General features: G+C 41.9%; 2 protein-coding genes across 2 annotated transcripts; both read left to right on the forward strand.

The window, feature by feature from the left end:
- Positions 1-2,915: 2,915 nt before the first annotated feature.
- LOC124050934 (vicilin-like seed storage protein At2g18540) lies at positions 2,916-5,274 on the forward strand. Its single transcript, XM_046373920.1, has 2 exons — positions 2,916-2,976; positions 4,733-5,274. Exons 1-2 carry the CDS (start codon positions 2,916-2,918, stop codon positions 5,272-5,274), a joined length of 603 nt encoding a protein of 200 aa, XP_046229876.1.
- Positions 5,275-16,186: 10,912 nt separating this feature from the next.
- On the forward strand, positions 16,187-28,191 carry thbs1b (thrombospondin 1b). The gene is made up of 23 exons (XM_046373437.1): positions 16,187-16,440; positions 16,613-16,701; positions 16,896-17,455; positions 17,687-17,762; positions 18,107-18,190; positions 18,289-18,398; positions 18,764-18,889; positions 19,796-19,892; positions 20,703-20,876; positions 21,088-21,264; positions 21,359-21,532; positions 21,723-21,850; positions 21,960-22,112; positions 22,372-22,590; positions 22,745-22,852; positions 23,266-23,425; positions 23,521-23,639; positions 24,720-24,954; positions 25,069-25,296; positions 25,430-25,701; positions 25,807-25,904; positions 25,997-26,136; positions 26,235-28,191. The coding sequence occupies exons 2-23, from the start codon at positions 16,638-16,640 to the stop codon at positions 26,240-26,242; spliced, it is 3,510 nt and encodes a 1,169-aa protein (XP_046229393.1). The 5' UTR covers positions 16,187-16,440; positions 16,613-16,637; the 3' UTR covers positions 26,243-28,191.
- Positions 28,192-72,089: the final 43,898 nt, after the last annotated feature.

Consider the following 72,089-nt stretch of genomic DNA (forward strand, 5'->3'; position numbering starts at 1 on the left):
GGAAGAAGTGGGGAAAAATTGAACCCATATTGTCTTTTTGCCTCGTGGTCCCGACCAGCTCTTGCAGAGTGAATGCTGTCTCATCACACGAGAGCACACGGATGAGAACAACCAAGAGGAAAATGAATTCATTTAAAAATCCATTCAATTTCCAAGATAACCTTAACAGTAACGATGAAAACTACAAAACATATGGTTTTAAACAGTGACAATTTTAAGGATTATACCTTTAAAAGTGTAACAGCACAACAAAACCGAATGTGTTGAATGTGTTGGGCAGATGGTAGCTAACTAAATACAAACACATGGAACCTCATGCTTCCTGTGAATAACAAACATAGGCTTTTCAGTGATTACATGAGCTAATTAAACTTTGCTTTTGGACTTGTGTAGATGGCCACCCAGGTTTAATAGAGTGGTGTTTAGCAGTGTGAAAGTCACACTTGTCCAAGGAGGAGATTTGTTCACAGAAATTAACACACAAACGGAAAGGTGGGAAATTTTGTTTCCCACTTGGGGTGGACTTTTAATATATAAAGAAAGTGTGTGGACAGTGTCAGGGCATGTTTTGTAAGGGACTACCAGTACCAGTACCAAAGCAAAACAGATGCAAAATGGGAAATTTAAAGCTGAAGTCAGATGTCTATCTACAGGTGCGATTTCAATCCTTTATACCTGACTGTAAGCCTAATCTGTCCAAAGATGCTGGTGAAAAACAAGACACTTTTAAGCATGAAGTTTTAAGATTTGCTATCTTTTCCATCAGGGCCTGTGTAACATGATATAATACGCAGGACTGTGTTAATAATCATATCTCAGCATGTTTTCCTATCCTCTGAGTCAATAAGCATTCCTTAGCCGTGACCATGACAGACTTTCACAGAGATCAGGATGGGACCCACTGCCAAACACAAACCCCCACCCCACACACAGTTTCATCCCCAAACAAACACTGATGTTAACTGATGCAGGAAAGGAGATAGGAAGCTGGAGCTGCGATAAGGGCTTTATCCCAGGTGTATCAAAACAGCAGAAACACCTGCAGAAATTATGATTTTAGGATTCAGTTCCACCGGCTTTTCGCAGCGGGATGGGAGGGGAAGCATGAAGACAGACATGAAGGTACACTGACTTAAGGTGTAAGACTCACATTGAGTATCTCTGCTTCACACCATTAGTAAACCTGCAGGTTTATGTTAGCCGGTTGGTCATAAGGCTAAATAATAATGATAATTTTGCACACTTTTTGCTTTTGCACTCTTTTTCTGTTCTTGTGAGCTGCCACGACAAGTGAATTGGCCACTGACAAGGGATTTGTGCAGCTAAGTGGCATACATCTAGACCAGGACAACCACCGTGTGTGCAGACCTTCTCTGTTCATATAACAGAGTATGAAAGTGAGAATTCAGAAGACATCTCGGCTCATGTCATATCACATTGCCCTGCTGGTACATCCCGGAACATGTTATCAAAGTTACATGACGACGATATGATTCTGATGTGAGGAGTCATCCCTATCAAAGATCAGGGTTACCTCATCTACCGAGGTGAAACTGAAGAAGAAACATCCCCATAAAACCTCTCATGCTTTACTAGTGGGTAAAAGAAGGAACTCAGTAGTCATAAAGTCACATGATAAATATTTTAGTAATACAAGAAAAGTGAAGTTTGCTTGTGCTTCTAGAATTTTAGTCACTTGCTAATTTAAGGTGAATTTCGTGGTTGTAATTTACAGAGTTGCCAAAACTTTTTTAGCAACTCACGTCATCGCGTGAGAAATGTGTGATTGACTTACTATTGTCAGCACCGCCAAAAGTCCATCAGCCGCCTCTGCTTCAACTCAGTCCGCCTCAGTATCACTGCAAGGTCAAGCTATTCCGACTCTATTGTTTTTCCTCAGGGCGAGATTAAAAGTTTGTTTATTTTGACATTTCCATGGAGAAACAGAAAAATGACACAACACAGATTAGAAGATCTCACATGGTACTCGAAGTGGCGAACAATTCAGCCTTCAATGTTTCCAAACATGTCATAGTGACTTAATGTCAGGGACAAAGATATTCACTTTGAAAGTCTTACTTTACTAAAGGGTCTTAATAAATCTTATTTAATTGACAGAACCCAAATCAAAAGCATAAAATGATGGAAAGAAACTGGAAACCTTTAGGTGGGAATGCTGTGGAAATAATTTACCACACAAACAAATAAATCTGTGATTTGTTTCTCATGTGAGTAGGGAATTTTTTTAATTATTATTTGTTGAGTTTCATATCAGTGTTCAGAATCCACAAATATGCTTATTGCAAGTCAGGTCACGTCAAGAGCCTTCAAAAGCCTGATATTATCGTGGAACATTTAATCAGATGACTCGACAGCAACGCAGCCACACATTGTTTTTGCTTGCCAGTGGAAAATGTCTTCCTTACGTTGCGTAACTCTTTAACATATATTGGTTTAGCAGCCTCTTTATTTCACAGACGGTTAAAATCCCTGCTGCTTCAAGTCCAGTGCACATTTCAAACTCATTTGTTTCCAGTAGGAAACTGCTTTAAGGATTATGGTGCTCATGAGTGTGATACATTTGCTGCATTTGACAGACCCCTCCCATAATGAAAAATAATAAACACCAAATTACCTTTTCAATTGGAGCCCTACTAAAAATAACTTCCTGCCCTGTTAAGGAGGCTTGACGAAAAGCAACGGGGAGTCTGGCAGAAACAAATTCAACATGCGCCCTGTGTCACACCCTCCGGATCAAAGAGGAAGCCTTGACTGCTATTGTGCCGTAAATCCTGTTGATACCCACACAAACATGACCCCTCTGACTCCAGCAGCAGAGACGCACGGCCATCAGCTCTCTCTGCAGACATTTCCATTCAGGATTCTGCTGCTGCTGGGGCCCGGGCCAGAACACCATGAAGAGTGATTGTTTTGCAGCTACTTCTCAGGGGACCCCTGCGGAGAAGGTGAGGGCTGGTCGGACGCCGCAGAGGCCGCAGAGGATGGTGCACAGGTTGATTTGTCAAGCTCTTAGGTCACTCAGCGAAAAAAAAAGGTCAAATAAACAGTGGAGTTGTACAAAATGGAGATGATGCCAAACGTTTTTGTCATCTGGTATGTGAAAAACATAATGAGTTACTCCAAAGAATGAAATGTTTCCTTTACAAATCATTCATGCTGTTGCCCAACAGTTATGAATACAAATATGCTGCACTGTGCTGATCTACCCTGTGACAGCAAGACCTGTGCTGCGTTCGTTATGTCAGAGTTACCTTAATTATGATATGACATTCGAATCACCACTTTGATAAAGATGTGATATTATGTTGGCTCTCTGGGCAGTTATGTGATATTTGGTGATACTGCAAAGTCTGTCCCAGTGCTGTTTGATTCAATTCAGGGGGCTTTGATCGACATCGCATTAGGATTGCATGTCATGGTGCACCCTCAGGTTTGTCAAGTAAAACAGAGTCAAGGTATGATGGAAAACTAAAATTCCTCAAAGTATGCAGATGTACTTTAGCAGTGTGTGTGTGTGTGTGTGTGTGTGTGTGTGTGTGTGTGTGTGAGACAGAGAGATAGAGAGAGAGGCACTGTGATATAGACTGGTTTAAGCACAGGGTCTGAATCAACAGAACACTAATTTAAATTTACTAAATGTATCAGGTTTTAAACATCAAGCTGTGTTCAAAACCGACATCAGCGAACAGAAACTCCAATCCAGACACCTGAAACATGTCACAGGACACTGAGGTCACTGCTGGTTTCTTCTACCACAGCAGCCATCAGTCCAAGTAGCAACAGTAGCACTCTCTCTTCAGAAGTTATTACTGTGTGTAAAAAAAACATTAATTAACAAAGGACTGCAGTGTCGGGCCACAGACATTCTGCTGGGTGGTTTCCAAGAGCGAGTCGGAACATGCAAAATGCTTTCAAGGAAGAAGGATGAGCAAAAGAGTAAATACAGTTAAAGCAAATAGATTTTGGTGAAGCGTTGTCTTTTCAAAATTAATTAGAGATCAGCAGAAGAAAAGGAACTCACGATACCAAAGGCTGTAAAATTTGTTGCACAAAAACCGCATCCATACCAGCAGGGATTAATGAGTTTCTGATGGGTTTTGTGTGTTGTGTATTAGAGCGACTCCACCCAGACATATTTGCTATTTGCATTTCTCAGGAATGCCATACAACAATTCATACGAAGCAGTTGTAGCTTAATGCGTGTTTCCCTTGACTGACAACACTTTGTCTTATAAACCACAATCTTACTGAGGTCAGATGTAACTTATGGTGTTTTATATGGCATCTGATTATCTCATTTTTATTACATTCGGGCCTCGCGATGGTAAATAATTAGTTATTATGAAAAGTAATTGATGAATATGAATATCGTACAGGAAGCTTGTGTGTCTGTTGTTTATAAGAACAAACTGCTCATGATAACTAAGTGGCAAACAAACAAAAATGTAAGATGCATCGCTTCCCGCTCAGCGAGGGATTTGTTTCTTCCCCAGGAAACACTAACCAAACAGTTTATAACAGTGAATGTAGATTTTGATATAACAGAAGTGAATAAACAAGTAAAATTTAAAAAAAAAGTTTAACAAACCAAAAATAGCAGCTGCTTCCAAAACACAAGGAGCTACAGATACTGATGAGCAGATGAAATGAGATTCAGAGAGTCCAGTGTGAGTAACAGATCCATGACCTTCAGGCTTATCGGGGTGTACAGCAAGAGACAGCAGCAAGGGACAGCAGCAAGAGACAGCAGCAAGGGACAGCAGCAGGAGACAGCAGCAAGAGACAGCAGCAAGGGACAGCAGCAAGGGACAGCAGCAAGAGACAGCAGCAAGGGACAGCAGCAAGAGACAGCAGCAAGAGACAGCAGCAAGGGACAGCAGCAAGAGACAGCAGCAAGGGACAGCAGCAAGGGACAGCAGCAAGGGACAGAAGCAAGGGACAGCAGCAAGAGACAGAAGCAAGAGACAGCAGCAAGGGACAGCAGCAAGGGACAGCAGCAAGAGACAGAAGCAAGGGACAGCAGCAAGGGACAGCAGCAAGAGACAGAAGCAAGAGACAGCAGCTAGAGACAGCAGCAAGGGACAGCAGCAAGGGACAGCAGCAAGAGACAGCAGCAAGAGACAGCAGCAAGAGACAGCAGCAAGAGACAGCAGCAAGGGACAGCAGCAAGGGACAGCAGCAAGGGACAGCAGCAAGAGACAGCAGCCAGAGACGCAGCTGTGTTCTCGTCGTGGTGCAGGAAAACAAGTCTGACATGAAATAACCTTTGCTGGTTCTACTGGTTGTGAGTCTGACACACTGAACTCATGACCTCGAGGAGGTTGACTCCTGCCTGCAGAAATGTTAAGAAGGCCTGAAAGACGGGGAACACAACCCAGACAGGTGGTGTTGTTTGTGCTTCAAGGCTGACTGACCATAGAGACTGGACAAGAACCAAAAAAAAAGAGTGTTTTAATGCCTTAAAAAAGAAAAGAACAGAATTTTGAAGACTCATCATGACCTGAAAACATGTACTGCTGTCACATATGAGGGCCTCACGGTCAGGTGAGCACATGTAAAAACAAAATGTCAAGAGAAACATTCATTTGGGTGTCACAACATATCCTCAGGAGGGGTTGCAGAAGGTGAAAGTGAAATGTCAACTTGCCTGACATGTTCTCAGTGACCCCGATATGTTAAGGAGCTTAAAATCGGACGATTCTGCAAGGTTCCCTCACGTGCTCGACAGGGAATATTAATGTCAAGAGTCATGGTCATTTAAAGGTTAGGATTTCTTCTTGACATCCAGAGAGGGAAAATGTTAAAGATCTCTTAGTTATCTCATAATCAGAATAACAACATCTATGACATGTTAAAAATGCTTAGAAGAGTTGAAATGTCAGACTTCTTATTTTGGCTGACCATCAAGCTAAATAAAAATGTATTTGATTTGCTGTGATAAGAAATATAAGAAATATTTAGCTTAGCTTGCTTAAGGACACGAGGGATTAGAAAAATCATGTCAACTGCAAATTGATTAACAAACAAATCCCGTGGCAAAGTTCAGCTTTACAGTCGGTGCCTTTTTTGGTCGTTACAAAGCAGCGTTATTAAAAGCAGCTTTACGCACTCAAACATACCAGACTAGCATAGCATTCAGGTCAGCAAATCTGAATTATTTTCTAAACACACAATGTCATCAATTAGGCCTTCAAATAAAGTTCATCTGTGGAATTTCAAACTCAACCTCTGTTTTCTAATCTTTGAGAGAAGACAAGGGTGGACTGTGTACATGTCAACATCTCAACCCATCCCTTTTCTCCGGGGTCATAACTCTGAAACAGCTCCCGGTGTTACGCTGAAGTTCGTCCTCGTCTGCTAGGCAACCTCATCAACACGGCGGCCGATACAAGCCTGGTTTGTATCATGTCTGACTCAAGATGAGAGACTTAGTTATAACATTTCCTGAAAATATTTAGGCTATTATGACAGGAAAATCCTACACTTTGCCAAAATAAGAAGTTGTTCCTCGGAATACGTAATTTTAAGAGACGTTACTGTTGTGACATTCCGCCACTGTTGTTGAAGTATTTGAGTGGTTAAGTTCACAACTAGTTTAATGTTTCCTGTAGGGTTTTTTTTTTTTTTTTGAATACAAACATTGATCCATGATAAACATAAACATGAAGATGTTACTGCAAACTTATCTAATCCAGGAGTAAGTGAATGTCTGATGTGGTTGAAGGGTTCAGAAAGAGCAAGTTTGTGAGGATTATTTTGTAAAAATAACACATTAGTTGCAGTTTATATTTAACATTCACAATATAGACAAAAGTATCCGGACCTCTTTATGGGTCTGCTTTTCAGCTGTATGACAACCTGACATGAACAAAGCCTGTCATGTCAGACTAAGACACCCCCTCTTCAAATAAAGTCTCTTTGTTCATGTTTTCCCCAGTGGCTTAAAATGGACTTAAAACAGTAGTTTTAGTTTTAGTTGAGATTATTTTTATTTTTACATCTGGCATTGCCACAAATTGAGTCCCCTCCACCACCATCAATAGACAGTTTGGTCATTTCATTCAGTTTATGAGCTATTAAATAATCCAGTCCAGTTTTCTCTAAATGTTGTGGGAGACCACAGATTAATCTTTTTATCTTAAGCCTGGGTGCTAGCCAACCTAACAGTTTTTGTTTAATTTTCAATAGCAGTTACAGTTGTGGAAAAAAAAACAAGCTGCTTCCAATGACTGTCAAAATCTTTAAAACTGGCTTTACAGAGCCCTGCTTTTCCTTTCTGTGGCTGAATAAGTCTCGTCAGGACAAAAACAACAACTTAGGAAAAGGTCGCCTATATCGAGCGCAGTTTTAATGCTAAGAAAGCCGGAGAGTTTAAATACTAAGCATGAAACTACAATTGGGGAAGCTCTAAGTAAACACGTCGGTGAATGTGAACATCTGTTTTGTGGGACGGATTTAGTAAACAAAGGATTTCTCTCTCTGAGACCAAACACGCTGAGAGGTTCTCAGCATCAGAAACCCGCCTCACACGAATCTTTAGGAAAGGCAATAGACTGCAGAACATGTACACATAACCTCTAACGTCCTGCTGATAACATGAAGTAACATGACAGTCAGGATGTTGCCTACAGCCATCAACATCTTGATATTGAATGGAGGGTGACAGCTTGCACGTATGTTGTAAAAAGTAGAAACACACTATCAAAATAAAAGCTGAGGCATAAATTATTTGTCTGGTATTGGGACTTAAAGGCTATTTTGACATCAGCATTTCATTATATTGTGATCATATAATGCTTGTTTGGGATCAAATTAAATAAATTTAGATTTGATCTCTACTTGCACACTGATGTTCATCACTCAACACTCACTCCAACCTCAATAATTTACTATATGGTTTTATAGGAAATGGAAAAATAAACAACAATACATTAACTGCTTATAAAAATTATTTTGATGTAATATATCTAATTATAAATTATAAGCACTTAATTGTATTAAACTATGTAGGTAGCAGGCAGGCTTGGATGGTCAGTTGAATTCCCAGAAACTGAACCATATTACAGTTTATGTTGTATTGGTTTTATGATATAATTAACATCAGATTTGATCAATGACAGTGTCTCAAATGTCATGTCTTTTCACATTTGACCTGATCTCAAGAAGGTCATTCATGTTTTTATAACATCTTGGTTAGATTATTGTAATTCATTGTATTCTGGGTTAAGCCAAAAACTGTCTAATGCTTCCAGATAGAACAAAACACAGCTGCTTGGCTACAAATACTAAAAGACAAGATCATATTCGTATCACTTCTGTTTCAGCCTCTCTTCACTTCCTCAAGACCAAACATGACCAAGCTTTTCTTTTCTTTTTTTTTTAAACTGTTTTGAAAAGCGCTATATAATTAAGTTTATTGTTACTATAATGTCAGAATGACATTGAATGGCTGTCCTCACAAGCATTAATAGCAGCATAAGTTAACTTGTTTAAATGCTTTGAATGACCTGTGTTTACTAACACAGACATTAAGGTCTGGATTATTACCCTTGTCAGTAAGGAGTAAACCAACTACACAACACATACACAATCAGTGTGTGCTTCACATCCCCTTTCCCACCAAGATGCCACCAAATAATCCAGACTATAATCTTCCCCTCACCTTAAAGAAGAATTTCTTTCAGAATCAGAATCAGAATCAGAATTCCTTTATTAATCCCTGGAGGGAAATTCTTGATTCCCTCCAGGGATTAATATTTGTGCCTAAAACCAAACAAACTATCAGAAAAACAGTCATATGAATGAACGAACAGTTTTGGGCAGCAAACAAATTATACATTTTATCATTTTTGCATACCAGGATTTGTAGGATTTGACTGCCGGAACCTTAATGTCTTAAAATAGGAGGCTCTCGGGTGAGCAGGTGGGAAGAGGGCTCACTGAACCGTCAGTTGTTCACTCATGCACTAAATAGTTGCTGAAAGATGTCTCACTTGGAGGTTCTTAACCTGGTAGTTGTGACCCTCAGGGAGGTCACAGACGGGTCAAATGAAAGGTTGTAAAGAAACCGCGTTAGTTATGGAAATCTGGTGTGGTACAAATCAATTAATCAGAAATCACCTCTTCAGAGCAACATTAACACAAAGACGATGATTGAGAGTTCTTGAGATCTATGATACAGAATCTTATGAGTCATCTAGCCAGTCCAAGATGAGTTTGTTAAAGACGACTTTCACTGATTTTCAGCCTCAAAAAAGATCATTAAAAAGCGCTCAGAGAAATGGGATTGAACAATCAGAGAGTGACAGCAAAGTTGCCAAACATACTGAAGACAGAACAAGAACTGGACAAGCTGCTTGCTGAGAAATGATGTGCACTTTAGTCTGAAGACCCCATAATAATCTTAGTTTACAAAGAAGAGCCAACCACTTCAGGTTCAGTACACACTGTAGGACAGGAGCATACGACAGATTTTACTATAAAACCACTGAGGTGTTATGCAAATTGTAAATAGCGCCAGGTGTGGAGTGCCCGTACCTGCAAGCGATGAGCAAACAAGCCCTCACTAACAGGATATTTTTTTTGTCTTTGCATGTTGCTGCCAGGTCCTGATCCACACCCGTTGCCCGTAACTGCTGGCAACTGAGACACTCTTCTAATTTGTGTGTTGCTTGATTTTCTGTGTGCAGGTCTGGACCCGATCCGCTCTTTTGTCCATGCCCCAAGTGTCTATGTTTCAACACTGCGTTTCTTTTTCTTTTCTTTCCCTTTTTTTATTTTTAATTCTCTATGCTTCAGGGATGTAGCAACATTTATGTCGCTCCAAACTGTGCAGGAACAAACACGGTTCAAAGCTGTTCCGATGCCGTGTGACCGCGCTGCTTCAGAACGCGACAGTCCATCAGAGTCAGCTTTGTGAAAACATCCCTGATGAGCTCAGATTTGCTTTCACTGATGACGCAGGACAAGGAGGTCTATTGTAGTGCCTCTCGTTGTGTTGAGTGAGCTGAGAGGCAATCAGAGTGATTTCTGCCCAGCTCTTGGACAGATTAACAGGCAGCGCACATGGAAGAAGGCTCCCAGGATATTTATGTATGCTAAAGAGGTATGTCAGGAATGTGGACATGGCAGGTGACCTCTCTATATCTCCAAATAAGGCCGGTTGACAATTGTTTATTGCTGCTTTTGCTCAGGGTCACCACGGTTTGTGTTTGTTTGCTGGAGGAATGTGTGTGGAGCCGTAAAGGATAACCACTGTTTGAAATTCCCCCAAAATTATGTCTATAGTAACAAAAATGCTGTTTTTACTTTTTGCAATCCTGAACATGACACGTGCGTGTGTGTGTGTGTGTCTGGAAGTGAGATGTGGGGCATGCATTATATACACAAGCACTAAGCCTAAGGATGTAATTTTCCCCAGACAACAAGTACAGGGAAAATCAAAACAATAAACTAATTTACCATAGATGTTTATTTATCGATTATCTAATGGCATCGTTCTGATCATTGAATGTGTTAGATTCAGTCCAGAAAAGGCCTACTTTCAACAGACGATGCATTTTAGTTGATTGCCATCAGAGGGTGAAGTGAACAAGTGCGGCTAACGTGAATAAAACTTTAAAACACTATGTAGTCTGCGAATGCTTTTGCCTGAGTTCTGAAGGTAAATTTGGTGGTTGCTTTACAATGAAGACAACCGCTCCCATAATCCCAAGCTGTTCCACTATGTGATCAAACTACGTACTGTATTTTGTTTGTACTGCTTGACAGAAAATTACATACTGTGCATTTAATATTCATTCACCATTCCCACCTCACCTATATGTTGTGTCTCGTACTAATTAGCCAATGTTAGCATGCCAACAGGCTAAACTAAGGTAAACATTATGCCTGTTAAACATCAGTTGTAACGTTAGCTTTGTTGTGGCGAGTCTGCCAGCATTTAGCTCAAAGCATGACTGTGGCTGAGCTCGGCCTCACAAAGACACGAGTGTAGACTCTTAGCTTGGTCAAAACAAAGGAAGGGTCCGGCTTCAGATTTATCCTGCCTACTCCATCGGCAGGCTATGGTGTGTATCTAAAGCAAACTCTGACAAAAAAGTTTTAAGAAACTTTCTGTTAAAGTTTCAAAATCAGACTTGTAAAATGTCTGCTCCTGTTTAACAGCATCTCCTCCTGAGAGATGGATTTAATACGGGAAATAATTCAGTTACAAGTGAAGTAAATAAGGATCGTGGGTTCACAACATAACTGCACTTGATTAAAAGAGCATGCAATCCTAATATTTAATGAATTCAGTGTATGATGAATCAACATGACAAGCAGCCCATTCAGGCCACTGTTATGAGCATCTTTTTTTTCTTCTTTTTTTAGCAGTAAACAGCTGGTTAACAGCTGCAACAACTTGCTGATAGTCAAGACAGGCCTCTGTATTAATTCGCCAAATTTGGGGAAAACATTTCACTGGAGACCCCAGTAGAATTAAATAGAATCGGCAGTTACGCTCTCAGCAGCAATTATATCAGATGATTCAGAACACCCAAACGTCTTTTTTCCCCAGCCCGCTGAGCTCTGGAATGCAAATTACATTGTCCATGGAAGCCCATGAAAAGAAGCTGGCACGCCGTGACCTCCTAATGGGCTGGAGATGGAACTGGATCAAATGTACATTCCTAGACACTATTAGATATTTAGAAATCACACAGTGACTGAGCCTGTGGCAACCAGTGCCTTTTCCCGTGCACATGCAGGACCCTGCTAATGGTCCTGGCTCCGGCACAGTAATGTCATGAGTGAACACTCCTACAAGTTTTTCATTAGGTATTTGCTCAGGTGCTCATCTGTGGGTCTGCATTGCCGGAAAATTGATTTTGAGCTCGAGAATGCATCAGATCTGATTGCTTCTGTCCCATATGGGCTGAAGGTGCAGAACAGTCACTTAATTGTTCAGAAATATAAACCAAAAATGTTTAGGGTTTTCTAATAAAAGTGGCACACATTAGGAATGCTTAGCAAGTTTTTTGCATTAAAGAGAACGTAGATAGGCATAATTATGGCCATTGAAGTGCTGTGTTTTGTGTGCTTTGTGTTGTTTAATTACCGTAAAGACACAGAGGGTTGGTTGGTGCTGTGTGTGTGTGTGTGTGTGTGTGTGTGTGTGTGTGTGTGTGTCTGTCTGTCTGGGTGTTATGAATGGAGCAATAACACCATTAATCTCCCATGGGAGTGTGTGACCCCAGGCAGGAGTCTCACCCATCTGAACAACAAACACACACTTCAGCACCTGTGTTCAGCTGCATGGGTAGTATAACACCTCACCTCACCAGTTTACCTGCCGACTGTTTTTCTGATTCATTGGTTCATTTTTGGATAAAATCTCAGAAAAAAAATGTATACTTTATCCAAGGTGCATTTTCTCACTGCTTGTCTTCTTCTACCAGTCATAATTTTCGGACCGTGTCCAGACCCTTACTGACACGGGTGCATGATAAAATCTATGCCACGTGTATGTTATAATTTGCACATTAAACAATTAAATGATTTAATTCAAGTCAACTTAATTCGTAAAGCTTGGAATCACAGATTGTCTGAGGTGGTTATACAACCTTTAGAGCAAACACTCTCTGACACCCCAGGAGATGAAATAAACATCATGCATACAGAGTAGACCAGCAAAAAAATCACAGTGAATGCAAATTTCGATGACTAATTGAAGTAAAGTGACAGCTTCAGGTGTAGGCAGACAGGTAGAACCTGAGCCACACGACCTCCTCTCTACCATGGAGACTGGGTGGCAAAAGAAGCAGGACCAACAAACACAACACACACACAAATACCAACTTCAACTTGCTTTTCAACACACAAACATTGAAAAAATCCAAAGATAGCAAATGCTGATTATCAAATGCTAATCCTCACCATTTTTTTGCTTTTTTGCTCGATAAATAAATTACCCCTCCGCTGATACAGTTTCTGGACAGTCTGTACTTTTACTCCACACAGAAAGAGCGGAAATTATCCCTGTTTTCCTGTTGGCTCTGAATGCTTTCTCTGCCCTGATACAGAAAGTCTGCTGTCTGATGGTGACGGAGCAGAGAAGAGCAAATGCAGAGATCAAGCCATACTGGATTTACTGTAAATATGAGCTGCCGACAGGAGCAAATTCCCCCTGTCATATTCTTAGTAGTTATTGCAAGAAGGGCGTGGGAATAATTTTAGCAGGCTACATTCCCTTCCCGTTGTAATCACAGATGGTAAAAGTGTGACAACCCAAATGTGGTTATGGGGGGATGAAGTGAACTTTGCCAAATTCATTTGCATTTTAACAAAGAAATATGACGCTTCTTCACATGTACATCATGACCAACAAATGACTGGAAATCCGACTTTAACGGCTGATTATCATTTCCAACCCTTGAATCATCAGCTTTCTGATGCTACATGTTGATTCAGCCCGGAGCCTGCGAGCAAAACCTGGTCATGACCTGCCATGACCCTGAAGCTCAGCAACAAGACAGACAGAAGGACGGGGTGTTAAGGAACGTTTAGTCAGCTGTTGCAAAATGTTCCTCACTGGCTTCCTGCACCTGGAACTGACTAGGTGACTGGGATGTGAAATGACATGCATCTGCAAGTGTATACACTCTGTTTCCTCTGCTGGTGTTTATTCTTTTCTCTCCCTGTTGCACCTCTCTTTTACTTGCCTCTCGCCTCCCTTCGCTTCTCCTCACTACTCCAACGTTCCCGGTTTGTTTTCTCTCTCCTCTGTTCTGTTTCTCCTCTGTCCTCTCATTGATTTGACTCTCCTTTCTTTGCCTCCCAGCTCCATCTTTTCTCCTGTCATCTCTTTCATCTCCATTGTCTTGTCTTTTGCTGTCGTCTCCACGATTCACCTTTTCTTTCCTTGATCCTCCTTTCCTCATTTCTTCTGTCCTCTCCCCATTAGTCTTCTCCTTTCCCGTTGTTCCTCTTCTTTCCTTGTCCCTATTCTCCCCATCTCTCCTCTCCACCTCTTTTGTTCCTTCACTGTCCTCGCTTTGTTTCTCCTCTGCTCTCCTCTCCTGGTTGCTCCTCTTCTCTCCTTTCCTTTCCTCTTCTTCCCTTGTGTTTTCCCTCTTTTTTTATTATTTCTTCTCTTTCTGTTACTCATCTTCTTTCCTCATTCCTCCTCTCATTTTCTCATAACTCTCCCTCTTTCCTTGATTATCCTCTCCTTTCCTCTCTGCTCCCTTTTTCCCTTCAGGCCATGTAGTAAAAACAGGAAAGAAACTGAAAAGAGTAAAGAAGAAGCGGCTGCTGCTGCTGCATGCACACATGCCTGTTTGCTGTACATGTTCACGTCTACACACCAACAGTCCTCAGCGAATGTGTGTGGCAGCATGTGTGCATTAAGACAAATTTCCCCTTGATCCTGTTATTTATATTTTCTCCTGCCAAAAACAGCAGCACACTCATTTTTCTGCACATGTGCTTTCTACTCCACAGGCTGAGCTTACAAAATAACCACTAACACAAGTCTTAAATGAGCTTAAACAAGTTCCCCCGGTCGTGCATCACTCAAACCTGAGTCCATTTGCTTTGTGGTTATTCATTCTCATATTGTGCTGTAGACAAGCCAACGGTCCTGGCACCTTGAGGCCCTGACGGTGTAGCCTCCACAGGATGAAACAAGCTACCTACAGTCTCCGTCAAGGGTCCTGATCAGAGGCAGAGACTCACAGGCACCAGAGGAGTCAGCTCAGCTCTGACCTCAGGACCCCTCGGGGTAGAGCTCCCATCCCCAGGACCCAGCTTTCAGCTCCACCACTACACATGTCTGAGAAACTCGTAGCTCCAAAACCTGTCGTGTTACACATAAAGACATGTGCATCGAGCAGATAAATGACGCTGCTACGTGTCAGCAGAGGAGCTTGAATTTCTATTGGTCAGTGAAAGGCAAAAGATATGGTTTCTTACCTGTCAAAGGTGGATTTGTTTACCAGTACCAGGAGGTCAGATATGTCACATATCTAAAGCACTTCTTGCTCTTTCTTCTTTAAGTCTTAATATGTATGTTTTTCTAAATGGGAAATATTATGGTCCTGTCAGATTGAGTGAAGAGTGAGACGTCACCATCTTATCAAATGTCTGATTAAAAAGTGTGAATAAAGTGGCAGAAATTGCTCAACTTTCCGATCTTTTCTTCTTCTTTGGCAGAACCTGAGTGTCTTCCTCAAGGGCACATAATAATAAGGAATGATGCTTGCTCTGCAGGATGTCCCGCCACTGTCACTGTTTTCACAGACTTCTTTAAGTTATTCTTTTGTGCAAAAACAGTGAAATTCTGAATGTCACCTCAGGTGTGCTGCAAGCTCCACCTCGAGCTGCCTGAGGCGCCTCTCCAGTGAACTCATGTCGGCTTCTAGCGGTTGGAGGTGGAACTGCAACGAGCTGACGTTAACACAGAAACTCAGCATTGAAGCTTATTACGGTTCAGACCAGAAAAATAACCTGTTTGACATGAAAACAATGCAGTTTTTCTAAACAGTCTAAGCAATAATGAGGAGTAGTAATTAAATAACATAGATACGGAGATGATATAGTGTCTATTAGGGGAACATTTTAGACATGAAGGTTGGTTCAAATGAAATAAGCTGATACTGAGCACTGGAAAAAGTAAAGACCTGAAGTAAATTGTGAATTATGGGCCACAGGCACAGTGCACCACCGGAACATCTAAGGAGTTCTGCGGCAGTTTGCTGTGTACTTATGGGAGTCTGTGAGGTGGAAATGTGTGTGTGGACCGATGGATGGATGGACGCTGTGAGAGGAAACACTGGTCCATTAAAAGTCTGACTGCAACTCACTGAAGCTGGAGTCCTCGTCCCGCAGCCCGCAGTGGAGAGCGTCTCCCTCTCTCTCTCCCTCTCCTTCTCTCTCTCTCTCTCTCTCTCTCTCTCTCTCTCTCCCTCCCTCTCTCTCTCTCTCTCCCTCTCTCTCCCTCCCTCTCTCTCTCTCTCTCCCTCCCTCTCTCTCTCTCCCTCTCTCACCCTCCCTCTCTCTCTCTCTCCCTCCCTCTCTCTCCCTTTGCTAGGTTTAAGAGGATAAGCTCGTCCCTTTTTCTCCCCTCACCGTGATTGGACGAGGCAACTTCTTAGGAATGGCATCAAACTATTTAAATAGCACTTTGTCCCCCCTCTGCTTAAAAGGGAGTTTTTTAGCCGTCGATATCAGCAGGGACAAGTTTTCAATCAAGGAAAAAGAAAAATAAAAACAAATAAAAAAAAAACACGCACGATTTTTTTTAATTTCCCAACTTTTCAGCCTGGAACTTTTTTCTTTCCAAATAACTCGCCATAAATCCGCTCTTGAGGATTATTGCTGGATTTCTACATATTTTGCGGGATTTTATTGTGTTGTTTGAGCTGCTGTTTTCGTTAAGGTGAGTGACAAATATTCTGCGAAACGTGACTGTTTCTGCAGCTGCCCTGACTTTAATTACTGATTTGCGACCAGCTGTAATTTCTTCTTATGTTTCAACCTGTTGCACGCTGACTTTGTTGATTTTAATGTTAGAAATGGTCAGATAGTTGTGTTTTTGTCCTGATTTGTCGCAGGCAGCAGGTTGGTGTTTGACCATGAAGCTGACAGGAATATTTTTGCTACTGATGCTGTGGACCTGCGAGGGTGCGAGAGTCGCAGGTGAGTTTGGCTCAACTGATTCAACTTGAACCTGTGAGGCTTTTCACATTATTACTTTTCAGGCCGGAAACTTGATTTATTATGAGAGTCAGGCTTGGTTTTAAAAAGTAGCAGTAGCGCACTGAAAGTGAAAACAACAGAAATCCAGTGCGCTGCCAGACAAAGGCTGACCCCTTATTATTATTCACCCGCAGAGAGTCGGGACGACAATAGCGTCTATGACTTGTTTGAACTCGTCCAAGTCCCCAAGAAGAACCACGGGGTCACTCTGGTGAAAGGAGACGACCCGTACAGCCCCGCCTACAAGATCCTCAACCCGGACCTGATCCCCCCGGTCCCCGAGATCGCCTTTAGGGACCTGATCGATTCCATCCACGCCGAGAGGGGCTTCCTCCTCCTGCTCAACTTCAAGCAGTTCAAACGCACCAGGGGAAGCCTCCTGACCGTGGAGAAGCAGGACGGCTCCGGACCCGTGTTTGAGATCGTCTCCAACGGCAAGGCGAACACCTTGGACATAGTTTTCTCCACCGAGAACAAGCAGCAGGTGGTTTCCATTGAAGATGTGGATCTGGCCACGGGCCACTGGAAGAATATCACGCTGTTCGTGCAGGAGGACCGGGCGCTGCTGTACGCGGGATGCGAGGAGGTGAACACCGCAGAGCTGGATGCGCCCATCCAGAGCATCCTGACCCTCGACACTCCAGCCAGCGCGCGGCTCAGGATTGGCAAGGGAGCCGTGAAAGACAGGTTCATGGTGAGAGCACGGGCCATTACAGACAGCAGATTTACTTTTAAACTTACGATTCATGTTTGTTTCTCCGAGGCAACTCAGCCACGTCTCTTTTTAATGTGAAGATTTTTTGTGTTTAATATGTAAATACTCCTAATGCGTAAACACACGTGTTGCAGGATTTTATGCTGTAGTGCGATGCCATCATTAGCGGTTTTATTCACTAGAGCGTAAACTGAACTTTGATGCTTGCAGGGGGTGCTGCAAAACGTACGGTTTGTGTTTGGAACAACGCTGGACGCCATCCTCCGCAACAAAGGGTGCCAAAGCTGTGAGTAATGACATATCCTGCGCGTTTACTCATCTGCTTCGTGTGCTGCCAAGTCCTGGCAAATCCTTATCAAAGAAATGCGCATATGCTTCATTTGCCTGCCGATTTGTGCATAAAACCCTCCCTGTGAGGCTGTTGTCACACAGGAATGCTGACAAATATCCAAAGGGACTGTGGTTTCACAGTATGTTCTCTGGGCTGCGTAGCGTTAATTTATCTCTTTTCATAATGTTTTATAGCAGTGTGGGATGTGCAACATCTGAAGAAGAGTATCACTCCTCATTTATAAACCAACTATATGAGTGTGTAGATTTGTGATTTGATTGCTGTTCTTTTTTTTTCAGCCATGACAACTGACTCCATGATCCTGGAGAATCTCAACGGCTCCTCAGCCATCAGAACAGAATACACTGGACACAAGACCAAAGGTAAACACTGCACACTTACTGACGGCTCTGGATCAGCCTCACAGTGATGATTTTCTTTCACCTTCACTGCCAGTTAATGTATTTTTGTTCTGGTGAAGACCTGCAGATGGTCTGTGGCTTCTCCTGTGAGGACCTCATCAGCATGTTTAAGGAGCTGAAGGGCCTCGGAGTGGTGGTCAAGGAGCTGTCCAATGAACTCCGCCAGCTGGTAAGGAGGAAACCCACCAGATGGTCTGGTGGCAGAGTGCAGGAGACCGTCTGCCTGTCTGCCTGTCTGCCTGCCTGTCTGCCTGCCTGGTTGTGTGTGTTTGTGTTTTGTCTGGTCTCTGGGTTGCCATCAACACCTGTGAACAGTTGTCCAGCAAAATAACTCTGGGCAGATGCTTTATCTTCAGCTGAGAGAAGAAGAAAACAAAGGAGCCTGTTGAACCATTATGCATTTTGAATAACTCTGATTTTAACATAGCACACAGTAAAAGTGTTTTTTTCTCCCAAGATAAAGAAAAATTGGGATCCAAATAATCAATAAACGATATCTCTGTTTTGCCCGTTTCTCCTACAACCTGCCCACAGACGGATGAGAACAAGCTGATTAAGAACCGCATTGGTATCCATAGCGGCGTCTGCATCCACAACGGCATTGTGCACAAGAACACAGATGAGTGGACCGTGGATGACTGCACCGAGTGCACTTGTCAGGTGAGACCTCAGGCACTTAAACACGCGTGTGAGGTGATTCACTCTTTGATCAGACGTGTTTTAACTTGCACACACACATGCAAACACAAACGTAACAACACACACACACACACACTCACCACTGCTCGCCTGATCTGGTCAGTAATTAGTGGTGTGAAGGCCTGGCAGAAGGCCAACAGCCTTTTCTGTTGTAATGAGAGGTCTGCTGTCAGAAGTTCAACTTGAATGTGGTCTAGCGGGACTTGACCAGACTTCAAATGATGCATTGCCCATAATTAAAAACAAGACCTTGACTCTGACAAGTGGAAAGACAAGATGAACTCTGCGTGGAAAATACTTGCAGGGATTCCTGCATTATTTCCTGATTTCTTCTTCTACTAGCTGTCCCTATTTCCCATTTTCTTCCCTGTCAGTGGTCAGATCCGGGAGGGAGAACAATAGCACGCATAGTTAGAGGCAGTTGTTATGCCTGAGTCATTCACAGCGCACCCGCACAGGTTGTGCTGGCAGGCCGGCTTTCCTTGTTTGGAGCTCAGTGCCCAGTCCGGCTCCACAGTGAAACGGACTTCTATTATTAGGTTCTTGGTCTCATTCCCACCCTCCCCTGACCCAGTGGGCAGGTGGTTGTCTGCGGGGGTTCCTGTTCTCAGCCAGAATTCAGCTTTTTAGGTTTTCTGGCAGGGTAAATCTGAGAAAACTCAGATGTTGAGCAGAGAATTTAACAAGTCTGTTGTTTGGACTGAGACTTGGACAAAAAATTACCGCACAACACTAATTTAAATAACTCCATTTGGAACTTGGGATTTAATCCAGCACCTGGACATAATTTGAAAGAAAAACATTTGAGCGATATCCCTATATGTGAACACATGTTTTACCATACATTTGATCCCTGTGCTTCTGCAGAATTCTGCTACTGTGTGCCGCAAGATCTCCTGTCCCCTGATCCCCTGTGCCAATGCTACTGTTCCTGATGGGGAGTGCTGTCCACGCTGTGGAACACGTAAGCATTTTTGTTTTCTAATGCCCAACTCACTGTTAGCATCACATATGAAAGTACACAGTAATTACAATCATGTAAACCTACACTATAGTCTACTGTATAAATGTCCCATGTAAGCTTGAATGTAAATGTTCCAACCAACAGACGCAGCTTTGATATAAAAGCATTTATTCAAGAGAAAGCATGTTAATTTTAGAAATGATTTAACTGGAATAACATCCGAGGAAATGAAAGGGTGCTTATGTGTTTGGAACACTGGCACTTTGTGCTCCAAAACATCTTTGAATCTTCAAGTTAAAATGGCTGTAATTTGCCAAATTGGTTAAAGTGTAATGGAAAATTGGTTGGCTGCATAGTGAAGCCATCTTCTACATGAGGACAAATGACATGTTCTTCATACCTATGCAGACTTGGCTGCAGTGCTTCCCTAGAACCTAAATAAACCTAATTCATCCAGACCTCAGCCACTTGTTGAACTCATTACACACCCAGGGCCATGTTTGTAAAATCTGTTTCCTCTTTGGGAAAACATAAGCCAGTGGGGCATCCCTATACATCCTGAGGACAGTGGCCCTTTCTATTTCTCCAGCTTCTCTCAGTGTGTTAGTCTCTGCCCTCCCTCTCAACAGAGGGCCTTCTCTCTGTTTAAGTCCCAGCTAAATCCACACCATTAGCCCTTCGCTTTAAGAACTTTCCCTCCTCATTTAGGCTTTGGGTGTTTGTGAGGGGGTGCTGTCTCGCTGGAATAGCTCTTTTATTGTCTCCCTCTTCCCCTCTCTCTCATATTCTCTCCCTCTCCCTCCTGCTCAGCGAGCGACTATGCAGAGGACGGCTGGTCGCCCTGGTCTGAATGGACCCATTGTTCCGTGTCATGTGGGCGGGGCATCCAGCAGCGTGGGCGCTCTTGCGACCGTATCAATAACAACTGTGAGGGCACCTCTGTGCAGACCCGCGACTGCTACCTTCAGGAGTGTGACAAGCGCTGTGAGTTAACACGACACCCATCAACCAAACACAAATGAATGAGTGGATCTTCTTAAGCAGCCAGCTTGATTTACATGTAGTTATATGTGATATCACTTTGAGATGCACTAGCCTGCCACCATCTACGTGCTATAATGTATAATAGAGTGTCACAACGATCCAATATTTGCTTCCTGGTTACTGACCTCTGACATTTATTTGTGGCCTTCAGTCAAGCAGGACGGCAACTGGAGCCATTGGTCACCCTGGTCATCCTGCTCTGTCACCTGTGGCGCTGGTGTCATCACCCGTATCCGCCTCTGCAACTCCCCCACGCCTCAGCTTGGAGGCAAGGACTGTGAGGGAGAAGGCCGACAAACTGAGAAGTGTCAGAAGTCTCCTTGCCCGAGTGAGTCCCACCATCTTTCGACTGCCTGAACGCATTTCTGCTTTGCATACATCAAGGATAGAAATTAATCATGGTCTCCTTGTGTCTCCCTCAGTCAATGGCAACTGGGGACCCTGGTCACCATGGGACACCTGCACTCTCACCTGTGGAGGTGGTGTCCAGACTCGCAAACGCCTGTGTAATGACCCTACACCAAAATACGGTGGCAAAGAGTGTGTTGGTGATGCCAAAGAGACCCAGATGTGCAACAAGAAAGCCTGTCCAGTCGGTGAGGCGTTTTTCTTTAACTTATCATAGTACCTGAGTACCTTCCTCTATTGTAAGTTTTAATTATTTAATCATAATATTTCACACTGAGATCTTTCCTCACAATGGGATCATTACTGAGTGGGACATTTGAAAGATAACTTTGATCTTGTAGTTGATGTCTTGTAATGAACCAACATTGCTCTTTTCAGATGGGTGTCTGTCTAACCCCTGCTTTGCTGGAGCCAAGTGCACCAGTTTTCCTGACGGTTCCTGGAAGTGTGGAAAGTGCCCAGCTGGCTACACTGGCAATGGTATCAAATGTAAAGACGTTGATGAGGTAAAAATTCCTTAGAACTTGTGTTATGATTTTGTCAGCTACAAACATAATTATATGAACGTCTACCGAGTCTGCAGTTTCATGGTTTTTCTTTTTATCTCCGAAACAGTGCAAGGAGGTCCCAGATGCTTGCTTTGAGTTTAATGGTGTGCACCGCTGTGAGAACACAGATCCGGGCTACAACTGTCTGCCCTGCCCTCCTCGTTACTCAGGATCCCAGCCGTTTGGGAAAGGTGTGGAGCAGGCTGCTGCAAAGAAACAGGTGAGTACCATCCAGTGCAGGCAAGCAGAGAACAGCAAAACGTAAAGGCTCTGAGACAGCTGATGAAACATATGATAAAGAAATACTGGTAACAGGAATTATTAGTGTAAGGTACAAGTACACTTGTGTTTCCAGGTTGAGGACCATGGCCATTTGATGCAATGAATGTCAGTCTTTTCTAAGAACAGAATGTCATGAATGTGGACTATACGCAGCCAACCTGTTTGTTCAAACTATTCATTCCTCCTTCTCTCTACAGGTGTGCACACCCCGCAATCCCTGCCTTGATGGAAGCCATGACTGCAACAAAAACGCTCGCTGTAACTACCTCGGACACTTTGCCGATCCCATGTTCCGATGCGAGTGCAAGCCGGGTTATGCTGGCAACGGCCATATCTGTGGAGAGGACACAGATCTGGATGGATGGCCCAATGCTGACTTGGTTTGTGTGGAGAATGCCACCTACCACTGCAAAAAGGTACACAGTGGTGAACCAGCAAGGCTATGATAAAAAGAGGGCTGTTCTGTGAAGCAAAGTTACCTTAATAAATAACAGTTTCTGTAAAGTTAAAGTCAAACTGCATCAGTGTTTGGTATAATCTTTTAATTCACTTATTATGTCTGTTATGCAGGACAACTGTCCCAACCTTCCCAACTCTGGGCAGGAAGACTATGATAAGGATGGCATTGGGGATGCTTGTGACAATGATGACGACAATGATGGCATTCCTGATGATAGGGTAAGTGACACTATGGCCAGTGGACAAGGGAGTGTGTGTGTGTTCTGTGATTGTGATTTTTGCATTCATCATTCATGCTTTCTAATAAGAGAAGGGCAGGTGGAGAGGGGGGGAGGGGAGGGAAGGGGAGGGGAGGGGAGGGGAGGCTCAGCAGGAAAGGAAATGTTTCTCCTCAGCCTGAGCCAAAACCTCAAATTCCAACACTGAGGTACTGCTCTGAAGGGACAGCACTGTGTGTTTGTTAATCCCAACATAAGATTTGGGACAAGACCTAAAAATAAAGGAGCTTTTCATCTTCTACATCACTCTCTTCCTGCAAATAGATCAGCTCAGGCTCAGATGGCAAATGTCAAGCACTGCACCTGAAAACCTATCCTCAACTCTTCTCCTTTGTCTTTGTCTTTTTAAAACAGGACAACTGTCCATTCGTGTACAACCCCAGGCAGTATGACTATGACCGTGATGATGTGGGTGACCGCTGTGACAACTGCCCCTACAATAGTAACCCAGACCAAACGGACACAGACAACAACGGGGAGGGAGATGCCTGCGCTGTGGACATTGATGGAGATGGTGAGGATTGGTAACTTAAATAAAAATGATCCATGAAATAATGTTTGATATTAAATAATGTTTTTCCACATTATATGTTTTCATTCATTCCCCAGGCATACTGAATGAGAAGGACAACTGCCCCTATGTGTACAATGTTGACCAGAGGGATACAGACTTGGATGGAGTGGGAGACATGTGTGACAACTGCCCTCTGGAACATAATCCTGATCAGGTGTGTGGACACACACACATCCTCATTTCCTTCCACCTCACCCACCAACAATAATCCACATTCATCTCCCTGCCTTTCTCTATAGCTCAGCATATATCTGTCTTTCAATTGAGACAGAGTCTCTGTGGTTAGCCCTGTGTAGCTGTCTGTGAAGCTTTATCACGCCATGTAAAGGTAGAATAAATCCTGTATACAGCTCAAGGGCACATCAGTTCAATAAGGCGTGGTGGGGGGCTAGGGGTCCTTTCAATGGCCCATTGACGTTAGCTAGCTAATGTGAGGGAGGCCCCAGGCTGGATATTACTGAAGAATGGGCTGGCCCTGGGCTGTGTGCATGCCCTGTCTGCTCACCTCGGGCCGGCTCAGTCCACCTGTGCCATGCAAGACTGAGAAACAGGAATGTGTTGAACAACGGGACTCAGGAAAAGGATGGGGAAAGGAGGGGGAAGTCTGAATATACTCTGATGTGGTCTTTAAAGAGTGAATTGTATGCTGCAATTAAGGGCCAAAACTGACAAGTCCAGACATGGAACGGCAATGTTACTTGCTGTTCCAAAGACTACAAAAACTGCACAGAAATGCCCTCTTCAAAGGTTGTGGTCTTATTGAGATCTTTGACAGCAGAATTGTTGATTCTACATGTTTACTCAAATCCTGTTCCTTCCCAGCTCAAACCCTGTATCTCCATCCATTCATCCCCCTTACTTCTACTCTTTATTAATGCCGCAGGGTGTGTCTAGGGATAGCATGGCTTCGGCCTTCACTGTAGACTAGAGGTGCTCAACTAGCAAATTGGAGTAGGAGGAGCAACAGACCTGTGGAGTGATGTTTGACTTTAAGTAGCTGAAACCTGCTGACAGATCATGGACAAATTGAACTTGGCAGGTTGACAGAGGTAGAGTGATTTCAGCCTAGGGAAAGTTAATAATGAAAGCAGGAGAGGAGAGATGACTGAACAATGGTAGCAGGAAATATTGCAGTAAAAACAAATAAGCCTGATCAAACCTATTCACCTATGTTAGCACACAAACACTTTTGCCATATATTAACTCTTGACCCCAAACCATCATACTATTTTAGGTTGATTCAGATGATGACCGTGTGGGAGACAAGTGTGACAGCAACCAAGACATCGATGAGGACGGCCATCAGAACAACTTGGACAACTGCCCATACATCCCCAATGCCAACCAAGCTGACCATGACAAGGATGGCAAAGGAGACGCTTGTGACCATGATGACGACAATGATGGCATTCCTGATGACAAAGACAACTGCAGACTGGCCTTCAACCCTGACCAAGTGGACTCTGATGGTGAGCAAAATGGACCACGTTTTAAACTAAAATTTGGTTTTCATTAACAGTTCTAGAGATAAGCTGCAAGCTCATGGCACGTCTAGAAATGTAAAAAATATGTATATTTTCCAGGTGACGGCCGTGGAGATGCTTGCAAAGATGACTTTGACCAAGACAACGTACCTGATATCTACGACGTGTGTCCAGAGAACTTTGACATCAGTGAGACAGACTTTCGCAAATTCCAGATGGTTCCTCTCGACCCCAAAGGCACCTCGCAGATTGATCCTAACTGGGTTGTTCGCCATCAGGGCAAAGAGTTGGTTCAGACTGTCAACTGTGACCCTGGCATCGCTGTTGGTATGTAAAAAGATTGTGTTGTGATCGTCTACAAAATGCACCCAGTTGTACCCAAAGAGCATACATTGAATCATTAAGTTATTATTCAATTGAAATTCCACATTGAAATTCTGATCCCCAACTCTTCCTTCAGGTTACCACGAGTTCAATTCAGTGGACTTCAGCGGGACTTTCTTCATCAACACAGAGAGGGATGATGATTATGTCGGCTTTGTGTTCGGCTACCAGTCCAGTTCCAGGTTCTATGTTGTGATGTGGAAGCAGATTACACAGACTTACTGGTCGAATAAACCTACCAAGGCCCAGGGCTACTCTGGTCTGTCCATTAAAGTGGTCAACTCCACCACTGGCCCAGGAGAGCACCTAAGGAACGCCCTCTGGCACACAGGGAATACAGCAGGACAGGTAAGATTTTTGGTGGACTTCTAGAGGTTCTATCACCCAAATTGATTTTAATATAGGGTTGTGTAAAAACATAAACTCATGGCTGTTTATTCCCCCATGCTTTAGGTCCGCACTCTCTGGCATGACCCCAAGAATGTTGGATGGAAAGATTTTACTGCCTACAGATGGCATCTGATCCACAGACCGAGAACAGGACTTATTAGGTCCGCATAGAGGTGTACATTACACATGCACCTGATGTTGAAATCCCAAGCTTTTGACTTGACCAATTTTTATGTTTTCTTTGTTCCCACAGAGTTGTGATATACGAGGGCAAGAAGATCATGGCAGACTCTGGTAGCATCTACGACAAGACATATGCAGGCGGCAGGCTAGGTCTTTTTGTTTTCTCACAAGAGATGGTATACTTCTCAGACCTAAAGTATGAATGCAGAGGTAAGAGCTCACGTCAAATACGTCAAAACTAAAATGTGATCAATGTCCCTGAGGTGCCCATTTACAACTCCTTCGATTATGTCTCTTTCTTTGAACAGATGCCTAAATGCACGGCGCAGGGAGCTCTGAGGAATGCACCTTTTTGTATAAAGTATGAACTTATATATTCTGATGCAAAGTCCAGGGACCGATTTATCTCCGCAATTCTTTCTTCTGCGGCACGCACACTCGGACGGGGCGAAGGGCATGTGGTCGGCCTCAGGGTAGCTTGAAGCTGGTTTGGGCATAGCACCAACCTGTTGACTGCCGGTTGAGGATCAGAGAGCCCCTTCTCCTCCACCCTTAGCATCCACGAGAGCAGGGAGAGCTGGGGAAAAAGAAAAACAAACCCTCTAGCTTTGCCAGTGGGATACAAGCATCTTTCTATCCCAGCTCTGCCTGCTTTCTCACTCTCTGAAAGACCTCATTCATCTCTGTGCGGGAATGACTCCCCATAGACAACTATGCACTTCCAAGTCTTTACATCTCTCTCTCTTTCTATATCACTTCTTCAGCCCGTGTGCCTTTCTACCTTGCTTTCTGGATGGACATCCCAAAGAAAAAAAAACTGTTGAAATATTCCCTTTGCTTCACTAGATCTGCCAGGATGTAGATTCTGAATGATACAACTCTTGAGGACTAAAAGGATGAAGACAGCAGAAAGATTTTTAGGAGTCTTTGTTGTTGAAGACTTATGACTTCAGAAAATGGTTGGAGTGAGTTAGAAATAAGGGGAACATGATGCTGTGGAAGTTTGTGTTCATGCATGTGCTGCATGTGGAAGACTGGCAATGAATGGGACAAGAAAGTGCTTTTAAGCATCTACCTAAGAATCTTTGTAAAGAAGAGCTACGGAGAAGAGAAATACAAAATTAAATTTAGGTTAGGTATCTTTTGAACTTTCAAGTATCACATACTTTGTTTATGTTGTCTGGTTAACTAAACAACTCTCAGGGTGAGATGGAAGTGACATCCTTCCCATATCAAACCAGTAAGAAAAAGATGAGGATTATATTTTACAGAAAATTGCTAGAGCCAGTATTGCCTCCCAAATACTTCCCATATCTTACATGAAAAGCTTGGTCAATGAAGAGATCTGTCTCCCTCAGGTTTTGAGGATTTCAATTAGAAATTTGTAAATACGTGTAATTTATTGACTCTCGCCTACAATGTAGGCAGCAAAGGAAATTTGAACGCTTTGAAAAAGTAAAAACAAAACAAAACAAAAAAATCCATCATCATAATAAAAACTGACCCAAAATCAGGTACTGCCAGGTGTCAGACGCAGGATGCTTGCTCTTGTCAGAGTCTATCATCTCCCGTTGTACAAAGTCAGTTAGGTGTTCTTCAGATAGGGCTATTTAGCATGAAGTGTATGTGACTTGTGTGCCTTTGATTTAATCATTGATGTACAAATATTACCTCATTGCTGTTGTACAATTTGATCAAACACAACCTAAGTACTTTTTCATATTCCTTTGAAATGATGGGCATCTTAGTGCTACTGTAGCATGAGCTGTAAATAGTAAGACATTTCATATCTAGAAACACAACAAACTCCTAATCCCATGATCTACCCCCAGTTAAAATGACAGTTAAATGGGAGATTTCTTTTTTATAAATAATTTTGCTTTATCATCTATGTCCAGTGCTGTTTTTAGCAGATAAATTATTGTTCTGTTTTGTCTTAGCTGTTTGTGAGAGGTTGATTTGTGCGTGCATGTGTGTGTGTGTGTGTGTAGATTAATGCTATTTAAATAATTTATCAGGATTTGCTGCCTTACTAAAGGGCACAAATCCATCTGTATAAACGGTTTGCACACTGACGTGAGGATGTTCTGTTCTTTATCATTTTTACCTTCTTTGTCATTGTGTATCATTGTTACTATTATTTTTGTACAATTAGTTTTGCTTGTCTGTAAACATTTTCTTAGTTGTACAAAGCAAAATGCTGTTTTTATTCATAGCGAATATTTTGTTACATACTTCAAGACAATAAATAGTTTTTAAAATTCTCATGCATGTCTGTACTTTTGCTCTAGAACTTATTTAAATGATGCAGAAATGCATCATTTTTTTTTACAGTAAACACATGCTAGGGGATGACTTCCAATCAGAATGCATCACAAACACAACCAGCTTTGATTAGATGTACTGCAGCCCCAATGCTCAACACTTACACTACACTACAACCACTGGGACAAACACACAAACACCTTTGGGATGAACTGGAACGGAGATTGTGAGCCAGGTCTTTTGGTCCAACATCAGTGTGTGACCTCACAAATGCTCTACTGCATGAATGGGCACAAATTCCCACAGAAACACTCCAACATGTTGTGGAAAGCCTTCACAGAAGAGTGGAAGCTGTTATAGCTGCAAAGCTGTCTGTGTGTTTAGAATGCAATGTCATTTTGTCCCTTTTTGGAGTTCCCAATACTTTTGTCTATATAGTGTACTTGAAGGTAAGTTGATTGCCCAGTTCCCCAAAATCACAAACAGAGTTGTACTTTCAGGCCTTTCTCTCTGCAGAGAAGCCTGCATTGCCTCTTTGATGAAAGCCACATGAGGAATGTGACACAGACGCTCCTTAGCTTGATCCCTGATCTGTGATGACCTCTGCAGAAGGTAGACAGCAAATATTAGGTCGACACAAACCTTGACATTGGCTGACCAACTTCGGGACAAATCCACCGGTGGACAAAATTGCAGGAACACAGCACAGCAAGAGTACAAATTGTGACCACATGCATCTCTGTAGTGCATCAATATAAAGTCTCAACAAAATTTGAACATCATGAGTTTGCAAATGAAAGAGCTGCAGCAGGGAGCACTGATGTTTCTACATTTCCATTAAAAGATAGCTGATCCAAATAAAGTCAAGGACCCAATCAAAAATGCAGCCAAACGAAACGGATGCAAAGCAGAGAGAGAACACCAAAGCCGGCAACCGCCTGATGTGGCACCAAATAAAGATGTAATATGTAGAGTTTTGTATTTACATTATCCCAAATGTTTCCAAATGTGTTCAAACCCAGTGAAGTCCTTAATTTAATCATGGTAATGGTGCATTTCATTCACCTGATTCTATAACTCCCAGGAGGGTCAGATAGTGAGGAAGGAAATCAACAAAACGTAGCGTGAAGAAAACTTGAAAACTTGAGAACATTACTTCATCCATGCCTGAGTCACGTGAGACAGCTTTTCATCTGCAATGGTGATTGTTTAACAATGAGGAAAGCAAACTACTTATGCCTTTGCTGTGCCATGAACTACATACTGTGCATGAGCAGCATGGTCATTCTGCCATATACTTAACAGCTGACACTTTCCTGAGACCCACAGCAAAACAAGTAAACTTAATACTAGCTCATGTCCCAGGTCAGGTCTCGAATACAAGGAAACAAGTGGACATATGAAGGCCTCTAATCAGTGGCCAAACTGTGTGCCCTGCACAGTGGTGCCTTCTAATACAAACTTTCTGATGATGCTTGAGATACTGGGACTCCCTTTGTCTATTTAGCCATGGTGGCTTCGTCGCTGCTCATGCACAAAACCAAGCTTTTCTTCACTTGCTCTTAAAAAAGAAAAGAAAAACACAGGTTTCTGTGTGCCAGTGTTTTTCAGTGAAGAAAAACCTACCAGACACAGTGTGTTTTGACCTGTTCAGTAAGACCTTTTATGAAGCGAGCACAGAATGACTCACTGTTACTCGGTAGCACTCAAATGGAGAGAAGCAAATAGAAATTTATGGAGCTTTTTGCCTTTTTAAATCCAGGAAGTCAATTATAAGCTAATTCTTATTCATGATGACAGCCCAGCATGAGTTATTATGGATTATCACAATGTGGCAACAGTGAAGGCTTTACATCTCAATACCAGCTGCAGTTCTCACACATCTCTGCCAGCTGTCTACAAACACCCGCATGTTTACTCTCTGCCCCTTTTTAGGCTGCATGTCAGGATGTGAGTGCTGACACTGAGAATCCCCACTGGTTTTAAAGAAACCTCACTTGATCTACTATTTTTTGCATGAATTTTGTCAATCCTCCTCATATTCTGGAAATTAAGAAAAGCACACAAATTCAGATATTGTGGGGCTGTAAATAAAGATTGTCATAGATGTTACAGATGATTAGTTTGTCAATTATTCAACCAATGGCCCAGTTTTAAGGAGGCAAGACATTTTGCACACACTGAAGTTGATTATTCTTGCTGCATCTTATTACACTTCGAGACATTGCTGTTAGACATCTGCACAGTGAATATTTATGGAAAAAACACAACGTGTGTCATGTTGCCCACTCAGATTTTCCCAACAACAACAGGACCTCAAACTGGCAGCCTTCCGGTTGCACGTCATGACCGTGATTACTTGCCACACACACTCTTCAAATAATGACAGACCAAAGCTGAAAAAGACCCACCCAATTACCTACAGCAACTTTAATGGGTCTGCAAAAAGCACCTTTTGCAGGAAAAGGATAATACATGAGCCTTGAAGTGTAGTGACTGATGTAAAGTGCTGATGAACAGAACAAAGGCTACCCTCCCTGGAGTTACAATGGCTTTATTTAGCTCCCGTATTCCACCCAGGGAAGTGGAGAGACCGAGCTCCATTTGCAGAACCCGCTGCCACAAGTGGCCTCAAACCTCAAACTTTGAACCTGAAACGCTACATTTGATCTGGCCTCTTTCCTCCTGCAGTCTGTCATTCAACACCTTTGTGCTTCATGCTGCTGTGTATTGAGGTGTTGAAGTGTTATGTTAACATGGAGGACCCCCCACTGAATACTGCCACATTTACCCAAGGTGGATGTCTGTAAGTTCAAGAGCTTTAAGGCACCACCTGTGCACACAGTATTTGAGACTCAAATAAGTATAAAATAATATTTTTTTGATGAATAAAGACTAAGTTTGGTACGTGGTTTAGTCAAGGCATTTTCTAGTAGTTGGGTACACAGAGTGAGTTCAAAATAAAACCTTGATGACACCTGTACTTTCTGAGAAAAAAGAGCTCTAGAATTGTTCAAATCATCACTTTAATAACGTCCAGCGGTTATGTTACTTCTTAGGTCAGCTGTGTTTTGTGGTTCCATGCACGCTTGCTTTGTTGTCATGAGAGATCGTTGCATTTTGAAGGCGTCGAATGTTGGGAACATCCATGTGTAGAAACCAGGAGACACAGTCTCGTAGCAGCTAAGAGGCAAAGGATCTAATACTGGTCAGTTCTACTTGTTATATCCTCCCTTGCTAAGTTTTCAGAGCCTGTTTGTTTCACGTTGAGTTGTACCTTTTCGACCAATTTTTTTTCACTGCAAAAAATTAATTGACTAAATGTGGGTAGAGATAGAAATACTTCCTTGTGAAGCACTGTCAGTAGGCTCAGGGTAATGGCACACTTAAGGACCACTGCTTAAAGACTTTCTGAACATACCTTTTTTTAAAAAAAACAAAAAACAAAAAACATGGTTTAATGAGGTTTTCAACAATTATAACATCAGTGACATAAAGGTATTTTGATTATGTCAGACTTACTGACATATCAGCGACATAAATACTAAAACACGTTGAATACTGTTCAGTGATTTCGTTTTGTAAGCCGTCATAAAGTAGTTCTCCACAGAGAACAGCATAGTCAACAAAATGATTGTGGGCAGTAGAAATGGTATTCCTGACTGGGATGTTCTAAGACCTGTGACCCCTGGGCTGGCTGCACCTGGTGAACTCAAACATTTAGTGACTATTTTGATGGAAAAAGGTAACCCTTATCACCACAAAGCGATATGCAAAAAGCTCCGTCCCCAAACATCAGTTTAAGGATGTCGTAAATCTTTGCTTTCATGTTGGCATGCCTCCTCGGGTCATGAAACGCAAGTTCACAATTTAAAACAATAAGGTGAAAAGCTGTTGATCATTTTCAAGTGTCTGGTATGAGAAGCATGCACTGGAATCTGATAACCAACATGTTTTTGGGGTTTTGACTTGCGTCTCGAAAACTGTTCCATCTGCTTCGTGTGTTCTTTGTGCATTACTACTGTTTGTTTTTCCTCCATCTTCTTCATGGCCACAAGTGAGGCAGAGCATGTGTTTGAATAGCAAGGAGATGAATGTTCCAAAACAACCCAAAGAGGGTCACGTTGGCAAAACTGGAATTCCATTATGGATGAAATTCGCTCTTGCTCCATATTTTATTGCTTCGAGATGAACGCCAAATGCCTGCTTTTGCTCGGTACTGTGGAAATACCAAGCACATGCTCTTCTTGACTTTAATCGACAAGTCTTCCTCTATCCAGGTTAACCACAGTGAGATACAATCTCTTTTCCGTGTGCGGCATGTTATTCAAATTGTTAAAACATGAAAGTATACACAAAAGAGCAGCTGTGTGGGTTTTCATGGAGAAGGATCCAAACTTTTAAGGAGCATTCGTTGTCTCTGTGCTGAATCTTTTTCTTTACTTTAACTCACTGTGTGAAAAAAGGTGACCTAAAATTCTTTCCTCACTTAACCTTTTTCCCTGCCTTTGCTTTCTTTTTCAAAAGTTTTCTAAGTTTCCAGGTATGATTTGGCCTCGCTTTGACATATTAGTCACAATGAAATCAAAAAACATATCTTCATTATTTTAAGTTACTGTGTAAACTGTTGAATTGTGCCTTGTATGCAGAATGGTCTTTTGAGTATCTCATCTTTAAATAAAATCCCTCTCTTTTCCTGTAAAACACTAAATGACATATCTTGTACATCCGTACACATGCATTTTCCTGCAAGATGGGATTTGAGGCACCGAGCTAACTGCCCTTCTCAAATTAAACTGCACTTGCCTGTTAGCTCGTAGGGTTAGTGGCTAAGCAATATTATAGCTGGAGGGGTGTATTTGGATATCAGTTAACAAAATCTGTATTACCTTAAGAGTGTGGTGGTGGATCAGGGAGGTGTTATTGGAGACCAGCAGTCCTCTACAGCTCCCTATCACTATTGGATTAAAAGAGAATGTCCTAATGTCTGTTAACAGCAAAAGTTTTAATCTAACTTCTCTGAAAGAATGGTAGTTGCTAAACTCTGAAGAAAACAAGGGGGATTTTCTTCTTTTTGGTTCCCGGAATTTGGGACCTTTGATGAAACAAGTATTTTTGTCAGTGATATGACATAAGGCAGATGTGTTCCCAATTTGTTGCTACAATTACTGACCACAAGTTTTGACAACGCACTACAGCAAACTTTTTTTTGCGGATATATTACACTGACAGTATGAGGATGAATGTCCTGTGCAGACAACAGCAGAAAATAAAGACCCCTGACACTTTTAGTGTGCTATGCATTAACTGCACTGGCAGCAGATGAGAGAGGACAGGGAGACTGAAGGAAGAGGCAATGGCTTTTAATTTCCTGAAGGGAGCACGCCCTGCTACTCCTCTACAGCTTCTGTTTATCCGATGGCCTGTAATTCCTTCTGGCCTTGGACTTGTGTCGAGTTACAGCTTCAAACACACAGCATCCCTGCCACAGCAAAGACAGTGTGTGCCCATACGGTATACCTCTACGATCAGTACCAGTATGACTCAGCTGCACATTAACGTCACTGTACGCTCACAGACTCTAATGACCATAATATCCAGGGCACCAGCTGCGAAGGTTTATTAGCACTACTAAAGTACAGAACACATCGGATTCAAACAATTATACAGTACATTCACGGGGAAAACAAACCGATCGCCTCAACATGAATGTATTAAATCAAAATTCAACCTTAGCTATACCGAAACTTTTCTTCTTTTTCTGGCACTTTTTTAAAATCTTGCAAAATCTTTCAGTTGCATTTTTAGATACACCAGCAGTCGATTAGTCTGTTTGACACATTAACCTAATTTGAAATATCTCCATAACTATTGTTATTTTGTTCACATATTGACGGTTCTCAGTGCCAACTTTGATGATCCTGTGGCTTTTCCACTTCCACTGCCAGAGTAAAAAAGTTGAAAAACAATAAAGGTGGGCTAACTAACTATGGCACTGTGTGTATATCCTGCACAGATATTAATTGCTAAACCTATTAATACTGTGGTTTTAATGAACTGCTTTGCATTTGTTAGCTCACATTGGAAGCTCATAAGCAGCTTCTCAGTGCTGAGCATCAGAGCTCATGGCATGATCACAGACGGCTCCAAAGTTAGCACCAGGACACAGAGTCTGCCCTGAAAATGGACATGATGTCTCCTGTTTGAACACTCGCAGGCAGGCCTGAATGACCACCTAGAGGAAGTCAAGTATTCTCTGTGTTGCTGACCACAAATCAGCCACCCCCACTCTCCACACAGAGGTGTGAAATATTAGAGAAAGCTGTGGAAGACAGATTTCCACACAGACACTAAACTTCCCTCCAGGCCGGCATTGCGTGAGAGACAGAGATGTAAACAGTTGAGATAGAGACACTTGTGTTTCGTTTATGTGTCGCCTCAAGGAAGATGTATGGCACTCGTTGAGAGTTATTTGAATTGTCATATATTATGATGGTGCAATTTGGCTGAAACCCACTGGCTTATATATTAAGTAGATCATGAAAGTCAGGAATAACCCGGTAACCCACTTCAGAGGCAGTTATTTAAGCTATTTTCATTGCTTTTAGCTGTACTGGAGGTTTATTTCTGCAGAACTGTGTGGAAATAGGTGTACTAAAGTCACTTCTTGAGATTATTTGTCAGTCAAGTTTCTGTAGATGGCTTCCTTTTAAAAAAAAATGTGTCTGTGTGAAGGCAGGCATATCACAGTCATGGACATGCAGCACATGCCAACTCATGCTTGAAAGGCTCCCTTTTAAAACATTTCACAATAGATTAAAATTTGGCCTGTGTGTGTGTGTTGTGGGCGTGGCTTCCAGACACCTGGCTCCTGGTTAATCTCCACACCTGTCTACAATCAACTCATCAGCTCGCAGTATGAGAACTCCAGCTCTTCCTCTTTACATTGCCACATTGCTACACATTTTCAGAGGCAGTTGCTCTCTTGGCTGCTGAGTGTGATTTGTACTGTGTTTAGTCCTTGTGCCTCATGCTCACCTTTGTTTCCTGATCACCTGAGCCAGCTCTGCTATTCCTCTATTCAACTGCAGCACTTCAAGTCTGCAGCCATCAGCCTCAGTGATCCTCTGTCGTTTCCCCTTCCTGTCTGCCCTGTGCTTTCATCAGCCTTATCATCCACAAACTGCATGATAATAACCCCAGCTTAATTATCCAGTTACTGTATTCGCTTCTGGGTTCAGTTCAAAGCTCAGCCTTAACACAGAAGTGGTTAACGTGGGCCACAGAGCCAGGCCAGATCCCAGGTTTCCACTCAGGTTGCAAAAGCCTCCCATTGGCCTGTGACAGGCTGTGTGACAGGTGGAAATGGAGAAAGTTGATGAGAAAAGAGGGGTAAAAAAAAAAACAAACCTCCCACTAATTGAGGCCAACTGACAAATGGGTGCCAATATGTCAGAGGGCATCACAGAATGAAAAACACAGAAGACTAAGACAGTCTTTATGGAGCCATCAAGTCAGGGGACTATCTGTGCTGAATTTGTATTTGTATAAATATAAAAATGACTATATGAATTTCGTCTGTTTGTTCGTTTATTTGTCTGAGCTTACTTGCTTTTTTCCATCCACATCAGCTGCCCAGAACCACCTCAGACTTCGCTTCAGTTAACACCCAGACAGCTCAAGTTGTTGCTTTAACACAGCGGCTGTCACTTCACAGTAAAAGCGGCCCTGGGTTGAAATGTCTTTGGAAACACTTCCACTAAGCACATGACACGTACTGATCTACTGTGTGTAATGTAGACCCATGAAAAATAGATTTGCTTTTTATCTGACTTGTATGTGAATCTGAATCTTAAGGCATTAAGCAGAAATCACAACAAGAGTACTTTTTAGTCATATTTTATGATGGAAGTACAGTTACAGGCGTGCAGTCACACATGCACATACAGTAAGCAGATCCAAACCCACACTAATCCTTTCAGTTTCTGGCTTGTCGTCTCTCACAGGTGCCGCATCCCTTTGATAGTGAAGGTCAGATTTGGTACCACACATATCTAATGGCAAATCTGTGTTTACGGGCAGCATTCCTTCACCAAAAAGCTCCACTTACGAGCCTCGACTGTGACTGGCCTTCGTAATATTCAGGTCCAGTTCTGGCAGAGCGGAGCTCCTAAACAGGAAGGAATTCTGCTCACATTACTGGGTCAGTGGCATTGCTTTACTGTGCAGCCCACCTGGGACAGTTTCAAGTGTGAGCGGGAAATGCCTGTTTAAAGGTCATGGAGAGATGTTACAAAAGTCAAATAGGTATAAATGATGACGATTTGTCATAGTCATAATGAGTTGCGTAGTGAAAGAGATGCTGATAAAATAGTTGCTTTTTCTGCTTTTCTTTTCATGGAAACGGCTTGTGTTTTTTTCTTTCCTGTGACTGTGGCTTCCACAGGGGTGGTGAGAAATGTGAGGGCGCGGTGTTGGGTTCCCTCCAGACCCATTTTGTGTCCTCTGTCAGTGGCGTGAGACAAAAGGACCACAGAAACCAGAGCTCGAGGTAGTGCTGCACTTTTGCCTCAAGTCAGGAGGGGTAGAAGAATGGAGTCCTTTCTCCGTCCAGCCTGCCTGGCTGTACTGTACACCTTGGAGAAGCACTCAGCACTGAGGGCAGATGGGCTGTCTTGATAATGGACACACACACACACACACACACACACAACAGAGGGTTTGAGGTATTTTGTGTTGGTGTGAATTCACCCACTCGCTGAGTCACTGCAGTCACATTTGTGTGGCTGAAGCACAAAGTGTGAGAGTCCTCGTCTCATCTGACACTGCAGCCTTTTGTGGGGAAAAAAACATATTGTTCATCACTGCTTTTTGTCGTTTGTTGAGTGTGAGTGGGAGTCCTAGTACAAATACAGCACGCTGGGGCCATGTAGCTGTTGAGAGCTGCCTCGTTTCTGTCCTCTCTCTTCACACAAAGAAACAGATACAGAAAAAGCCCTGAGACTCTTTTGAGAGACTCAAAACCCAGAGGAAAGTTCTGCTGAGCATTGTGCCGATCCCTTGAGGACTACACGCTCTAAACAACTGCCCTTGCATCAAAGAAGCTTGGACCACAAATCAGTCAAAACAAAAATGAGAAACTGCATTGTGAGTCCTTCGCCAGGCGGACCAAAGCCAAGCACTCAGTGACAAAGAAAAACAGACAATCCCCTCGAGATGCTCCAAGGGAGGACTACAGTGTGACTCAAGTCTGTCAGAGACACCCAAAGGGAGTTGATAGACATCTCTCGGTGCCTTGTCTATCAAAACTGTTGTCGAATTTTACATTTTTATTAAAGACACAAGCCCACATTCCTGTTTCTGTCTACCTTAAGATGAAAGAGATGGAAGATGAAGGATTGTCTGGATGAGTAAATCCATATGTGATGGCACAAGTAAACTGCTTACATAATTGGGAATGTGAGGAATGTCCAAATATCAAGGTAAATTTTGACCTACCTTTTGAAAGAACATACAAGTAGCAAACAGTATAGTTCAGTACCAGTTCATATCTAATCATCTCCACTCACCTGTCATGCTTTTCTTTTTTATTGCTTACTGTTTTCAAACATCGTAAAGAATGATATATGCATATGAACATATTCCAAAGATATTCAGTTTAATATCATTAAACCCCAATAAAATTAACAGAAATCTGCCGGCTGCTGTTGCATGTAGGAACAAACACCTACTGTTCTGCACATCAGCACCAACTTCAGCTGGTCCTTTGGAGCACCAGTGGGTGGACAGTTTTCATGGGAACAGCACTGAGTAAAAACAGATATGGTCCGAGCTGAGTCTGTGTTTTTATTTGTGCAATGAAACCGAGTGAGCTTCCTGAGTTTCCTATGTTGTCTCACCCAGTGTTTAATTTATATTGCACTGTAAATAATAGCATCTGCTAAATGCCTCAAACCACTTCAGGCGTCGTCATCTGAATGCATAGTATATTTAAACCTTGGTTTTCTTTTGTTTCAACTTTGATTTGAGGAAACCCAAAACAGAGTGGGAAACACCAATAGCTTATGCAGGCCTTAAATTAATAAGAAATAGAATATTTAAAGGGGTGTGTGGCCTTAATATCCACTTTATGATCTGGTTACCGCAGACTCTGGACACATTTTAGCAGCAAGTTTATATTAAGCCTCAATACTGAATCTTTTATCAGATTTTCTAGTAAAACTCTCAAACTGGACCAACCCTAAACTGTACCCTGCTAATATGTCGCTAACTTTAATGTCATATTAATATCAGCCTCTTTATAAAGCCATACTAGTGCAGACAGAAGACTTTCACACAGCGATAAAGTCTGTTTTCCTGCAGATTTCCTAAAGCTTGTGATCACTGAGCTAATTACTAACATTCCTCGGGGAACTGCTTGGAACACGGCAGCTTACGAGAACAGTGGGCTCCTTATACAGTACTGTATCCAGACATTGGTGCGCAGACAATATGCTGTTCTCTCTTATAAGACGTCCGTCAAGTGAACCGTGCATGGTCTATGAAAGAAATAATGTAGCAGACAGAGGCTCATTTCAGAGGTACCAAAAGCACAATTCACTCTTAAAGCTGCATAAAAGCAATGTATTGATGATCCTGTTGTAACCGCATTCATAGTCATCCTGTCCACAGTGGTGGTCTGCCATCTTTGTGCTTCAGTGCACAGAAACATCCAACTGTGCCATGTTTCCAATATGTATGTTTGTCCCGGTGGTTGTAGACTTTACTCACAATATATTACATGATTCCTCTGTCATCGATTTCAAAATTCCAATTATTACCGTATGTTACCAATCACAGGGTTCAACAATAAGGACTATCCGCTTACAAGGAACAAGTGAAATGCTACCTCTGTTTAGTAATTCTGGCAAATCGCTTTCCTGATTGGACAATTGTTAAAAAAAGAACTAAATACATTTCATTCATTCATTCATGTCATTTCATTAGCTGATGATGGACGCACCAAAGAAATGAGCCATCTCGCTTCCTTCTCTTTGTCCAGAGTTGCATGCACAGAACCAATTGGAAGCTTGTGAGAAAATGGCTAAACAGTTTTTTATGAGGTGAAGTGCAAGTGCAATAAACAAAACAGATTGTGCAGGAGCAAGTAAAAATTCTCATTGGGCAAGTAGATTTCTAACCCACTGGGTAAATGAAAGAAAACATTAACTTTGAACCCTGGACTGGAGACATGACATGAAAGGATACTGATGCTAATAAAACTGTTGTAGCCTCAGTGATCACAGCCATTAGCTTTGAAAAATAAAGACAATTTGAAGAGACTATTCTATAAATGTTATTCATAGCATTATAAATCACCAAGCCTGGATGTGTGTCACCAGTTTGCAATGAGGCAGCGCTCCTGTCAGTGGAAAGAAGCGCTGCCCCATTGCAAACCCTTGATAGGATGTCTAAGTAAAACTAATTGCTCCAGAAATTACACAGGAGCGTCACTGTGGCCAGTGAACTTGCAGGGTTTCGGTCTTTCAGTGGACTTCAACCATCACTTTTCTGGATAAAGGCATACCATCTGTGCCGACGCAAAATGTAACCATTCAGCCAAGGGCTTTGGGAAATATAAATGATCGTGACAGTAAAATACAACCACTGTCAAAGCATACCTCGTCTCCATCGAACATGATAGCACCATGAGATTTCTTATTTGTGAGAGTTTTGTTGTTTAGTTTATGCGATCCGAGATTGTGGTCAAAAACCTCTGCAACACTGATCCTGTGCTACAAAATCCAAAACACTGGCTGCTTCCCATTCACAGGCGACAGACACTGTGACCTAATTCACTAGCGTCGGGTTGGCAGACTCTGAAAATGACAGGGTAGCATTAGTACAAACATACAATGGGTTGTAATGGTACAATCCTGACCAGCTTCTTTCATCTACTGTACACTTTGGTGTTTGTGTCATCAAACAGCTCAGTAGCAGGAAAAAAAATCTTTGACCTTCATTTTAAAGAGCCCCTAAACTGTTTCAGCTGCCATCTGCTGGAGTGGGACACCCCTCATAATTACACGGAGGCTCTGAGAGTTTATGGCAACGTGACGGAGGTCAGGTAAGTACGATGTGGAGACGTGAGGAGTGGAGTAACTGTTGAAATTTAAGCTCAGGTAGAGAAGTGATATTTGGTGTAACAGCTGACTTTGACACAGACTTACACAGACAGATTATCAAAACAGTAGACTGGCTGTGCATGAAACTCTCCTGCAGACCACTAACATCATGAAAACTTTCTACACACTGATGAAATCTTACTTTTACTTTTAAAAGCCTGAACAAACACTAGACATCAACACATTTGCTAAGATGCAACGAAATACTGATTCTAATTTATATTACCATTTATGAATGGATGAATGGATCAATGAAAATGAAGAAAATAACTGATTAAAATAATCATTATTGCAGACCTAGAGACAATTATTTTTCTTTATCTTATATCTCATCTAAGTGTTTATACAAAGACATAAAGAAGGGGTTTAAAACTGAAGACCCTTTGACAAAGAATATGGAGTTTACAGGAATAAAAAAGGCTCACAATAAAACTGCAGAATTTTTAAGTGTTTTTTTAAATGTTTTAAGTGTTTTTAAGTGTTTGCATAATATTACTGCATCTATTTCAATGACTATGACCACTTACACATTTGCTATTTTTATCCCTAAAGCCCCTGTAATTACATCGTTTAACATTCAAAGCGTTCTGCTCACTTTGCAACCATGTTTTTATGGTGTTATCTGCATGGCAATTTAGGAATTAAAGAGTTTTAGGCTGCTGACCACAAAAAGGCGAAGAATTGCTCTCATTTTTTCCATCACCTCAAAGTATGCGTGAGGCCTTTCCTAAAAGACAGTGACCGAAGGGGGCATAGTGGGCTTAAATATGGCGGATAGTTGGCATAACCACTAATGAAGCCATTTAAAGCGTGCAGTCTGATGAGGGTTAAGCCTGGAGTAACCATCATGTCTGTAAATGTGCCCAAAGAAATAAGGCTCAAATGTGTCTCCGTGCTTAACGAGGCAGAGGAATTAGATCTCATCTACCGCAGAGATCTCGGTTTGTGATTATCAGTGTGGAAATGATCCATTTAAATCTGTAGCTGGTTTGTTCGTGAGAGGGTTTGTCCAGAGCTGAGCGGGCCGCGTTGAGGGGAGGGGGTGGTTACAGTGGACCACAAATGAGCGTGATAGTGGTTTGAACAAGTTAAAAACAAAACAGCTGTCGGTCGGAGGTGTGTGTGGTCCCCATCTCCAGACAAACATGAGAGATAGTAGGTCGACTGACTGCTACTTCCTTTTGAATTTTGGATCGTGTTCATTTCAGTTTGAACATGCTCACACTGAAATCACTTTAAGAGTCACATTACTGTAAAACCTTTAGTGTTATATAGGATATTTAGTATTCAGAACTGGGAGAAAATGTAATGTTATAAGGATAAAGTGAAAAATTCTTGATCCTGGAATTTGCACAATTGTTTGCAGGATAGCAGTTTGTCAAAATAATGTTAACTCACAGCCAACTTGCAAGCTCAAGACTCAACAAGTTTTGTTGCATTTCAGTCGTTATACCTCAGAATGGTGTTTGCTCTCAAAAGTACTGAACAGAGGTTGCCATTTTGAGTGAGCCAAGCGCTAATTATTTTACTTTTATCTATGCAGGTCATCATCAACACATGCACAGCTCAGCTGCAGCTTCAGAAACACACGACGACCTGCAAGGTGTGACGTGTACATTCCTGTTGCAGGTGCTTTTTCACAATCCAGAAAGATTTTCCTTTAACGCCCCCTGGAAAGAGTTAAAGAGATATTGCTTGTGTGACATGTTTCCGTGTGCGCACGACACCACCGTGCGTCAGTCAACGCTGCCCTCTGAGCGGGGTCACCACGCTACATCAGCTTCTACTTATCTCCACTTCCACTGACATGCTCTGTTGTCGTATTTCTTGTGCTTCACTGGACAGAGACAATGCACCTCCAGCAGATGACTGAAGTTGATGTCTTTTATCTTCACACTGACGGGAATCAGATGCCAGCGATGTCCTTAATTGTCATGAAGTTTTTAGGTGAATTAGGAGGAATTGGGTGTTCAAAAAGAAGGCACAAGGAGAGAAATAGACTGAAGTGCAGAGCTGAAATTAGTGGATAACTAGAAGTGCTATACAGCTGGAAGAAACAGAATAAAGAACAGTTGGATGAAGGTGCACAAATTGACAGGGAGGAAGAAAAAATCAATAAAGGAGCAAACAAAGCGGGAAACAAAGGAGAAGGTAGTTAAGATGCACTTGCAAGCATCAGCTATTAAAGGAATACTGCATGTGTTTCCACTGAGAAGTTCAACAGGTTCACCAAACAATAGTTAGGCTACATTTTTAATGAAAAATAAGATCAGAACTGACAGCTGTTAAAGAGAAATTTCCCCCTGAAGACGACCTTTTCTACTTCGCATCGGAGTCACACAGAAAATCATATTTATTTTATTTATTTTTTGCACTGGCTGGAACCTCGCCGTGCGCCTACATAGCCGCAGCATCTGTGTTTTTCGCTATGCCATTCACATTAGGTTGAGTTTAATGGAAGTCCTGCTGCCAGGCCGACTCTCTGGACGCGCCTGAGGAAACCCCTCTCCGTCGGCTTCTGGACAGCCTGGATGCAATTAAAGTCCAATATGAGAGAGAGAGAGAAAGAGAGAGGCAGGCATGTCAGACGTGCCCAGTATAACCAGGCTGTGGCAGCACTGGCCAGATGTGATCCTGCTAGGCCTGCTACGGATCTGGCACAAACCACTTGGCTATTAAGGGGGTAGAGTGCCACAGCTCCAGGGTGTTCCAAGTGGTAAATGGGTGCTAAAAGAATTCACGGACCCCCCCAGGCAAAGGTTAACCTGATTGGTCTTACACGTGTAAATACAAAAACACTTAGACATTCAAAGCTGAGGCTCGTGAACATATTTTAACTAATATTTAAATCTGTGTAAATAGCAGGGCTGGATATTAAACCAGAATACCGTTTTGGTACAACAGTGTGCCCACAGCACAGATTAGCCGACGACCAGAAACCGACTGAGAAAGTCTGCCAAAGTTTGTAGACTTTTCTGTAATCAGATGTTTTTTTGAGATTTCGCATATAGTAAAACAAATATTTATTTTACTGATCTGATTAACTGATGGAGATCAAGGGAAAAGTAAAAAGCTTTGTTTGGATTTTTACACTCATTTTAATTACCAACTGGATTATTAATTGATGTGTTAATATTATTGCCTTGTCTGATAATTTTGTACAACATCTCTTCAGTTTTGACAAGTTTTATCCTTTTTTGTGAGCTTCAGAAAAAAAATCATTAGAAACTGGTATCAAAAGTTTGATTCTGTATTGGCAATAGTCCTAATGGACCTCATAAAATCAGGTATGCTGCCTGTCTGATCTGTCGTAGGAAATGAGGAGGTTTAAGTTTGTCTGGGGGGGAAAAAATCTCTTTGTAGGCAGATTAAGGCCTTTGTTTCAGGCTGCACTCATTTTGGCAGAACAAATAAGCAAACACCTCATTGCCACTTGCACATGTCATATCAAAGGATCAGATCAAGGCAGGACTTGACCAAAAGTGGTTTACATCGCTTCATTGTGCAGACTCACGGTTCAGTGAGGTAATTACAGTCTGCTTTCCTTTACCAGGAAGTCCCAAAACACGGTGAAGATTAACGCCGGGATCAATGCGATTAGCTACTGTGGTAACACAAGTAAATCAGATTGGGTCCCCGGGGCAGGCAAACAGATTTATTGTTCTTAACAAAGGGTCATTTTAAAATGTACAAGTATTTATCCTTTAAACAAGGACCTTATGTCTTATGCGGAAGGAACAGGAGTGCCTTCTGGGGCAAAGATTTTCATAACTTTGTTGGCATTTTAGCCCTGTTATATAAAGCAATCATCTGCTGTTCAGAGCCTGATGTGCATTTCCTACATATAAACGTTCTACTGAAATAAGAAATGTTTAGCAAAACAGCTGCTTAGATTAAGCTATACTCAAAGTAAGTGTACACCCCAAAAATTACACTATATAGACAAAAGTATTGGGACAAGTGACCATTACACCAGCATATATAGACAGCTTTGCAGCTCTAACAGCTTCCACTCTTCTGTGAAGGCTTTCCACAACATGTTGGAGTGTTTCTGTGGGAATTTTTGCCCATTCATGCAGCAGAGCATTTGTGAGATCAGACACTGATGTTGGACCAAAAGGCCTGGCTCACAATCTCTGTTCCAGTTCATCCCAAAGGTGTTGGATGGGGTTGAGGTCAGGACTCTGTGTGGGCCAGTCAAGTTCTTCCCCACCAAACTCATCCAACCATGTCCTTAGCATTGTCCAAAATGTCCAACTCCTGAAAAACAGCTCCATACCACACCTGAATTCAATAATAAAGAGGTTTGTCCCAATACTTTTGTCTATGTAATGCAACTGCATTTCATCCAGGTCTACTAGGAAAGATTTGCTGTTGGTCTGTGTTCATATACATCGTGTTGTATTGCCGGTTCCTTGATTGTTGTGCTGGTCCATCATTCCAAAACCTAAATAGTGGACAAAGCAGTGCTGAAAGTTCATTTTTCCTGTCCGTTTTCTCGGAAACAAAGACTTGTTGCTTTAAAGGCTTCTTGTCCCGAAAAGTTATGTTTCAAATGAAATGAAAATCATGCTGTCCAGCAGCAGCCTCTGTGGAAACCAGACAGTCCAGTTTACAAGGCAACCAACCTTCATTGAAAAATGGTGCAGGAGACACTGAAGGTTGGCAATGCAGAACTAAATTTATGATACTGTGTGCAGCGACTTGTTAAGGTGACAGCAAAGAAGTTAAACAGTTTGTAAAAGGTCACATAACTGTAAACAGGGAATTGATAGTGTTGTCTATGTGTTTTTCTCTCATTTCTCAAATTGAGACAAAAATCCCAAGCGTTTCAACAACATCCTTTGTGTGCAGTGTCTGAAAGAAGACCGTCGGGACCCTTTGTGGTATCCAAACCAACCTCAGTGGCAAGAATTCTCAGACAACACATGAAAACTCACAAATGTCAGCATATGGAGAAATCAGGCCACTAATCGTCCTTTGTCACCCAGCAACATTCCTGATGTTCACCCCTGGCAACCAGGACTTAGGGAAGCGCAGAGATTTTGTTTGGCAGCCGTGTCACCGAGCTTAGTGCTTCTCAGGGCGGGGCTGACCTCCTCTCATGGGGGACCCCTATGGTTTGTGTTTGAGCGTAGAGGGGGAGGCTGGAGTGAGCTAATATCACAACACAATGTAGTCCAGACGAGGACTCAAACATGGCAATTCTGCAGGACACCAAAACAAGGTAACGAATTTGATTAATGAATCAGGCTTTTGACATCCTTTGAGCCGATGTTGACGGCTGAAAGACATATTTACGGGGCAGTGCCACAACAGGAAGACAGAATATATTCTTTGCTTAATTAATTCACGCTTTCAAAGCCTTCAGATTCAGTCAGTCAACAACCACAGGTCACTTAAAGTGGTCATATTTTGAGCTATTTGAGCACACATTGCATGAGGAAAATCTACTTCTAATAATATTTGTAATATTTGAATGACTTTTTAGCTTTTAAAACTAAAAACACTACAACTAATCCTTAGACACACACACAGGAACTTCACATCAAAGAAGAAGCCCTGAAGCATTTGTCTGTGCTGCCTTATGTCTGCAAGATGGAGATGTATGCAGATGAGATGTGCAGGTTTGTGAGGATGTCTCTCACAACTGAAACCAGCTGCGATGCGGTGACTTTGTTTCCTAAATGAATGGAGTACATTAAACATGTAAAACTGAAAATCAAAAGAGAAAATACATTCAGATCTCAGCTTAGATTAAATACTAATAAATAACATCAATGCAAATTCCAAAACCTCTAAAGCCATGCAAAGTGAAATGTTAACCTTGCCACTTGACTAAATATGAAAAACATCTTGTCAGCATGTTTCCCCTAAAAACCTAAGCAACTGTGCTGAAAATCCCACTATATCAACAAGTCAGCGAAAACTAAGCTGCTGAGGTCTTTGATGCCATTTTTATGTAGTTGGTACTGTAATTGCCCATTTTCAGAATAAAGCGGTTTTGATCCTTTGATTAGAGACGGGGCCAGTTGGAAAGCCTCTAAAATTAACACAGAGGTTCCTGACCTAAAATAGCCAAGTCTAACTCCAGCTACACTCTGGCCAGCAGAGGGCTGTTTCATGTTATACTGCCTTTGGCTATTCCTGTCGCTTCTCCTTGGGGTTCAGATAAACACTTCCATTCAACAATCCCAAAGACATAGTTTAGCGACCGCGATTATAGCCTTGGGAGTATCGTAAAAATACCTTCACTGGGGAAGGAGGGGTGTCCTGACAGCCACAGTTTCTCTTCCTTGTTTCTATTTAGCATGTTTCCAACAACTTTCCAACACTTTGGCTTGTTGACCTGTAAGGTGAACCGTTCCTGCACGTGCCGAGAGTTTCCCTCCAACTAAAAGTAGGTCTACTCAGACAGCCCGGCTCCCTGTCTATAATTTTAAGAGCACAAGAGCTATATTTATTCTTTGTATTGAATGTGAACTTTATTCACACTGTCTGGCATTGCCACTTAAATATTTGTATGACACTATGCACACAGCATCGTAAACTTTATGTAAGCATGTCCATTTTATATCCAACAACAGGCGATATGTGACCTACACTGCAATCTTAAATTGAATCTTGACACATTAAAAGACACTCTAGAACTCAAATCCAACATTACATAGTGTAACAGGGGACAAATTGTGAGGAGAAATATGACCAAAAACGTTGGCTGCAGTTGCCAGGTCCAAGTCTGCTGCTGCGGTTGCCAGGTCCTGGAGGAAAAACAATGGGAAGCGGCTGAGCAGTGAATGTGGCTGACTGCAGAGGAGCCGCCCCTACCCTTTAATGTGGCTTCTAGCTGTCTCACTGGCCGCCAGCTCCTTGCTGATTTACACCACAGCAGCAATTCAAAACCCAAACAAACCCCAGACAACTAATTATGTCAGGTTGACTCTGTCAGCTTATCATGGAGGCGAAACAGGAAAGAAAATGTTGACCACAAAGGCCGACATCTCTGGAGTGTAACTCCAGACAATAAGATGATGGAGCCCTGCTGCTGTCTGTTGTGGACTGCTTGTGGATTCACTGTATTGTAGTGTATTGTAGTGCCTAAGCTCAGGGAGGTCTGAACTGTGTAGTTTATGAGGAAGGTCAAGGAATGCCTGCAGAATAAGACACAGCTCAACTCTAAGAGGTATGTTGTGTTTGGTTGGTGGAGATTTTGTTCTGGTCCAGGCTCTAAACAAATCAGTTTTCCTCAAAGCAAACTGCCTTGTTAAACTGTAGAGTTGCCTAAACAACAATGCAACAAAGGCATTTTTTTTCATTGATGGGACCCCACACTAATAAGAACAAAAGGGCTAAGTGAAAAACATTTGTTATCTCAGCTGAGAGGTCTCTCTAATGGTTCTGAGTGGCCAATTTAGAGAAACATATGCAGGAGGTAGGAGGCAGGAGGCAGGAGGCAGGAGGCAGGAGGCAGGAGGCAGGAGGCAGGGTGGATGGAAGAACAGGGACAACTTGAAACTGTAAGAACTGGAAAATGCCGTGGTCTCGGCCAACTCTCTCAAAGGTTTGGGCTCTCCTGCTCTGATTCTGCAGCTCATGATTCCCTGAAGTTGTTGTGGAAGCATGATCTGGTGTTAGTTCTGCAGACTGGATCAAGATGGAATGGGGTCTTTCCAAAGTTTAGTTTTCCAAAGGACTTATTTTACACCTTTTTCAAACCACTGTCATAAATGTAAAACACACAATGGTACATTCATCCACTTGTTTTGGTCATGTGGTCACATCCAGACATTTTGGAGGAAGGTTTACTGTGTGTTATACAGTTTCCAGTGTCTCCTTTCATTTATCTGCTAAAAACCTTCTTGATACAAACAGCAAAACTTTGTTAATAATCCTTTTATTGCTGGTGAAAAAGTGTATCTTGCTTTGGCATCTGCTCCACTGGTCAGTTGGTGGATATCATATCAGATGTTGGGTTTAACTCCACTGGAGAAAGTCATTTATCACCTCATAAATCAGACAAATTCTGGACACTCTGGAAGCCAGTCTTTCTCTGCAGACTCTGATATGCTTGTCCTGGGAAGGCAGTGGCCAATTGCTTCATCTTTGAGAGCTATTTGTTTATTTTCTGTCATATTCTTGTACAATTTATGTATGTATGTATTTAATTTTTAATACTGCTGTGTCTCTTGTTGATTTGTGGTGGGACTTTTCTGTTTTTTGTGACACTTGTGTTTTCTTTCTGGTGTTGATGTTGAAGGGTCTGTGTGCCAAATTTAAAATTCAATTTAAAAGAAACTAAGCTCTGATTGGACCAGGACATTGCTTATGTAGGTCAATGCAGGCTGATGTTTTAATTAGCACAACTGTTGTTATGTTTTAATTTGTGACAATTAATCTGCAGAAAATGCTGTCATCTATGATTTACTGCATATTAGCCTGAAAAATGCATGAAGTCTGGTGGTAGGATGCATGACAATATGGATAATAAAATGATAAATACTTTACATTATGTCTTAACAGGGTTATAGATCTATTAAAGCGATTCTCTTTCCTTTATTTCAGGTTGGAGCCAAACCTAAAATATCACTTTAACTACGACAAAAAAACAAAGTTAAAATCAGATAAAGTCACCATTCCCATTAGAAAGTGACAGCCTATCATTACCAAAGTCTAGACATGCTGCAAATACAAGTTTGTGGCTTCAAATTTACATTTTATTCTTGGAATAATCCAGTCATTTTTCACCCGATTGAAGCCCCGACAACAAAGGAATGCCATCTGGGGGTTGAATTTAGCAGTCATTAGTTGAATCAACACAACCAAAACAATAAGTGAAGATAATCATAATAATAAGTGCTGCAGTGACACCACATAGGAAGCTCTTCAGCTGTTTGTGCTCAGTGTACATAAAAGACTTGCTGCAACTTTTTCACTCAAGACATTTAATGGTTTTGATTGTATTTGTAGAACATCGCCATATGCTGAGTCACAAATTGATGAATTTATTATTTTTGTACTAGACTTTGAACATGTTTTCCTAAATAGACTGAACCTAAACAAAGTTGCGCCTATTGTGTGGCCTTAGCTGAAAACCAGCGCAGCTTCTTAAGTTAGGGTAAAGAAAACTTATTTAGACCCTATTCTGTCTCTTTCAAACTGTGAGTTAACTAACTTTTGCACCAAAAAGTTTTTTTTTCACTCTGCTTTGTGAGGTTTAATTCGACTAGTCAGGTTATTTTTCCTTTGAAAAACACTTCTTTTTTTTAAATTAAGCCTGCTACAAAAGCCCAACCTGATGTGCATGTAGCACATGGTGTCTCGCCTGACTCCTTTAGTCCTCGTGTCTGGCCCTGTGTCCTCCCTGCATCAGTTTGGCCCTCGTTCAATCCACCTCTCGTCTGTTATAAAGCCTCTTTTAGTGCATATTTTCCTATACACTCCTGGCCTGGAGGTTTACAAGTTTCCCAGTCTTTGTGGCACCAGTAAGGCATTTCGTAGAGCTCTAATTTTTTCATGTTAAAAAGGTCTAAATGAGAATGGAAAAAAGGTACCAAGGAAGGTTTCGAACAGATTAAGGAAGATGTTCTTATTTTTCTTCCTCTTCAGGAAGGGGTGCTCACCTCAACAACATGCCCAAATGAAATCGGACATGTAGAACCAACACTGCAACTTTCTACAAGAGTCTTAATAAGCTGCACATCTCCGATGCCTATCTGCAAGGGATGTGAACGGTCGGGCTCAGCTCTGAAGGGACTCTGGGAAATCCTTTCGCATCTTTGCTTCCTTGGTGGCAAAAATAATGATATGTTCTCAGTTTGTTCTGGAAACCAGAATAAGGCAACAGACAGAAAATTACAATTCCTCATCCAAGGCAATGCTGAATTGTTTTTTGTAAGAGATGATAAGACAGTGAAGTATTATAATTACTGGTAAATTACAATTACTCATCACTGACGAGAAAAAGAGAGCGAGAATAAAATAAGCAGTCAGGACTTTAATTTAAATAGGAGCTTGCATCACTGGGATAGCATTGGGTGACAACAAATTCAAACAGCGTGTTTTGTTTTTGGGAAAACAATCGGATCACAAACATATGTGCAAAAAGTCCAGAATTTTGGGTGAAATACGTTGGTGGTTCGAAAGCTTGACATATTTAATGATTCATAAACTCTTTGATGAGGCTTCAGGGGGGTGCTACTGAGCCTATTCTGCACATGTACATCTACACTGACTTATAAAAAATAAACTGAAAGGTTTTTCTTTCTTTTAAGGAGAATTCAAATATTTTTAAACCTGGGCTCTATATTTACATATTTTGGTATATAAATGGTTCATGCAAAAGAGTTGGAAACTGCAACACAGCCACAATGGCCGCAGCATAGTCCTCTGGGAAACTCCGATCGTTGGCTAAAAGCACCTTTCTAGAGTTTAGAGTTTTCCTGGATGCAATAAATTATTCCCAAAGTCCTGACTGAATATTTAGCCGATTTCAACAATCTCGGTGAGGAAACTCTCGTGCAACCTCTCACGAGATTTCAGAGGGAGGCCTCTGCTTTTGCAAAACAAGGACGACGCAAGTTACAAGACGTAACTTTGACGGTCGGAGTGAAAGGAATTGGTTGCAGAAACTGAAGCCACGTCGCAGCTGCCGGCTGAGGTGATCCACTGGACCAGTTCCAAATTTCTGGTATATATGAATCATTTACACACCAAAATATGTAAACACAGGGCCGTGGTTTAAATACACCACAATGCCCCTTTTAAGCATTTTCAGTTCAAGGCCATAATTAAATTCTACAGTTTGCAAACATAAAAGACGTAATCGTAATGTTCAGGGGAAAATCCTGACACAGTGAACTAAAGCACGTGTTTTCATCATGCACGTGAGCCAGAACAGAAGTTTTAACAGGACAGATTAATGCAGAGCTGTTGAATTAAACAAATGCGATACAACGAGTTGTCTGCTGAAATGTGTTTAATCTTTCTTAGAAGTCGGGCAAACACAGAAGCGCAGACCATAAACACGGCTTTCAGAAACTTGAGAACAGGCCGTGTTGGTTTCTGCAAGTCCTAAACAGCTGACACAAACCCTATCATTCAAAGTCTTTTGTTTAGGCTGGAGACTTTTACTCTCCTCACAATCTAGCAGACATTAAGACGAGATGCTTGCCATGTTTTGGTTTGCTTTCGGGTGACGTCCACGCCATCATTGAAAATAAATTGAGCTGAATTGTTTGCGTGTTGAACGGTCTTTGTTTTTTGTTAGAGCCTCTCTGCACTGATGGAGCTGAGACTGAAACACAGTGGGTGATGAGGGGAAAAATTGATGTGAAAAAGTAAAGCAGCTCTGACAATAGGAGCAAATGAATGTAACAAAGCAGAATGTGAGCCAGTGTGAAACATGGCATTAAACTAAACCATTTCATCTATTCTGTGACTATAATTCAAAGTGACCATTTCGGTTTTTACTTTCAGGGAATTTGTGGGAACTGACTTGTAAATGGATGCCTGACTGTATCAGGTTCTGTGACTGTTTGTGTTTAGTTTTGAGTATCGAAAATCACACCTTCTTGCCAAAATTTGCAGGATGTTGTATATTATCTCCACTATCATAAATTCCCATAGGGACTAATTCGAGGAACTGCCTGCTGTTCATTTGACTTCCCTTTAAAAATACCAGGCTGCTTTGTAAACATCTGACTGTCCTGTTAAAAGCTGGGGAGCTCTCAGTTCTTAATCTGCTTTGCGTTGGGTATGGCTGTAAATCTTGACATACAGTAAAGATGTGGACATGGTGTAAATCTTTCACTCCTCCTTTTGCCCTGTGGCCTTCTCCTCTTGAATGGGATTCAGTGTTCCAGGCACGCCTGCTCACCTTTCCCAGCCTGCAGCCCAGGGACATGGGGTGAGAGGAGGCTGAGGTGAGAGGAGAAGAAGGGAGGCCTCGGACAGCTTGGAAAGGGGGGGAAGGGGGCAATGACCCCGCATACCCGGTGAAGACATGGCCATGCCTCTGGCGCTGAACTTTGTGGTCTTTGGTCATGTGCAAGGGCGTCGTCACGTGCTTAGGAAATATTCATGACCGGTGGATTTCAGAGCAGTGAATGCTGGCACACTTTGAACAGAAAGCCACACATCATGCAGTTTACAAAGGCTTAAGTAAACACACTCCACAGTCTCAAATAGCCTTGCAGAGGGCCTTCACAAATGTACAGCCATGTGACTGGGGTGTCGCTAAAGTTTCAAGGGAGAGAAAAAAAAAAGAGCTTTGTATATTTACTCACTCTTAAAACCACTAACAATCTCTCATACCGGGCAGCTCTGTGTACACAGAACATGCTGCATTAGCCACAGCATGTCTAACATTAGCACGCAGCAATTTTGCAGACAATATCAAGCAAGCAAAATATAACTTTTGGAGACCCTTTAGTCCAGGCATATAATTCTCTTGCAAGTTTTGTCCTCCTGTCTCGACATCATAACCACAAAAAGTTTGATCCACAGTTTGTTTGTGTTGCCTGTAAAGTTTTAATGATATATTGTAAATACTGGAGGTGGAAAACAGATTTAAATGTTTTTGAAACGTGCTCAGACTTGGAGAGTATGGAAGTCAGTTGAGAAGAACAGATGATTGGCTTTACTAATGCTAACAGTGCGAGCGGTAGGCAGAGTCCTGTTTTTCATTAGCACCAGCTCACTGACTGGCAAGTGCAGCCGGCTTAGACTTTCCAGATGTGTCTGTCCTTGTATGATCCTCGGTGCTGCTCTGAGATCTCACCTCAGGGCTGCAAACCGAGACAAGGAAACAAACGCAGCAAGGGAGCCTGCTTGGCCAGCCAGCCAGCCAGCCAGCCTCACAAAGAGTTGCATGTATGCAGGAAGCTGGACAGACTGAGGGAAGACTGTTCTCCAGAGCGTATGCCACGTTAACACCACATCTCTGCAGTCAATGACTGGCAACGCTGCCTAAAAAGATGCCAGTCTTGTGTTTTTTCACTCAGCGTTTTAATGTCCCGTTTTTCTTAGCAAGCTGATGTGCTTTCAAGTGTTGGGGAAAATAGGCTTTAATCAAGAGAAAAGATTCATTTTCTGCCCTTAACAGCCTTCTGTAACCTGATGATTGTTCAATCACTTTCCTAAACATCACAAAACATCAAAATCTTCAGCTATACTATCTAAAAAAGGCACAAAAATGATGATGAGTTATTTGGCGTACGGACAATTAGAGCAATTTCAGCTTCATTCCTAACAAAAGAATTAAACTAATTACATGGCCTAGATAAAATTTGGGTGGCCTCGATGCTAGAAAGTATCTCATCCCTCTGAACTCCATTAGTATTAAGTGTTCAGCTGTGAGAGCAGATGTGACTGATTCCAGTTTGAGTCAGATCAACGTCTGTGGCTTAGCAGCCCAGCAAATCAAACACACTCTGCAACAACGTGTGAGTCCGAGTGCATTCAGGCTTTTGTTTTTCTGACAATCTCCGAAAGTTGTGCAAGGAAAGCATCACCGACACAACCAGCTGTTAGCACAGCTGCTGCGTAGCCCAGTAACACCAGATGCTTCGTAAATCCAAATGGTGGCATTAATGTAAATCACACATATGTACAAATCTGAAATTAGAACATCAACTTAAGCTAAAGATTTGCTACTATGCATTAATTATACCCAAACTTTTGGACTTTTAAACAGTGATTCCACTCCGGCAGAAAACATCATGTGTCAACAGCGACAAAGACAATCAACATTTGGATAGTATCTGTACTCGGTATGCTCTCTTAAATCTAAATGAATAACAAAAGGATCTGCCAGAGAGTGACGAATTCTGGCTCGACAACAAAACTCTTCTTAACCCACTTTCTCATGTTTGTCCAAAGCATCCAGATCACACTGAATAATAATACCACACAGCCAACTTCTCGCAAGGACAAACACACATTTGACTGTCAAAACTGTCCCATATTTAAGATCCTGGCCTAAGCTGAATCATAACGTCATGCTTCCTCTTTGCTGCTGAAGCAGACCAGGACAAAATGAAATGATTAGCAGGCGGAGGAAGCGAGCGGAGCGCCTGCTCCAGCGATGACATCGCTTCCACGGGAGATGTTAAAGCATTTGTGTTTTTGGTGAAAACATGAAGTCAGCTCTGTCAGCAGGTTATATATCACCTAATTTTGACAATAAAAAGTCAGCACACGGAGGAAAGGAAAGGAGGAGATGTGTGCAGTTGCATCTTCTCACCACAAAATTCAGAATGCGTGGAAAACATCAATAGAAGAGAAAAAGCTTGAACCACAGTGAGCCACGAGCACATGATGAATTAATATACAGAAGAAGACTTAAAGAAAACTTAAAAAAGACCAGAATTACCGCCGTGTGGTTACAGTTTACATTCATGGCTGTCCAGACTCATTTGATACTGTATTGTAAAGACTATTTTGTTTACTGAAAAGGAAATTATCTTTATTCTGACATGTATGATTCCAGTGAGATGAAATGCTTCGGTTTTCATTTGTAGGTAGGCTGTCTGGTCTTTCATTAGGACCAAACGATGGGCTTATTACAGGCCTGTAGCACCAGACTTAGTTATTGATTGCTGTCAGGTTGTTCAGAGATTTTCAACAACTAGAACAAAGAAAAAGATTCTAAAATAGGCCTACGTTACCAACCCTACATTTAACTACGACTCCAAAGAGACATCTCGGTAAGAAAAATCCCATCACAAGGCTTAAAATTCAGCTTAACATTTGGCTAAAGGTTACACTTTTTAGAAAACTTATGACACAATCTGCAGTCTAAAGCAATCCAACAAATTGCTGGATTCTGGTTCATTTTGTACAAATTCAGAAAGCATGGGATGTTTTGTTCCCAGCTGCAATGAGTGTTTTTAATTTGCTGCAGCTCTAAATTGATTTGATTTGCACCTCTAACTGGCTTCCTCTCCATAATAACACGAGGCTCATGGTCACTATGGTATCTGGAGCCATCGGTCTCACCAGAGTGACGGAAAAAAACAATGTGAATTCTCAGAAAGGAAACTGGGATGATTCAAAGTGGTGGCAGTCAGACTCTGTACGACACTGTTTGTCGTTTTAAGAAGCTGCCCCTCCTGCTTCACAGTTCTTTCTCTTGTTAATCGGGTGCAGATTTGGTTTCCTAAGCATGTGAGCGGATCATTTTTAAAACTGAGCAGATTTCACCTTACGTGACTCCAGGTTTGCTCTCATCTCTGGTTATCAGGTGTCAGCATCTGTCAGCTTTCAGGTTTTGGGGGGGTTGTTTTGTATTCTGTCCTCACACCTGAGAAAAATTACAATCTTTCAGCAGTTTGCTTGAAAGAGACCACGTGTATCCAACTTCACCTGAGTTTGAATTACAAAATGGAACCTTTTGTTGAAGAAGTACTTTAGAGATTAAATGAACTTCTACAAAAGCAGAGGGACATAATGCTGGTAAAGCTGACTGGTCTTAAAGCCATTCGCTCCATTCAAGGGTATATAATTCACACCGCTAACTCGATCCTCACCCCGACTGTCCATAAAAATGTACATCAAAAGGAAAAAGTGACAGCATAAATTTAAAAAAAAAAAAAAAAAAAAAGCAGATTAACACGTCAAATTTCTCAGTTGACCTCAGTCCAGCTGTGGCACTTCATAAAGGGACTGTTTCCGTAGCCACAAAGTTTGTGAGCAACACCAGACACGGATGTTGTTGTCATGCACTCCCCACTTCTATTTAGGACAAAAACCAACCAGCCATTATCATACGATGTCTCCATGAAATCATATGCTGTTCAGATTCCTGGTGAGACCCATACCACTATGTGGGTCACAGTCTCCAAACCAAACGGTTCAGAAAGACTCTCAGTTATCCGCGATGGTGTCATGGCTGCCGGCGACACACACGAACTGTGTTCACAAAGGACCACACAAACACAAACAGCGAGGGATCCTGCCAAATTCATAGTGAAAGCAGATGGATTCTGATATCATTTTGAAAACAATTACAGCTTCACCTCATAAATAACTGACTCAAAATGTATTCACATTTTTAATGCGGAATAGTCAGGGCTTTCGTTCATTTTCACAATTTTTTCCTCACCTCCGTCAGACAAGCTTCATGCCCTATTGGCATGGAATTTATGTGATTAGTGCCACCTACTGAAAAATGTTTTATCACTCCGGCTGATTTGTGTTCCCTTTATTGACTCTACAGGTTTCCATCACCAAGTGCGACTGTCCGAGTTGTCGACACAAGTGTTCGCAGGACGGCGGCGAAGTGTTCAGTGAAAATAAATACAGAAACCTTATGCAAAGAGACCATTTGGACTTAAATCTGGAAGAGAGGATTACACTACACTGTTTATATTATACAAGCAACTGATTGGATCTACAGTCAATACCAGATAGAGCTGGTTGGTCGAATAATAGACTGACAGATGCCCGTAATTTTGTTAATCGATTAATTATTTCAGCCATTTTTCAAGCAAAAGTGTCAAACATCTGCTGGTTCCATCTGCTTGAACGGGAGGATTTGCCACTTTTTTGTCAGGTTTGATAGTGAATGAAGAGTCTTTGGTGTTTTGGTTGGGCAAAAGAAGCAATTTGAGGGTGCCAGTTTGTGATGAGCAATTTTACATTGGACATTTTACAGACTTAATGATTAATTAATTGTGGGAAAAAATCAGCAGCAGCAGCCCTAACACCAGGGGCTCAATAATCTCTTCACATGGCACCAGCAGATTTTTGGATTTAGAGTCTTGATTGGTTGGGTACAAAAAGTACCAAATGTACCTAAACAGTTGGGAGAATATCAAGTTCTTCTTCAAAAAAGACCAAAAAGCCTAATTTTAAAGCCCAAACTACACCAGACATTCCCAACAGATCTCTAGTTTCCTTTTCTTTATTAGGAAAATATTTGTCTCTAATTCAGGCATCTGAACTGGATCTCAAGGCTGGAGAGTGACTGGGGATCAGGCTGTAAGCAGTGACTGTGATTGTTTCACTGCTGATTGCTCTGTGGTTTATTTCCCGATTCCTGAAAATCCCAAATAATTAAACAGTTCAAACACAGACATGTAACACATCCTGGTTCTTGTGAGTATTTCATTCTCAAAATTAGAGCCGAATTAGTCAGTTAATTTATTCATCTGTCAACCTTGAATTATCTTGATAGTTGATAGTCAATTGAATAATTTTTAAAGCACAAAGGTGAAACAGTTTGTTGTGATGACTATGGCATATATGACAGTAAACTGAGCATCTTGGACACTTGGACTTTGGATCACTTTGGTCTCTGGGAAAGGAAAAATGGGCCTTAATAACTGTTTCCAAACATTTTATAGACAAAATGATTAAATGACTAATTTGAGTAAATAACTGACACTCTAATCAGTAATGAAAATAATCATTAGTCTTTAGTCATTAATTAAAATATTTTATCTTATCAGGAATGTGCTGGAGAACTGTGAAAAAGAGCTTGAAATTCACCACATAGACAAAAGTATTGGGACATACCTCTTTATTATTGAATCCAGGTGTTGTATGAGGCTGTTTATCAGTGATTGGGCTCGGCCCCTGACTTCCAGTGAAGAGAAATCTTAATGCTTCAGCACACCAAGACATTTTGGACAATGCGATGCTTCCAACAGTTTGTTGAAGGCCCTTTTCTATTCCAGCATGACTGTGCCCCAGTGCACAAAGCAAAGCTCCATAAAGACATGGTTGGATGAGTTTGGTGAGAGGGAACTTGACTGGTCCACACAGAGTCCTGACCTTAACCCCATCCAACACCTTTGGGATGAACTGGAACAGAGATTGTGAACCAGACCTTTTGGTCCAACATCAGTGTGTGACCTCACAAATGCTCTGCTGCATGAATGGCCTAAAATTCCCAGAGAAACCCTCCAGCATGTTGTGGAAAGCCTTCACAGAAGAGTGGAAGCTGTTAGAGCTGCAAAGCTGTCTGTGTGTTTAGAAAGTGATGTCATTGAAGTCCCTGTTGGTGTGATGGTTGATTTCTGTGTCTCTAAAATGTATATTGGGTGTATTTATAAACTCTCTGTTGGTTGTAAAGCCAATGAGGGCTCTGCTGCTCAGTGTTAAACATCATAACCAACAGTGCGGAGTCACTGTGAGGAGTGGTGAATAACAGGCCTCGCTGTCTGTGTGGGTCACGACTGCGGCTGAGGGAATGTGAGCGAATGAGGGAACGAGTGGAAGAGGAGGTCTGCCTGTCGGACCGTCAGCCAAACCACAGCTGGCCGGATTACAAGAGTGTGGATTAGAGGCCAGAGGTTGGTATAAGGATGTGGATCCCACCGACGTAGGAACACTCACGCACACACACAAACAGATCAAGCATTATTAAAGCATCAGCTCCAAACTGCTAAGGTGGTCACATTGTGTTAAACTACAGATAAATCTAAGCGGCACTTTGTTGTTATTGCATTTCATGCGGCTTCTTTGCTGAGACATAATCAATGCACAGGAATGATCAGACTTTGAGCAGGTGTGTTTTCTCATTTCATTTTGGCAGACCTCACAAGCAGAGAGGCCAGGAAGTAACATCTAAATCACTGTGGACGAAACAACAATAACCAAAAAAAAAACAACAAACTACATTTTTATCTTGTTTTCTGTTGTTTTAACCTTCTCGTAAAGCATAACCATTTTAAATGGAAGAATGAGAACAATCTGCAGATCACACGGTGCCTCGGGCCGCTGCTGGCAGGTTGTGAAAGCTGTATGCACGAAACAAGATATGCTTTACAACTTGAGTCTTACTAAATCTAAGAGTTTCCACGTACCAAGACGAGATAGAATCAAAAAAGTCACTGATGCATGTTTAACATCAACACAACAAAGAAACTCTATATCTTAATGTGATTCATATGAACCCAAATCAAGTCCCAGTATGAGTTTTTAATAGAAATAAAATATCTGAAAAACAACCACACTGCAATGCTGTATTTTCAGTATTTCTTGAATTTCCCTCAGGAATCTATCTATCTATCTATTTGCCTGGAAAGTCAGATTTTTCTAATCTCCCGGAGCACCTGAAATGTACACACACACACATACACACACACTTCAGATGTGTCAGCCTGACACTGGTGTGACCTTCACTCTACCTTGGCTTAAACAGAGCTTTTATTGGACATCAGCGAGACACCGTCCTCTGATAGGCGAGTGATTTGGAGCAGATGCTGTCTTCACCCCCCTCCTCCAAGAATCTGACAGAGAAAATTAATTCATTTTTGTCGGCTGGCTCTGAATGCCCTTTCAACAGCAATTCAATTTGCACTTGACCAGGAATGCGATCCTTAGATCCACCAGAGCTGAGACTGCATTTCTTTTTCTTCTCCGGACTGACAGGTCAGCTCTGTGCTCACCACGAACGTTATGCATTACAATATATTAAGACAAAGGTGTCCACTTTCTGCCTTTGAGAGACAGGTAAAGTTTTAAGGACATTTCATTTTTTCCTCTTTCTGAATTGGCTCATGATTACATCAGCTGCTTTATCCATGAATAATATTTTCCATGAAGGTTATATCAAACCAGTATGTCATCACAGAGACATCAGTGCTGTGCTGGCTGGTAAAATCCAAACTCTGGAGTGATCAGCTTCTTCTCAGCTACTCCGGTTCCAGCTTTCATCAGAATCATTCACTGTTAAAGGTTAACAGGTGATGTTGAACTTACTGTTACACAGAACAGAGCACAGAAGTCTATGAATTAACACCTCTCAAAGGGAAACCACGAGCACCTCGTGCCTGTGACGAAATATCAGGTGATCTAATTTTAATAATGTCACATTGTACTCAAGCTTCTTGTTTGTTGTGTTTCCATGAGCATTTGAATTTCAGACCCGTCATTATGGTCAGCTGGATCCAGAACCGTTAATTGGATGCTGCCAAGTCTCGGCTTCCCCCACACAACCCACACACTCAGCGGGTAACTGTGACTTCATAACCACATGTATGAACGCAGTCGGCGAGAGGAAAACATCAACAAGGTTTACATAAACGTTTAATTGTTCATAGGGAATTCCCAAAAGCTAGTGCTCAGTGATGCAGTTTAGAAGTTAAGATGTGATCACGGGGAGGTGACCCTGGTGTACGTTTGTGACACGTGACTTTGTCTCTCTTTAAGTGTGATGCTCGAGGCAACAGAACTTTGGAGCTTCACTCGGCGTGAGTTTATATGCAAAGACATCCGTCACATCAGCTGGATTCATGAAGCTCAACTGCAATACAGAAGAAATCTTTTTTCAAGCTGGACAACACGGGCGCAATAGTGTCAGAAAATTCTCGTTTAGAGAAATAAGTGCTAGTTGATCTTCAGCTTACAGGGCGCTCGGCTGTAAACATGTTACTCCATTTATAACTTCATGCAGTGGCTGCATGAGTCATAATCCCGGCAAAATAAAATGCTGTTGAAACTTTTACTCTTTCTGAAATACTGACATATGTTGTTGATGCTCTCTGAGCTGTTTTATTAATTATGTGTTATTTTTGTAATTTTTATAGCAGTTTTAGTGTGGTTGGGCCTAATTGATACGGTAAACAGTTAACTGAATGGCTGAATCCTTGATTTATTAAGGAACAATAAAACTGGAGAAGTGGAGACGTTAACCAAGTAAAACTGAAAGAAATATAATCACTGATTCTCACTTTTCTGGGCCTCCTTCGTGAGTTATTGCTCAGGTCGGGCAGTTGAGTTGCCTGTGTGCTCGAGGCCGTCTTGATTTCATCATGACTTTGTGTCCACTTGTGGTTGATGCTGCCATGATAGCTACACAAACTGTAGGCCGCAGCTAACGGCAGCCAGGTTTCCTCCTCTCTACCCATCATTATTTCCGCCTTTACATTTCTCTATCCATTACTTTTCCCTTGCCAGAGAAGTTCCCATCTGGGCACGGCCAAGCTTTTCAAAATAGAAGCGTAAATGTAGCCGCGCACCACCCAAAACCAGCAGCCAGCCAGTCGTCTCAGTGTCTTTCCACATATTTTACAGATTTTGCCCCCTGGCTTGATGTGGCCCTTAACAAGAGGGTGGTGGCACAGCACACCAAGACTTTTCCTGACAGGAGAGGGTTTATGGGATATGTGACCTTCAAGTAGAGAAACGATCGTGTTAGCAATCCCTCCGGAGCTACCAATCATCTCAACTATTGTCTTACAGCATTTCTTTATTTAATGATTGATTTTTATTACTTTGTCACGATGACATGGTAAGCCATAAAAAAGTCTACAGCTGGTCTTAGTTTTCATTTTTAAAAGTATCAGTGACTTTACCAGTGCCTTCCAAAGGGAGCAGGAATCGTTGTCGTATCCCAGGAGTAACACAATGAACTCCACTCATGCAGGGTGGTTTGATTACAAACGCATGGTGGCTCTGGAGTTACAAATGTGGTCTCACTGGCTTGTTGCATCATAACTTACACATACAGTGTGCCTTATATACCCCGCTCTGGCTCATTCTCTCTGAGAATGAATCCTCCTGATTAACCTCTGTTCCAACTCCCTCAAAGTAAGGAGCTTATTGACAAAGACGTCTGAAAAACTGATAATGGCATGAGGCTGCTCCTCTGGACTGCTTCAAGAAATCCTGATGTTGTGCTGCGTGTCGTAAGTCTTATTGCCCAGGAACTCAAAGAAGACATGCGTTTGTGAGCTGCCTGCTGCCTGATTGCACAGAAGATCAGTATTTCTCAAATGATTGACTGTGAGGCAGGCAGGGTCTCAGATCATTTCACATTTTCTTAAAGAACAAAATAAATCCAGGCTTGATTTAAAGTGTCTTAAAAGTTATTTCAAAGTGATGTCAAACTATCTTGGTAAACCCACCTTTACATCCAACCCTGAAACTGTATGCATTAGTAAGACAAGATAAATCTTAAATTCACAGCAACAGTTTGCAGTTTTGAAAGAGATGATTGGCCATGCAAAGAATAGAATCAGAAAACAAGAAAATAAATCAAAATATAGTATAAAATCTAAAAAGATAAAATATTTCTCAGTAATCAGTTTTGCTTTCAGCATCGCACGCCTCCCTCCTTACATGCAGCACCAGTCCACATCAGGTGTGAGAAAAGGCTTGGACAACCCCGTCTTTCTTCAGATGTCAAAGGTCACTGATTTAATCCGCCAGGAGACGACTGCTCATCATTACAGCTCACAGTCCACAGGGTGCATGTCGCTAATCACCAGCTGATGAATGCTCGCCCGGGGTCACTCGGCAAGCTGCCTAATAACGCCTGTCTGCCGTCTGGTAACCCTCACAGATGAAAAGACTTTGGTGGATGATGCTCCCTGACTGACGGCTGAGGTCAAACTCCTCCCGAAAAGTCCCCTTGGTCAGCTGTCTGGATCTCAAGGGGGAGACTGTCTCACTCAGCTGCTGATGTGCTGGAATATAATGACCTCCAGTCTGAGCTAATATTTGACCAGGAACCAAAATTCTCCTCTCATGTTGAAATGTGTGGCATCCCTGTCAGTCACCTCATGCTAGCTAATTAGCTTTAAGAGTTCATTATGCTATGGAATCTCCTAATATGAAACTATTATGAATTTGATGACCAGTATTTATATCTACAAACAACCAGAAATGAACAACATGTGAGACTGATGTTTCATTAAAGAGATGATGATACTTACGTTTTTTCAGCTAAAAAGAAGACGAGGTAGTTATGTTTCAGGAGTGCAGTTCTTTCTCATGATTTTACATGAGTTTTGGGTATTTTTGTGCTGTTACAGCTACTTGATTGTCCAGTGAAGCTTTAATGAAGAGCTTTTTCATCTTAAAGCACAGTTCACTGCCAGAATCTTGAATATTAGAGTGAAAAGAGCTATGATAGACTAAATCCTGTTTGAAAAACGTGGGTAACCAGTATTTTACAAATATAAACCCAGAAAAGCTGACATGGATTTACTCTGCGGAAACATTCAGACAGAACGTTTCTTTTTCATTTTTTGACAGATCATCGCAGACATCTCTCAGCCTACATCCTGTACCACTTCCCTCCTATGTGATGTGTTTGTGAAACGAGAGCAGAAATGACAACCGTGCAAGCTGAACATCACAGCATGTACCTGTGGAGAAGGTCTCGGCAGGTTTGAAAACACTCGTGGCCCTGCACCGGCTCCTGCAGAGCGGAGGGGCCACAGGCCGGGCCGTGTTGTTACTGCAGCTGCAGCCAGACATTTCCTGGACGTCCTGCACGTGCCGTGGAAAAACACGTCGCTGTCCGCTTCCAACGCGAAATCCACTGCCCTTTACCAATCCACAAAAGAATGTGAGTGACGCATTAAAATCACAAAATTAACAGACATTCCTGAAAATGAATGGAAAAGCAATAAAACGTGGACATGAGAGAATACGAGCTGCAAGATGTTTTCAATTTTGAAGGTTGGTCACATGATGACCACAATGGAAAAATAAGATTCAGTGTTGTGCCTTTATTGTTTTATTACATTTGTTTTGTCTTTAAATAGAACACCTGGGCAAATTACGGGGCATCACAGTGGATATTTACATTCAGTGTGAGTGTGAGTATTCAGTCTTTACCAATACTTTGATGATCTGAATTGTTATGTAAATACCCCCAAATTATCTTAATCAGATCAAGATTTTAACCACAGCTGGAGCCCATTGCGGTTAACGAACCATCTTTTCCTTCACTGTCTTTTACTTCAGAAAGATTATTATTTTTTTTTTCAAACTGTGTCTGTCAAAGAGGACCAGACATATAACCATGAATGTTCTCGATGCAAACAACAACTACCTGTAGTGACAATTTGTATATCAAATATTCTAGTAAATGAATCCAGATGAAATCAACTCATCACGGTTTCAACAATTTTGCCCAAAGCAGCTCTGCAAACAGAATCCCTTAAACCATCTGCTGTGTTGTAATGTGTGTACTGTACTGTACACATTCAGGCCACACCACCAACTGTAGAAAAGGAACTCTGCTTAAACTTGCAGCAACTAATTTTTCAGTCAATGAAAGGGGCACAAAACCAAAACATTAATCTGATGTTATAAAGTATCTTTTTTAAACAAAAGTATCGGTGTGGGGCTGTTTTTCAGGGGTTGCTTTACACCCCTGAATTCCACTGAAGAGAAATGTTAATGCTTCAGCTTACCAAGACATTTTGGACAATGATATGCTTCCAACTTTGTGGCAACAGTTTGTTGAAGGCCCTTTTCTATTCCAGCATGACTGTGCCCCAGTGCACAAAGCAAAGCTCCATAAAGACATGGCTGGATGAGTTTGGTGTGGAAGAACTTGACTGGTCCACACAGAGTCCTGACCTCAACCCCATCCAACACCTTTGGGATGAACTGGAAAAGAGATTGTGAACCAGGCCTTTTGGTCCAACATCAGTGTCTGACCTCACAAATGCTCTGCTGCATGAATGGCCTAAAATTCCCACAGAAACACTCCAACATGTTGTGGAAAGCCTTCAGAAGAGTGGAAGCTGTTAGAGCTGCAAAGCTGTCTGTGTGTTTAGAATGTGATGTCATTAAATTCCCTTTTGGCAAAATGGTTGAGTGTCCCATTACTTTTGTCCACATAGTTTATATGTATTTGTCACATCTGCATCAGTTATATTGGGTGTTTAGTAGGAGAGATGATAAATGAAGCCACACCCATCCCCTCTAAGCAGATGAGTGGCTATAGTAGAAGATCGTTCAGAAGGAGACCTTGCTCTGCTCAGACTCAGAAAACCTGAGAGGTGAGTTCTTCATTAAGGGCTAGTGTCTCTTAACCTCTTCTAAAGAGCTTTACAGGCATGTTAGTTCAAATAATATGGATGGTCTATCCACCGCTTTGTTCCAGTCCTTGTACATCTCATCTGGTTGTGAAAATAATTATACTTAATCATAAAATCATGGCAGTTTCATGTGTAGCTGGGGAGGTGCATGTCAGTGCGTGTGTTAAAGGGCACCAAACCAAATTAGTAACGTCAGTCCAACTTTGGCCTGATTCAATGTAGAGGTGCCAAAAATTAAAATATTGGCAAATTGATGTTGGTTCAGTGCTGGCTCAAGCACACAGGCTCACCAGGCAGGTTTGTCTTTTGTCAGAGATGCAGAGACCACACCAATCCCAGCAGCACGTCCCTGACCTCTCTTAAAGATGCGGTTGCAACATAATGTACCCTCGTCTGCTGTTTTTGAAGGCTGAACGGAAAACCCTCCCTGACCTTGAAGATACATATTGAAATGGTTTCTGCGCTATGAGGTATTTTTCCTGAAACATAATCTCACAGAAAGCCTGGTGGAGGGCACAGCGAGGTACCGTGTGGCACAGTGGCACAAATGAGTCTTTGTGTTGCCTTGTGGCTCTTACATCATCTCCAGACTCCAGCTCCAGGGCTGACTGCTGGAAGGTTTGCTGGGAGATCCCCATGGTACACTTGACCCTGCGCTGAACCCATCTGATTTTTATCTTTTTCACAGAAGCTGCCGTCCACAGCCATCACAACCTTATATTTTTCCCATGCAAGGTTTTCCAGGTTCTGTCAGGCGCCTCGGCTGAGGTCTCACCTCCCTGTCCTCAGTCGGTCTCTGAACCTTGCTGCTTTGGATCAAGAGCTGGAGGGAGCTGAGCCTTGCTAGCTGGCAGGTCAATGGTCCCAGTGTTGCTGCACAACAGTATGGCTGCTGCTGCTCCGTCTCACCCTGCCTGCCTGCCTGCCTGCCCGCCTGAGCTCAGCTTTTCCAGCCGTAACTCATTCCTGCTAATTAGGACGAGGGCTCTTGCAGATTCGCGAGAGAACCACTTTCACATGGGAAGCCCTTCGTTTGTTTCCACCCCCCCTGTGCCCAGGCACAAGTCAGCAGTGTTATGAGACAAGGCTGTGACTGTGAAAAACATACAGATGAGAAAAATCTTCTTTGCTGAGATCACCTTCGCTTGGCAAAAAAATGTTCCCCTCACGTGAGGGCTGCTAAGCCAAATGCATAAACATAAACAATTGATGGAAACACTTATGAGCTGCTCATCCTTCATCCAACAAATGCTTTTATTTGATCTGTCTTGACACAGAAAAACTACTGTGTGAACTATTTTCCTAAACCACAGAAGCTCCAAAACAAGGTTCTGTTGATCAAAACCAAACTTGTTATAACTCACTGACGTGTTGGCTGTGACATTAATGACTCATCAATTCCAAATCTACACTGAGCCTGGTCATTACTGAATGGTGAAAAGCCTGTGGCAGGACCTCGTGAGGCTCAGGTGATCTTCACTTATGTCTTTGTACAACACAGCTAGCTCGACTGTGGTGTTAATCACTATCTGCTTTACTTTGAGTTGTGTTTGGTGAATGGATTCAACATTAGCTCTCTTTACTGATCTCTGCCAGCTCCCTTTTAGCTGCTAAACGCTCCACCATTTTTCACCAAATAGTTGTAAACTTTGTCCGCTGTTTGGGGCTGGACACGTAGTGCACAGCGGCGTTACCTGAGCGTTCAAAAACAGCTGTCTGTTGAGCTGAGAAACAGTAAAGTACAAGGCAGTAAAACTGAAAGCTAAAAGGTGCTAAAATGTTCCACAGAGCTGAGGTGGTCTGCAGAGCTGATTCTCTGCGTGTGCACCACAACAGGAAACATTGTTTACACAAACGCGTGGACGTGTGAAAGTGATGAATTTGGTGTCCCCATGTAGTTGCATAAAGACACTGCGGTAAACAACAATGCATCCTCGCCATTCAAGAGTTCAATCACTGACTGTATGTGGAAACTGAAAACTCGAAATTTTCAACTAAATTTTTCCCAAACTTTGTTTCTGTCATTTTAGGTAGTTCTGTATGTTCAAATGTTTTCTGATAAGTTTGGTTTTAATCAGTTATCTGATGTCATAAACAAGGGGGTGAACGGTCAGGCAGGTGCATGAGTGGGTGGGAACCTGATCCCATGGCAGCGCTTGTATCTGGGATATTTTGGCTTCATTTTTGTACAGTGGGAGGAAGTGGAGGTGTGTCGTCCATCTTTATATATGTCAGTGGGTTCTTAGAGACTTAGAGACACCATAGTTTGTGTGTGGATTGTCTCATTTAGACAATTATGTCACCATAATAGTAATGGTGCAATCATATAATAATCCCAGACAGATTTTCATGGGTTTTCTTTTTAGGTATAATGCATGACAAGAGTGTAACTTCAAACTTTTCTGCATCAAATACTACTGAGAACATAAATAGGCAAATAACACAGACATCTGCCGGTTACACTTTGATATAATTTGAAGTATTGATCAAATTCTCTACATTACTGTGTTAATACCAACAGCAACAAGTCTGTGACATCGTGCCCACCACCAACCTTTATTTTAACATGCCACAAAATGCAAGTTTTCAAGCTGATAAAACTGCACCTTGGTGGGAGCAACACTCAGCCCCGACAATGAGAATCTGAGAGCCATTGTGCATGCTTTTATAAGAGAAACAGTAAACTGTGTGGCAGTGAGGTGACTGGATGGAAATAACAGGAGGAACACACAGCCTGAACCACTGTGGGGAATGGAGAATGCTGGTAAACCAGAAAATCTCCCTTAAAATTACAAGAGGCCAAAGGAACAAGAGACGAGATCTGGAAGCCAAGACGGGAGAAACGGGTAAAAGAAAGAGAAAGTAAGAAATACAAGGAGGAGTGGTAGTAGAGAGAAGGAGAGAAATCATAAAACTGGAATACACCCTCCAAACATCCATACAAAAGGCTGCTCACTGAAGAGGAGAATTAGCGAGCGTTTTTAATTGGGACGCCCTTCTGTGTTGCCTGTTGTTGAAATTGCTCTGCAGGCTCCATAAGGTTTCAATAAAGCTTCCAACATTATATCATAGTTATGTGAAAACAACCCCAGCTCTCTCTGCCTTTGTTGGTCAGAGACATCTTGCTATAATGGCTGGTATTTTAATGGTAATGATGATTTTATTACATAATAATAGACAGATGCACACACATACATACATGCATCCTAAAGGCTTGTGTAAAGAAAAAGGAAAGGAAATCTGAACTGTATTTGAAAGTGTGTTACTCGCTTGTTGTTTCTGCCGCTGAACCAAAGGCTTGTCAGAAGTCTTCGTTTCGCTTGTTCTGTGGGACTCCCTTCCCAAAAACAAGTTCAGTTGGCACCCAGAGGGTGTTTCTGGCACCAGGGTGAGACCCTTTTCCATGCTAGTTGCAAATGTCCACTCTGCTCTGTGATCCAGCATAACAAATTTTCTTAAACCCAGACTTCCCTCAGAACCAAAGTGCTAGTAAATCTTTCATCAGGCTCATGCAACAAAGCCATAAATCAGCATCGTGCAACTTCTGCACCAGCACATGTCCTAGAGCAGACAAAAAAAATGTATTTTCATCTTTCATATCTGTCCTTTTGTCACCTTGTATTCAGTGATATTTCTTCTCATCTTATTTGGCCTCCAGACTTTGTCATATCAGCCTGTGTGTCAGATATCCTAACATTTGGTGCATGAAGATGAAAGCACAGTTTGAAAAGCTAACACAATGCATTTGTCACTCCCCATCAAAACCCACTCACTGTGGTATGTAAATGAAGTGTTTCGCTCTGTTTTATCCAGCAGATGGGGTCAGAACTCCAACCAAAGTCTTTCACTCTGACTGCTGTGAGTGCGTATAAACTTACAAACCATTCAGAACTGAGTTATTTCAGGGATTCTTATCTCATGACTCTGAAAATCCATGAAACATCGCGACAGGCATTTCATATTATTCTTGCCAAACCCAGCAAAGCCCGCAAATCCTAATTTAATTCAGATGATGAATTCCTTTCAGCAGCTCTATTTTCAACAACCTTTTTGAAGCTGAGCCCATCCACAAACCTGAGAAATTTACTGAGGCCGGAGAGCCCGATGCCTGTGCAGTCTCAGTTGGTCCCAGCGGATTTGAATGGAATAAATATACGTCTCTGTGTAAAGCCGGGGTCTTAACAGGGGAAGAGAATCAGTGTTTCAGTGGGCTACTGCGGCAAAGCAGCTGATGGAAAACATTCAAAGCAGTCAGCACACGGCGGGCTGTGACTGCATGCACAAAGACCTGCTTTAAATGTATTAGACAACATGGCTCAGGTTTGCATGGATATTTTTACTGGCATTTTGTGAATAATATGTATGATAAGATTTTATTTGTTGTGGCTCATGATTCTGCAATTATTGTGTGAATAATTGAGTGTTTACATATGTTTACACTGTGGCTCTTTAGTCTCTGGTTTTACACTCACAGTCAATCTGGTCGACCTGCTTTCTCTGCACTCTATTGTTAGTTTATTTAGTTTATTTAGTATGTTTAGTCTATTTTTCTATTTTTTCCACTAACAGGCCTTGGTTGTTTGTTTGCTTACTTTTGACTAACCTACACTGCTGTATTGGGCTACTGGATACTTGAATTTCTCTCGGGATCGATAAAGTATCTATCTATCTATCTATCTATCTATCTATCTATCTATCTATCTATCTATCTATCTATCTATCTATCTATCTATCTATCTATCTATCTATCTATCCATCCATCCATCTATCTACTGCTCTTTTGAGGATGTTTGTTACCTTTGGACAGAGCCAGGCTAGCTGTTTCCCTTTTGTCCTTATGCTAAGCTAACCAGCTCCTGGCTCAGGCTACATATTTACCTTGTTAATATGAGAAAGAGATGGATCTTTTCATCTAATGCTTGGCAAGAAAGCAAATAAGTGAATTTCCCAAAATGTGGAACTATTCCTTTAAGTCTGATGACAGCCACCTGATGAATGAACAATGTCCATGGAAAAATGAGCAACATCTGTAAAAACGTGACTCAAATGTCTCTTGAACACTGCTTTAATTGTTTCTGAGTTATATTTTTTCTAAGATTCAGATTTTTTTTTTTACTACTGAAGTGAAAGCAAAATACAATACAATGACTCAGCAGTAACGACGTGCAACATAAATGACTTCAGAACATTCTGCAAGGACACACGCAATTTACATGAACTACTTGCTGCTTTATAATAACAAATGGAAGGAGTACTTTTCTCTGTTTACTCTCTGTGTTTGCATTCCTACATTCAACCGGCATGTAATGTCACAGACTGCTGTCATTACAGATGTTGCAGACACTGTTTCCAAAGCTTTCATATCTTCCACTGACCTTAGAGATTCTGGGGTTGCAAGCCCTGAAGATACACATGCACTGACTGTAATTTGGGGTTTTAAAAATTCCTGTTTAAATCCGCCGTAAAGTTCACACTTTGACCTACTTTTGACTTCGCTTGTTTATGAACTGATCCTTCAACCTGTTCACTGAGCTTCAAACGGCTGATAATGTCATGCCGCCGTATCCTAATGTGACATTGTGAATATTTGGTTCATGGCTGACTTGATGTTGAACGTGCACATTGTGTTTAACACACACCCATCAAACGCCCTTTAGGTTGTGTTTATCTGCCATCATCTGACTGTTAAAAGAGATCGATGGGCATCCGTCAGTCTGCCTGTCTGTCACGACGCTGCTGTGGCTCCCATTCCACATGCGAGTCTGTTTTAAATCCTCCAAAACACCGAAGCTTTGAGGGTAGCTGTCATAAAAACATGAAAAACATGAAAATGTGTCAGTCTCGTGCGAGGAAGCTGCTTTGTAATATATGTTTAATTGTCAGGAATGGAGAAAGTGCCCGGAGCATGCAATGGCCTGTTATCATGACGAGTCATCACAGCCAGACGTCTCTCACTCCAGCAACATGACCTGGTAATATTACACACTTGAATCAGATCTCTGGTTATTGATAACTGATGTTGATAATATAATATTCGAATGTGACACGTGGTTTCTCCCGTCTGCAAAAAATGTCCTTGTGTCTGAATGCAGCTGTTAGTAAAAGGAAAATGACTGAAAGGTCAGAACGGGTTTCCTGTGGGGCACTACTGCCCCCTATTGGCAGAAGATCCAGAGTTTCAGTATGTTTTCACTTCAGCTTTGTGTGTACCTGCCTCTCCTACAACATTCCCCAGACAAAAGAGTTTATATTTGATTTGATTGATTCTTTTTGTTGTATTTCAAAATCTTTACTTTTATTTAAAACCTTAATTTTAGACTTTTTTTTTATTTTAAATGGATCACTCACTGCAACAGGGTTGATGTTTTTAAACGTCTACTCTGTATTGTGTAACAGGGAAGTTGCTGAACTAAAGGTCAGGTAAATTTAATTTAAAAACAAAAAAAACCCCAATCGTGTCACCTAATGCTTCTGTTCAAGTAGACAGATTTAGCAAACAAAATGTCACACCGGATCAGAGCCATGTATGGTAAAAATGTATGAGGAAAACGGGCTCTGGGCAGAATTAGAATTACAGTCATGTTGAGGACAAAATGTCAGCGGTCTCGGCTGGCGAATAACGAGAAAATAAAAATGTTGAGCCTTTTAAATCACAAATGAAGCTATGAAATACGGACTGTGAAATGCAGTGATGTCATTGAAAAGCTTGCTTGTTTATAAGCTTGCTCTGACCTCTCAGTGCTTCTTGAGGCTGGCACAGTGCCTGTCTGAATGACATGGATAATCAGCCCTCTTGCTGAAGGGAGCAGCACTTAATGCTAATAAAAGGTAATCAGAAGTGTCGTAAAACAAACACTGAAATGAATGCAACTGATATGTTTTATTTATGTCCGTCCTATTGCGTGGGATTGTATTTAACATGAAGACTGCATCCACACTTAAAGTC

The sequence above is a fragment of the Scatophagus argus genome, chromosome 19, assembly GCF_020382885.2.
Source record: "Scatophagus argus isolate fScaArg1 chromosome 19, fScaArg1.pri, whole genome shotgun sequence".
Taxonomy (NCBI): Eukaryota; Metazoa; Chordata; class Actinopteri; family Scatophagidae; genus Scatophagus; species Scatophagus argus.

What these genes read in the sequence shown, in the direction of transcription:
- thbs1b (XM_046373437.1), top strand. Translation starts at nt 16,638, where the DNA reads ATGAAGCTGACAGGAATATTTTTGCTACTGATGCTGTGGACCTGCGAG. An exon ending in CCAATGAACTCCGCCAGCTG is followed by an intron (nt 18,399 to 18,763) that starts GTAAGGAGGAAA and finishes ACCTGCCCACAG; the next exon opens with ACGGATGAGAACAAGCTGAT. An exon ending in CCACCTACCACTGCAAAAAG is followed by an intron (nt 22,591 to 22,744) that starts GTACACAGTGGT and finishes TCTGTTATGCAG; the next exon opens with GACAACTGTCCCAACCTTCC.
- LOC124050934 (XM_046373920.1), top strand. Translation starts at nt 2,916, where the DNA reads ATGAAGAGTGATTGTTTTGCAGCTACTTCTCAGGGGACCCCTGCGGAG. An exon ending in TGCGGAGAAGGTGAGGGCTG is followed by an intron (nt 2,977 to 4,732) that starts GTCGGACGCCGC and finishes CGGGGTGTACAG; the next exon opens with CAAGAGACAGCAGCAAGGGA.